Raw genomic sequence first — 54,449 nt, forward strand, 5'->3', positions numbered from 1 at the left:
AATTCCAGTTTTGGCTGGCGGTTCAATGCAAAAATCAGCAGAGAGATGTAAAAATGTGAAAACGCTGGTTAGTTGGGAAGTGGTACCCAAGATGGAGATCTACTAAAGCAAATTGTGCACTCCTCTTATGACACCGTATTGTTCACCAGAGCAGAAACTTTAAAATCCAACCTTCCCTGTCATATCAATCTTGTCCTGTGAAGTACTCTCAATATCCTGACCCACTGACCCCTCGCTCTCCTTGTTTCCCCGCCGTGTCTTCCCTCCCCACCCACCTCCCCATTTCCCCTTACGCCAGCCAGGACGGGGGCAATAGGGCACCGCTAATGTGCGTGGTGGGTCATTAATTTCTTTCGCCTGGCAGTGGAGGCGGCCGAGCGGGTTTGTTTGATACCGGGGTGAAGCGGTGGCGGGGCGGAGGCAAAGCAGATGTTTGGCTTGGCCGTTGAGGGGAAAGCAGCACGTATACGTGGACATGCCAAGCCAATGGGGCGCCTCATGCCAGGCAACAGCTGCCCAAACACATTTCAGCCAAAGTCTGGCAAAAACGAGCAAAAAGATGAGTTTTAGCTGACTTCTGCTTTCTGTCCTGTTAGCCATGACATTTGATTTTTTTCTCATGGGTTGCCATATAATACTATTTTTAACAATTTGAAATAAAACGATCACACAATTGTGTATTTGGAAGTGTGGTAGCCAAAATCCACACCTGAGTGAAGTTGGCTCCCCACCTCATTCAAAACTCTGCTCTCAGTTGTTGGTGCTATGTTTGTGCTGTTTTGTGCAGGTAAATAAACGTTTATGCTGCTTTTGTTTTTGAGTTATTACAGTTTATAACATAGGTCAACCAAAGGTCAGCCAGCCCCCCCAACATGCTCCAAATTGAACCAAATTAGTGTTATTTTTTGTGGTCATTCTGTGCAGGTAAAATATTTGTTTGTGCTGCTTTTGTTTTTGAGTTATTAACGATTTAAGTTTTGGCCTATTACATAACCAGCCCCCCAACATGTTCCGAATAGAACCAAAGGGGTGTCATATTTTTGTGCTCGTTTTGTGCTGTTTTGTGCAGGTAAAATTTGTGCTGATTTCGTTTTTGAGTTATTAACAATTTAAGTTTTGGCCCATTACATAAAAATGACAGCAGTCATTTTACCTGCACAAAACAGCACAAACGTAGCACAAACAAATGAGACTATTTGACCAGAGTTTTGAGTGTGGTGGGGGGCCAAGTTCACTCAGGTAAAATCTGGAATTAAGACTATTTTATTTTAAGATGTGTAGCGAAGCCTGCTTTTGGAAATGAAATGAAATGAACGCTACCAATTGGGGATCAAACAGGTGCGGGAATTGTCTCACATTTAGAGCTCGTCCACAGGGTCTGAGGACACATATTACAGTAAGAACACCATTAAAAAAAGTCAATATTGCATAATAGGGGACCTGTAAATGTAATATATGGCCGCTCCCCCTCTTAAAGGACTGTGAGCAGTCTTGCCTCCCTGAGGAAATCTGAAGGGAGAGAGATTACTCCCAGCCAAAGTGTGGAAGTTGAAGGTAAACTGATAAATATAAAAGTTTGTGTGCAGCAGCTGATGTTGGCCTTTGAGGAGAGATGGCAATCGGAGCCGAAAGGACACAGCAAAAAGGAGACATAACTAACACGTTTTTTTTGCTGGCCACAGTAAAAATATAACAATGTATGCGCATACATAGACCCCAGAACAAGGACAGTCCATTTAACTCTGTCCTGCTCTCCACTATTGCGATTTGAGTCATTCATCACCGCCCACCTTCATATCTGTTGTGTGTGCTCATACAAAGCGTGTGTGCGTTTGGTTAAAATCAGATTAGGAATACATATCTTCTACATTGCACACGCTCTGAGTCTGTATGTGTTAAGATCGCCTCTAAATTATTCTTTTACTGTATGTTTACTGTACAGTACAGTTTCCAGGCAGTAGGCAGAGTGTGCTGCCCTCTACTGGTCATTCTATGAACATTTTATTTTAGCCTACTGTCTGATGGGTGGATTTATTTAGTGTAAGATGTCAATGTAAACTTTTTAATTTTCAAATGTAATATAGTCTGATACTCCTTTTATAACTTCATTCTGCAATTCCATATAGTGTATGTATCTCCAACTCATAAACACATCTCTCGTCCTCCACAGAACCATACTTCTTCATTGTCGCTCAACTCCAAGGTGCATTCAGGGACACGCTGAACATCATTATTATTATGCATAGGTTTGGTCTAAATAAACACAAACGGAAAGACAAAGAAAAACAGCAAGTAGAGCAGATGTTTACGTGGGTTCTCACTTCTGCTCAAGTTCATGAAATAACGAGCCTTGTAGGAAGTTCTTGTAAACAACAGCTGTATTTGCCTGCACAGCCGCGCTGTTTTAAATTTGTGTTTCATACAAAAGACTGCGGTTTTCCACTTCCAAGATGAGCCTTTTGTCGTCCATTGTTGTTTATGTGATATGATGGCCTGCCAAACACTTTATTACCACCGCTTTACCGGTAATGTCATGTTTACATTTACAGCTTAACGCCAGTTATGTTAATACATACAAATATACCATGGTATTTATCTTTATGGTATTTATCTTTTTGTTCATAAAGTACAGTTTAAAAAAGTCATATTTAACAGTTACAAATGAGGATTAATCATGATTAATTAGATTAAAATGTGTAACGATTTGACAGGTTTTTGTGTTATTGCTTTACTGTTCCTGCTACTCCTATTTTCTCTTGTTATATTTTCAACTTGTGTTTTAAATTTAAACTTTTCATGAAATAATTTTTTCGCACCCATTACATCACAACTTTATTCTGGAAAAAATTTACATTTTTCAAGTATTATTTTTTCTCTCAAAATGTATTCTTTTAAAAAATAGTGTTAAGTTACATTGTAGTTGTCTTTTTAAATGATTTTTTTCTAGGAAAATGAATTACTAATACGTCTTTTCTGGTAATATTAGATTTTTTTCTCAGATTATCTTATAATTACATAATTTGTCCTGTAATATTATGGCTTTTTCTGTCTTTATCATAGTTTGCCTTTTTCTCATCATAAGGACTTTCTTATACAATATAATACTTTCCACAAAAACATCTCGCTGGAAGCGTTCCCCATAGAATTTAAATGAAAGAATTTCTGCTTTTCAGCAGATCCCAGGAATTAGTGAGCTTCACGGTTTACCCCATTGAATGAAACCTACCTTCCACGGTAACATGCAAAAAATGTGTTATGTGGCTGTACATAACAAGGCCTTCTCCTGAAGGGGGAAATGCCATCATGAATCAGACATATTTCTAATGCTGAATTATCATCAGCTCATTCATCATCTCTAATTTAGCATCCATCACAGGCAGCAAAGTAATGGGGGTCTGCTGTGGCTGTGGAGGTAACCATGGTGATGCAGGGCTGCATTAATGTGTGTAATATGTTATTGTGTCTGACGAGGACGTGTCGTGTGCTAATTAAAGAAGTCTTTGGCGGCTCCTGCCTTACACACAGGTCAGAGCTCATTAGTGGGGGGCTCAATGCATGGACAGTCATTCATTAATGGCAATTTGGAGGGAGGAGAAAGATGATTCCTCCTTTTAGTTGTGATGTAAAACATGACTTCATGGATCTTCACTTTAGATCAATGGAAATTGATTTTTGAAAACACTTTTATTTCTGATATGATTTACAAGAGAGGAGTCAGTGGCATGACACCATGTACACTAAATACAAAAAATAGAACCATGGAAAAAAATAACTCTAGAAAGCAGAGCTGCACTTTCTCCTGGGTCTGGGGATCAGTGCACAAACCTGAAATAACGAGTCCAACGTACAGGCAGACACACTAGGGGCTGCTTTTGTCATTGATAAACCTCAGTCATTAATTACTTATTAGTTGCTCTGACATGTGGACTGTGCAGCAACATGCTGAAATTGAAGAGAATGGAAGTGCACGCAAATTGCTGTGATAGGTCTTTTCATTGTCTGGAATCAGGTTTTGGAGCTAACTATGAGAAAATGGACAGAAAGGTTCAGACCTATGACCTCCCTGAGATACCAGCCAAACAACCTACTTGGAGACTAAACGAGTCAAAAGTGACTGGCCTAAACTTGGACATTTTTGGCAGCTCCCATCATTTGCATGCTATTAAAAGCATCACATCGTCATTGCAGCATGTAAACCAAACCACTGTGGTCACAGTTCTTATTGCTGATTCTCTGAGGCCCTGATACCTGATCAGGTCGTCTTGGGGGACACGGAATGAGGTCACAGCGCCTCTCGGACGTGGCCTCGGCTCTGCAGGCTCTGGAAGTGTGCCTCCCTCAGGATGCGGTTGATGTGCAGGTAGGACCCCGGCTGCGTGGGGCCCCCCATGTCGGAGGACTCGCTGGAGCTGAGAGGACTGCAGGGGCCTGCGGCGCAGCGGCTGCTGCTACAGCTCCCAGACGCATGCTCTGGACTGCTGAGGCTGCTCTCGCTGTTCGATGACTAAAACAACAAAGACCTTTATTGAGACATGTTACTACTCGGTGTGTCACAAGACCCTGCCAGACTAAAATGTGACAGGATTTCTTGTTGGGCACTCATGGGCACTAGGCATTGGATAGTAATTAATTAATCACTCAATAAATGAAAATAAACAGTATAATTTTGCCAGCCTCATTCCATTTCCATGTGCATGCATGTCTGTTTTCCTAGTCTCCTGTTCCCAACAGGGGAGATTGGACGATAAAAGGAAGACGTTGTGACAGTGGATGTGCTATTTCATTCGGAAAGCTTGTACAATATAAGATCTAACACAAGATATCCCATCCATTTATTTTCTATGCCGCTTAATCCACAATAGGGTCACGTGAGTATAGGGTGACCATATGTCCCGATTTGTGCGAGACTGTCCCGCATTTTAATGATTTTTAATGCGTCTCGCAAATGGACTTGCTGTCCCGATCATTTCTGATCGACAGGCACCAATTTTCAAACATGCATCTTAAAATCTTTTTATCAAACGCCTGTGTGAGCTGCGCGAGGAGAGCAGACAACACACAGTGGAGGTTATCATGGGGGCGGGTCTTAGGCTTTGTGTGTGGGTGGGTGTGACTGTGTGCATGACTGTGACAGGCAGGGGTTGCTGTCAATCAAACAACCGGGCACACATGCAGGGAAATCAATTCAACACACGGCGACAGCAAGCCTTTTAGCGACACATTGAAAAGAGATTTGAGATGAATGAATGAAAATGAAGGACTCTGAGAATAAAAGGAAATGCAGCTCCAACAAGGTTACCTCAAGATATGATGAGAGTGAATAATTACAGCCTTTATTGTGAGCTCCTATTGGTAATTAATGCCTACAAGATTAACCTCTTTGGTAGCAGTTTGTGTTGTTTTTTTTAATGCAGATAATTTCAACTGAAATTCTGTGTCCTGTGTTTTTGTTTGTAGATCTATAGTTGTTATTTTGGTATGGGGTAACTACGGCCCGGGGGCCACATCCGGCCTACCAGGCGTTTGAATCCAGCCCGCCAGTTGCTTTGTAAGTATTTCAACTTTTAACATACAAACTGGCAACATGACTTACAAGTCAGATGTCTTATTTAGTAAAAAAAAAAAAAAAAAATGTAAACAAAACTGTAAAATTAAATTACATAGTTTGATGTGGTCTGATGTTTAAAGCGTTCCTGAAAAAAGGGACATGAGAACATAGAGCTGATAGTACACTTTTACAGATAAAATTAGACAAATAATTCAAGGCAAATTATAAGCATAAAATAGTGTGTGTGTTAAATATATGTTCTGGCCACCCGAACAATTTTGTTAACTCAATGCAGCCCACGAGTCAAAATATTTGCCCACCCCTGTATTATACGTTACTGGACAGTTGGCAAGCTGTGCCATATGCATTTTTGGTGTCCGCCGCGAGCGTCATCTGTGTCCCACATTGTCCCCCACAAGCATACTCCCTGTCCCACATCTGGTGAGTTTGGATCTGGATCTATCCCAGCTCACTTTGAAGACTGGTCGCCAGCCAATCACAGGACACATATAGACAAACAACCATTCACACTCACATTCATACCTATGGACCATTTGGAGTCGCCAATTAACCTAGCATGTTTTTGGAATGTGGGAGGAAGTACCCAGTACCAGGAGTTCCTGGAGAAAACCGCACGGGGAGAACAAGAACAAGAAAACTCCATACAGAGATGCCCAAAGCAGATTAAAACACAATACTTCCAGATCCCCTGTTTGGCCAAAATGCTAACCACTCAACCACCGTGTGGCAATACAAGATATGCATGAATAAAATAAATGTAATAAAATATAAATGTAATAATAATTAAATAGACCGCCCTGTGGTGAGTGGTTAGCATGTGGGCCACAGAGTCAGGAGATCAGAAAGACCTGGGTTCAATTCTCTGCTTGGCATCTCTGTGTGTAGTTTGCATTGGCGACACTAGACGCCACAGCAAATTACATTGGCGCGAACTGGCACCAACTGGCTGGACTCCTCGCATTTATTCCTACCAAGTACAAGTCAGAATTTTATTGTTGGTAGATTATAGGTTGGTAGACTATTTTACGTATTAAAGTGATGAAACTCATATTTGAATATATATATACATATGGATGAGCCGGATACTCGTTTATTACAGATAATGCATTTTTGCCAGATATGAGTATAAAACAAGTACATTTTGTCATTATCCGTATTCGTGTTTAAAGAAAATGCTCGTTATGTATTCACTCTTCACGCTCTATGATTGGCCAGTCACACAAAGCGAGACGGCTGCAGTCACAGATGACCTCAGCGGTGCTTCACACGGTGCAACTGGCAAGTTAAAATCGGCTCCTGTTGCGTTGGTCACACTGCCTCCACTTCATTAGGTTTTCTTCAGCTCGCCTTTATTTGGGTTTGTATGTAAAATTACTTGGTAAACTTGTCTTGTGGGCTTGTGTTACGTCTGTCACTTGTGCATTTTTTTCTTATTCCATGAAGTCATCATAAAACAGGTGTACTCTTGCTTATATTGTGTGTGTGTGTGCTATAGCAATGTACTGCCAAAAACTTGGCATTAAACTGCCATTCAACTTGTGAGCTATTTTGTTGTCATTATATTTATCCAAACAAAGGCCTTTAGTTGCGCTAGGGATTCAAGTGATAAGTGATACGTATTTAAATACAAAGTTTGTGTTATTACAAGCTGTTGGTGTTAGCAATTCAGCCTTTTCTCATTCTGCCTTCTCTCTACTGGCTGGCCCGTAGGGAAGCGATCTCAGGTCGGGGTGCGATCCTGGAGAACGGCAAGTCGTACTGACCTGTTCAGTGGTCAAAATGTGTGTCAGTTTGTCACTTCCTGGGACTGCATTTGTTTTTCTTAATATAAAATTTTGCGATTGAAGCGGAGAGATAGGACTGTATGTTATTTAAGCAAAGTCCCTACAAGACCTCCTCTCAACAGCCTCTCTTCGTCAGAGAGCCAGACGCAATGGAATGTTTAATAGGCTTTATTTAATACACAGTTCAGATTTTCATCCAGCTGACTGATTTGACAATAATATGTCTGATGTATTGTCTGGTATCTTTTATCCCCAACACAGACAGACAAACTGTGCTACATTTCAACAGCAGCTGCCCAGATAGCTCAAAAGTGTCACTGGTTTTAAGAGATACCCTTAGCTGCCCTGCGAGATGCCTGGCATAAAAACGTGAAGGCCACCCTGAACAGTGCCTGCACTAAATATACACATAGAATTAGGGAACAACAGCATCTGTAATGGACCTGGCAATTCCCAAGGATGAACTGGTCAATCATGATCGACGGGTTGGCGACCCCCGGGCTATATACATTCAGTGACTTTGTATACTTGTTCTGGATGGTACATATTATGTTTGAAGGTACCTCAGAGTCCCAGGCATCCCGTCCTGGCTCAGGAGAGAGAGGATGAGCTCGGTTCTGCCTTTTGGCTTGAGGAACCAGGTGGCCACTCTCATGACCAGCATTCAGCTGCCTTTTCCTGATGTAGGACAAGTTTAAGCATTAAAAAAACAGGATTAGTCGAATACTAGGCTGTGCCGTATACAGAATGCTACATAGCACATAACGGGCTTTCAAACGTGTCACAAACAAACTACTATCTTTCTGAGAGTGTTCACCGAGTGGACATTAAAGCTGAGAGCACTGTTAGCGCCACTCAAAGCTAGCCAACAAAAGATCTACAGCTTGTTCTTTAGAGTTTGTATGATACGTATAACTCACCTGCTTTCAGTCAACATGTGATGACAAAAAATGCATAAATCTCGATGAACTGCTTTGCAAATCTTCCCCGGATGATCAAAGAAACAGCTCGACGGTTGCTAGCAGTTAGCTCGCTTTTGACAGCTGATTAGCTACAATTTGCGAGCTCACTTCCCTGACAAGCTAATTGTGATTTATGTTATGAAATTAGCCATTGCCAATAAATTAAGAGAACAATCTGATATAGTTTTAACAGACAGAGCTACAATTTAACAGCTACTTTACATCACGTCAAGGCGTACACGGCAAACGATGAGGGTCAAAGAGGCAAACATTCTTTCTTATACGTCATCCACAAGCTAACACTTATTAGCTTTTATGTTGACACGGGGAAATACCGCTTACAACTCATATTTTATCAAACGCGTTTAGTTTATCTCTGAACACATGTATCACCTTTCCAACTCAGTTATATTAGGAATAATCAAATTGTTAATTGAGCTGAAATTAAACACTAAATCAGCCTTCAGTAGCAATCAGAACAAGCCGCTGTTGTACTTGTGTTTACATGTTACTGCGCCTGCGCGGAGACCTACGCAATCATCACAGTAGGAAATTGCGTCGTATCATGCTTCCATACGTATTCAGTAGTATTTTTAATTATTTACAGATTAAATGAAGGAAACAAACACTAATACTGCAGCTACATCGATTCAGAAGCGAATAAATTATAATTTTAGGAATTGTTTATTATACTCGGTGGTTAATTAAAGTATAGCCAAAAGATGTCGCTGTTTGTCGCCAATTGGACCGGGGGAATGAAGCTATCGCACCTCTTCACATATTGAGACAACATAGTTATTTGACATGGACGATTGTGTTGTTCTTAGATCCATTTTTTTGTAAATAGTTAGAATTGTTTATAAACATCTGGAAATACAGCCCATTTCGCGACTTCTGTCGTCCACACAAACCCGGAAGTGACACCCTTCCAGCCAATGGAGTGCAAATAAAGCAAAACAGAAACCCGCCTTCTTCTATGACTGAAAAGGACGGAGGGGAGATTAACAAGGATTCTCGGCGGCAACGGTGCCACCATCGTCATTCTTCTTATTATAAAGGCAAATAATCGCAATGGGCACCACCGACTCAAAACTGAACTTCAGGAAAGCAGTGATTCAGCTGACAACCAAAACACAGGTTAGACCCAACCATTGAAAACAAGGGGCGAGCGCACCGTTGCCCGGAGGAGATAAGACACCGCATTAAAAAAACACTGCCCCATGTTGCAGTTTCTTAGCATCATATGTATTTACCTAGTGTGCGATTTAAAGATTGCATGCGCGTCTGGATAGAAATAATGTCAGATTTTGTGACGCAAACACGATTATAACCCTCTAGTCTCCATTTGTGACTGGGTAGGACGATAAAAGCGAATGTTAAATCAAAGCTGGTCTGCATGGATGCAGCAGGTGCATGGTGGTAGATAAATAGACTGTTTACATTGTCGTCAGCACTAGGCAAGCTACACAACAATAGAGCAGGACTAGATCATTAGATGCATAATGTAACGTCCATGTCACATGACATATATTTCCTGTACTATAATTCAACCTGATATTGCTGAACGTGTTGTTTTGCAGCCGGTGGAAGCCACAGATGACGCCTTCTGGGACCAGTTCTGGGCAGACACCACCACCACAGTGCAGGATGTTTTTGCACTGGTTCCAGCTGCAGAGATCAGAGCTCTACGAGAGGAATCACCCTCCAATTTAGCTACTCTGTGCTATAAGGTAAACACAATAATGCCTGCTAGTAATGGAACAGTGCTTTTGAACACAATGCATCCCACGCACTTAGATGTGGAAATCAGTGAGTCACCTCCCTCCTCCTGCTTTCTTTTTCACTTCCTGTCTCTGAGGTCGCAGGTTGCAACAACACATTAATAGGTTCATGAAGGGTTGGACAAAACGGCCGAAGCAGCACCATCGCCAGATAGCGTACAATTTCTCTTCATATATTGTCCCAAGGCTTTATTTACTCAACTGCAGAGAGCACCAGGACTTTATTAAGGGTTTAAATAAATGACAAACACACATCTGATACTGATTTATAGTAAAACATATAGAATGTAGTTTTCCAGTCCCTATTTTCATTGGGTTAGTGTTGAAATATATATTTTATAGTTGTTGCAGTAGTCGGGAATGCTGTGTGGGGCATTTTCCACTTTAAAGGTGCAGACTATCATCTCTCACTTAGTTAAATTTTCTTCTCATCCACAATGGCATTCATATCATTGCCATCCAATCCCATATAATACAAATAATACTTGTATTATTAAAATGTATGTAATTTCCCTTGAAGAATAACAGCCTTTCTGTTTTATGACACCTCTCCTCAGGCTGTGGAGAAACTAGTGCAGGGGGCCGACTCGGGCTGCCCCTCTGAGAGGGAGAAGCAAGTGGTCCTGAACTGCATTCGCATCCTGACCCGTATCCTCCCTTACATCTTTGAAGACCAGGACTGGAGGGGGTTCTTCTGGTCTACAGTGCCTGGCGCAGGGCGAGCCGGGGTGAGTGACCATCGGGTGGCAACACGCATCTTAAAATAAATCCCAGCTCTTGTTTATCAAGACTGAATGGAATGGTGATGGTGATGATGTGGTTTTGATGCTTACTCACTGCAATAATGTAACACATTGAATGACCTCTTAAGGTACTTTCCTCATTCCAACCGTGGCGGAGATATCTTTGTATTTTCTTTTATTTAAACAAACTGTACATTTCCAGACAGAGGAGCTGGAGGATGATGAAGGAGCTCGCCCCCTGGCAGAGTCTCTCCTCTTGGCCATCGCCGACCTCCTGTTTTGCCCTGACTTCACTGTGCACAGCCACAGGAGAGGTCCGGTAAGAACCCAACATGACCACAATGCTAAGTCATCTATTGCTTCAGATGGAAGTCAGAGTTGGCTTCGAAGCATTTCCTCCTTCCTTCTGCATAGTCACCCAACTAACCTGTCACCCAAGTTTGCAAATAAATTAAAAGACTGTGATGACAGCTACACTGTCACTCATAACAGGAAGATTAAAGGAATGTTGCAAGTCTGGCTTTTAATCATAATTTGACTTTTTCAAGTCTAATAATTTCACCACAAATTTGTTTGTTTTCCAGTGTATAAGCTGTTCACACTTTGAACCCTGCAGCTTAGTGATGCAGCTAATTTGTGTGACGCCTGGTGTCCTTTGGGGCAGAAATTTTGCTCTTCCTCATCATTCATGATGTGTGACACCACTGATTAAGTTTTTGATTCGATACCAAGTAAAATTTAGTCTGGTGTCTGTGATACCAATCCGATAGCATAGCTCATAAAATAAAGAAAGTTTCTTTAAGTGCAGTTAATTTAGACAAGGTCTGTGCTGCTGTTCATGACTGAAGTGTTGATATTTTGATTAGAGAATTAATTTTACAGCAAGATCTGGCATCGGAGGTATCTGCATGTCATTATTCATCATGGAGAACACATGGAGAGGTTTCAGGTTGAAGAGCTTGCTACTTTTCCTCAGGTCTGCCGGTGGAGTGGTGTTGAGTGGTGTGGTGTTGAGAAGTCCAATGTCGTTGTCGAGATTTGGGGATTTGGGGTGGCTGGACTGCCACTTGCTGGGGAGGACAGCACAGGACAGGACAGGCCGATTTACCCTGGGGAAACGAAAGAGGGAGAGAGATATGTGTGGCCCTGCATTTGTGTGGCTGTTTGGGTCCAACACCTTTAGTGGTTTTAGCTCCCATATTATATATTGGTACGCTTTTTATTATTATGCTCTATCTAGAAATTATGGTAATCATCTTAGTGGATTATATTTATTATAAAAAATAATCTCTATGGACTATGATGTTTGCAGATTACATTGTGATTTGTAGTGAGAGTAGGGAACGGGTGGAGGAGATGCTAGAAGAGTGGAGGTTTGCCCTGGAAAGAAGAGGAATGAAGATTAGCCGCAGCAAGACGGAGTATATGTGTGTGAATCAGAGGGACCCAAGTGGAAGAGTGAGGTTACAGGGAGAAGAGATACAGAAGGTGGAGAATTTTAAGTACTTGGGGTCAACAATTCAGAACAATGGAGATTGTGAAAAGGAGGTGAAGAATGGATGTGTTGGGCGTGATGTGTGATAGAATATTCATTCATTTTCTACCGCTTTTTCCTCACAAGGGTCGCGGCTGTCTTCGGGCGAGAGGCGGGGGTACACCCTGGACTGGTCGCCAGCCAATCACAGGGCACATATAGACAAACAACCATTCACACTCACATTCATACCTATGGACAATTTGGAGTCGCCAATTAACCGAGCATGTTTTTGGAATGTGGGAGGAAACCGGAGTACCCGGGAGAACATGCAAACTCCATACAGAGATGCCCGAGGGTGGAATTGAACCCTTGTCTCCTAGCTGTGAGGTCTGCGCACTAACCACTAGACCGCCGTGCCGCCCCATGTGATAGAATAGTTTCAGCTAAAATGAAAGGAAAGGTTTACAAAACTGTTTACAAAACTGCCATGTTGTTCGGTCTAGAGACAGTGCCACTGAGGAAAAGACAGGAAGCAGAACTGGAGGTAGCAGAGATGAGGATGCTGAGGTCCTCATTGGGAGTGACCAGGATGGATCGGATCAGGAAGGAGTACATCAGAGGGACATTTCATGTTGGAGGCCTTGGAAGTCAGAGAGACCAGACTGAGATGGTTGGGACATGTCCAAAGGAGAGATAGTGAATATATTGGTAGAAGGATGCTGCGTTTAGAGCTGCCAGGTAGGAGGCATAGAGGAAGACCAAAGAGGAGGTTTATGGATGTAGTGAAGGAGGACATGAGGGTAGTTGGTGTGAGAGAGACAGATGCAGAAGACAGGGTTGGATGGAGGAGATTGATTTGCTGTGGCGACCCCTGAAGGGAAAAGCCCAAAAAGAAAGAAGCTCTTAGGACGATGCTATAGAAATTAAACTTGGACTAACAAGTCATGGAAACAATGATTAGACCACCCTTGGTATGAGTGTATTATCCACTTGAGGGACATTCCAACATGGACTATGACATTTTGAAGTCAAGCACTTTCCTGTCTCTTGAAAACAAGGCGGCATGGTGGTGTAAGTGGCATGATATTAGTTTGCAGGAGTGCTGCTGGCACTGGGGAGCTGTGGTTTGAGGAAAAACATGAATTCCGACATGCATGATTTGAGTTAACTCGTTGTGTGTTTCTTCACAAAGAAGATCATTCATGGCTATCTACCGCCTTGTTCTTTTCAGAGTACATGCTGCTAATGGCAGAAACAAACACAAATCCACTTTTACTTTGGCGGATGTCTGCGTTCAGCTGGTTCTATTCCAGTGTTAATTAGATATGTAAATATGTTTGCAGGACTCGGTGGAGAGCATGCACTCCATAGACAGCTGTGAATACATCTGGGAAGCGGGAGTGGGCTTTGCGCAGTCCCCCCCTCTAAACTATATCCATGACTTAAATCGGTGAGTCCACCTACGCCTCATTTACTCCCATCTACTCACTGGTGGAGTCATTTATTTATGATTTATTGTCAGGACGGAGCTGCTGAGATTGCTCCTCACCTGCTTCTCCGAGGTTATGTACCTGCCCGCTTCATCAGACACCAATGTCCTCAACCCCTGGGTGACCTTCTTCTGCTCTACTGAGAATCGGTAAAACATCATCCACTCATCGCCGTGCACGCCTATTATTTAACGCTTGTGTACCTCCTACCAGGCATGCTTTGCCCCTGTTCACCTCTCTGCTCAATGTGGTGTCCGCCTACGACCCGGTGGGCTATGGCATCCCATACAACCACCTGCTCTTCTCCGACTATCGGGAGCAGCTGGTGGAGCAGGCGATGCAGATCCTCATTGTGACACTGGAGCACGACAGAGGGGGTTCCCATTGCCCGTCCTCCCCGTCTAGTGTGGAGGAACGAGAGGTTAGATTCGATGACAGCTGCAGATCTTTTACAATGTGATGATGAACTAATAATAATTTGCCTTTCTGTCTGTGCAGTCCACCGGCCCTGAAAACCTGTTTGTCAATTATTTATCAAGAATTCACAGAGAGGAGGTAAAAAAATGCTTAAAGGGGACCTATTATACCGCTTTTCTGACCTATAAATGTTGTTCACACCAGATGCGTAGATTCTTAGAGTTCATGCACGGTAAGTCAGGGGTGTCCAGCCAGTAGCTCACAAGCTACCAATTGCTCCTAACCACTAACCACTCCAAAGGCTTTATTCATTTATTATCAAAATTAGGAAGTGGGGTTCGGCAGTAGTCCGGAAGTACTTGGGAGTGTGACCAATCACAGTGGAGTGGGCATACTGGAAGTTGGGCTGTGGGTGGAATAAATTAAAACAGACCGTTTTTGAAATCCAAGGAAATACAGGTGGAATAGGTGCAGATGCTGAAAGATCTAGAAAGTATTCTGTGCGGGTTGTCGTGTGGAGCTGCTCTATAGAAGTCCATAACTCAATGCAAAGGTCTGAAAAATGAGCGTAATAGGTCCCCTTTAAAGGCCTTCTTGTCTTCCAGGACTTTGACTTTGTGCTCAAAGGCTTAGCTCGTCTGCTAACCAACCCTTTGACTCAAACCTACCTGCCCAATTCCACCAAGAAGATCCAGTTCCACCAGGAGCTTCTGGTGCTTTTCTGGAAACTTTGTGACTTTAACAAGGTTGGATGGAGAATTTACAAGAACATTTTATTGTGATCCAAGATGCGATGGTATTAAAAGTCTGTGTTTGTCTTCCCATGCAGAAATTCCTCTTTTTTGTCCTGAAGAGCAGCGATGTACTGGATATTCTGGTTCCAATACTCTACTACCTTAATGATGCTAGAGCTGATCAATGTAAGTCTTTGTATTATATATAGTAAACTTGGAAATATTGCAAAATTCCCAAACCTATACCCCTTTAGTCATGTACCCCCTACCTACTCCAGCACACTTGAAAAACAACATTAACAACATCGTCATTAACTTGAAATATTGAACATGATGAATTGGTTAATTCATTTTGCAGTAGGTAATTAATTGTATTTCAAATATTTGTATTTTGCATGGTAAAATTTTGTGTGTGTCACATGACCACTCGTAAGTATTTGCTTACATATCTTTTATTTCAGCCCGATGTTGGGATCCTTCCATTTTAATGAGTTGAACTTGAGCTTCACTTTTGTCCATTTGCAATCGTTATGATTTAAATCTGACTATAACTTGATAGCGAAATGATAGGGAAAGTTTAAGAAACATAATAAAGCATTACAAAGTACAAAAATAAATACCACCAGTGCTAAAGTTTCATTTTCAGGGAAATCTCCACTCATCCTGACATGCACATACAGTACATATATTGACAGGTTTTTACAGTGCAGGGATTGGGACAACAATATGAATAAAATCTCCAAGATGAAACACCCTTAATGCACAACATAATCAAACTTACTTCATATAATTCATAAACTTCATGCTGTCCCCTCCCCTCTGCTCGAAATTGTGTTAGGCACTAATTGTTTTTCATTTTTATTCATATATCCCCATGACATACGTAGACCCATGCTCTGTTTCACAATGTCACAGTACATAGAAAATTCACGTTTCTCCTCAATGAACCACAGCTCCCTCTGCGCCTGCAGCACACATGTACACTACACATTACCACCATGCTTGACACAAGAAAATTATCACACTACTCCCTTGTGTTGAGTAGTATTTAGACCAGTGGTTCTCAACTGGTGGTCCAGGACCTAAAGTGGGTTGTGGAGCTGTTTTCATTGGGTTGTGGGGTTTTTGCCTCGGACAAAAAGGAAAAAAATGTCACGAGCCAATGAATGTCCATCATGTTCTTGTCTGAACTATTTGTTCGCTATGCCGCCATGAGATGCATGACATGTTTCTGGGCAACTGTTTGAGTGGGAGAGGAAGAACATCAATTTGGAGAGTTAATGCGCTGTTCATCCGTCACACAGCTGCAGATATCTGCTGGAGATGAGCTTGCTATAAGGAGACAGCATCAATTTATGTTTTGTTGAAAACATCCATTCATTCATTTTCTGCATGCTAACCACTGGACAACCGTGTTGAAAACAGATACTTGAAATTTGAGATACATACTGTATGACAAGTTTGAGTTAAAAAATTCCCACAATTTGGCTCACACTTGTCACTGAGGGGTGATGGTGCACCAAACCAGTTGAGAACCTCTAATTTAGCCAATAATGGCTGGGTTGAGTCATTTTAAGTGGATAGTAAATATATATTGCTGTAAAAGCCTGCACACTCACTACTTTAAAGTATATAATTTATTTGTGAAAATCATAAAAATGCATGCTGAAAGATTTTTGAAAGATAGTCTATCTAATCTTATGTTGTTATTGTCCGTAGCCCGTGTGGGACTCATGCACATTGGAGTGTTCATCCTCCTGCTGCTGAGCGGGGAGAGAAACTTTGGAGTACGCTTAAACAAGCCCTACGCACTTCATGTGCCCATGGACATCCCCGTCTTCACAGGCACTCACGCGGACCTGCTCATTGTGGTGAGAGGCCCGACATGTCGCCATGGAGACTTCAGTAAAGGAAAGAAGCCAACCAGCTGTTGCTCTTGTTTGCTTTTGCAGGTTTTCCATAAGATTATCACCACGGGCCACCAGCGTTTACAGCCACTCTTTGACTGCCTGCTCACCATTGTTGTGAATGGTGATTTTACTCATTGTTATGGATCTTATCAAGAACTCCCTTTGTAAACAATTTGCCTAAATGGCCATTTTTTCCACAGTGTCTCCCTATTTGAAAAGCCTGTCCATGGTAGCGGCTAACAAGCTGCTCCACCTGCTGGAAGCCTTCTCGACAAGCTGGTTCCTGTTTTCTGCAGCCCAGAACCACCACCTTGTCTTCTTTCTGCTGGAGGCGTTTAACAACATTATACAGTACCAGTTTGACGGTAAGAGAACTTGTTCTTGGAGCCTCAAAATGCAAATATTTGAGAATGTGTCATCTTTCATGTGTGAGTGCTGCACAACCAAAACAACAATAATGGATCTTAGCTTTATATTACTTGAAGTATCTAACAGTGACAACACTCCTTATAGTTCAGAAAAGGAGGAACTAATTAAAAGGAATAATGTGGCCAGAAGGATGTAGCTTAACTTCCCAAAGCAAACCAGTTGAGGCCGACTCAACAGCATCTGCCTCACTTACCTCAAGACAGAATCAATCAATTACACACAATTGCCAGAATGCTGAAACATCAATGGTCTAATGTGTTCTTTTCCAGGTAACTGTAACCTGGTGTACGCCATCATCCGCAAACGAAACTTATTCCATCAGCTGGCCAACCTGCCGTCAGACCCTGCCTCTATCCAGAAGGCTCTGCAGAGAAAGAGGAAGTCACCTGACGTTATCTCCCGCACCAGCTCACAGGAGACCGTGTCCATGGAGGGCTCCCGCCCCGCGGTGCCAGCAGAGCCTGGAACCTTGAAGGCCAGTCTGGTTGCCATGCCTGGTAAAATAACATATTTATATGGTGTAATTCACATTTCATTCATATTTCATCACGTTTTGAGAATGATAAAACCGTTTGCTTTTATTTTAGATGTTCAATATTATATGCCGTATATTACTGTGCCTAAGGCTTTTTAATTGACAGTTACATAAAGTTTTATGTAAAGTGTTTATATTTTTTCTTTTCGATTTACCATGGCATGCTGTCAATTCATTTATGGGCCACATCATGACTGATGGCAGCCCATTCTTGCATAATCGGTGCTTGGAGTTTTTCAGAATTTGCATGTTTTTGTTTGTCCACCCGCCTCTTGAGGATTGACCGTAAGTCCCCAAAAGGATTAAGGAGTTTGGACCCAAAATGTTGATGTTTTGTTCCCCCAGCAAGTTAGTTACCACTTTTGCCTCACGACAAGGTGCTTTGTCATGTTGGAAAAAACATTGTTTGTCAGCGAACTGTTCTTGGTTGGGAAAAGTTGCACTCAGAGGATGTTTTGGTTCCTATTCTTTACCCATGTCTGTGTTCTTTGGTAAAATTATGAGTGAGCCCTGAGAAGCAATCCTACTCGTGAATTAATGTTGGCATGACACAGGACTGATGGTAACGCTCACCTTTTCTTCCCAGGACAAGCTTTTTTTTTATAGATCCCCCAAACAATATTCATCAGAATATTGTACCTATTGCCCTGTAATTGGCTGGCGTCCAGCCCACGGTGTACTCTGTCTTTCTCCTGAAGACAGCTGGGATAGGCTCCAGCACCCCCGCGACCCTCGTGAGGATAAGCGGTAGAAAATGAATGAATGAATATTGTACCTTTTGTCAATACCAGCTTGTCCCAGATGTTTTTCCCAGAGATTTATTTTTTTTTGCTGCCCTTCTTGACTCCAGGCCATCTTCCGACAGTATTCTCCCCACTGTGCATGTAGATGCACTCGTACTGCCTGCTACCATTCCTGAGCAAGCGCCGCATTGGTGGTGCCCAGTTCCTGCAGCAAAGTCAACTTTTAGAGACAGTCCTGATGCTTGCTGGCCCTTCTTGAATGCCCTCATGCCTTTTTCATAACAATTAAACCTCTATCCTTGAAGTTCTTAATAGGCTGATAAATGGTTGGTTTAGCTGAAATCTTAGCAGTAGTGCGATCAAGCCCTTTTTGTGCAAAGGAAGGATGACTGCACAAGTTTTCTTGCAGGTAAGCATGGTTAACTAAGGAAAAACAACAATTTCAAGCACACCCAGTCTTTTAAAGTTTCCAGTCTGTTATCCTCACTCAGCATGATAGAGCCTTCAGCCTTTGTCCTTGTCAACACCCTCAACCTACAGTACATGTTTTTCACCACCAGTCAATCAATTGTCCTTATTACTTATATGTAATCTACGTATAAAGTTTAGTTTTGTATGTGTGTGACCCTCCAGGTATTGATAAGCTGACTGAGAAGTCCCAGGTATCAGAGGATGGCACCATGGTTTCAGTGCCAAAGACAGAACACTCGGAGCAGACTGCAGCCACAGGAACCAGCGACACAGAGTCCAACTCAGGCAGAGACAATGAAGTCAGTGTTGTGGTTCATGTTCTTGTTGCTAGTGTGTGTAGTGTGAGTCTAACTCTTTACCGCTCTCAGGATGTGTTCTACACTGAAGCTGAAATGGAGAGAAGACGTTTGTCGAGTGCTTCTTCAGCATCACTTTGGGCTCCGACACCAGATTGGGTCAGTAGTTGTGGTTTTTGCCAATAGATTAATACGATCCTTCCTTCCTTGTAGCATCAGTAGGTAGTGTGATACAGTATGGGGAAGGACTGTACTGTGGTGTGAAAGAGTGTTTGCCCACTTCCTTCTTATTTTGTCACACTTGCATGTTTTAGATCATCAACAAATGGAAATATTAGTCAATGACAACACATCAGACCACAAAATGCAGTTTTAAATGAAACTTTTTATTATTAAGGGAGAAAAAAATTCCAAACCTACATAGATAGCTCTTTGTGAAAAAGTAATAACTGGTTGGGCCACCCTTAGCAGCAACAACTGCAATCAAGCATTTGCGCTAACTTGCAGTGAGTCTCTTACAGCTGTGGAGGAATTTTGGCCCTCTAATATTTGCTAAATTGTTGTCATTCAGCCACATCAGAGGTATTTCCAGCATACTGCCACTGCATCGTCAGGACTTTGACTAGTCTTCATTTTGTTTTTCTTCAGCCATTCAGTAGTGGACTTGCTGGTGTGTTTTGGATCACCAACATATTGTCCTGCAGGATTTTTTGGTAGACAGCAAAATCCATGGTTCCATTTATCACAGCAAGTCTTCCAGGTCCTGAAGCAGCAAAACAGACCATCACAGTACCACCACCATATTTTACTGTTGGTATAATGTTTTCTTTTACGCCAGTTGTAATGTGACACACACCTTCCAAAAAGTTCATTTTTTGTCTCAGACCACAGAGTATTTTCCCAAAGATCTTGGGGATCATCAAGATGTTTTCTGGCAAAATTGAGATGAATTGAATGTTCTTTTTGCTCAGCAGTTTGTTTCTTCTTGGAACTCTGCCATGAAGGACATTTTTGCCTAGTGTCTTTCTTATGGTGGAGTCATGAACACTGACCTTAACTGGCGCAAGTGAGGCCTGTAGCTCTATGGATGTTGTTGTGGGGTCTTTTGTGACCTCTTGGATGAGTTGCTGTGCTCTTGGGGTCATTTTGGTTGGCCAGCCACCACTTGGCAGGGGGGAAATCACGTTTTCACACAGGGCCATATATGTTTTTCTCCCTTCATAAAACATTTAATTAAAAATGCAACAACACTCTCACCGCTGTATATGAAATGATACAGTTCCACTCCAGTACTAAAGGGGGCAACAATGAGCATTCCTTTTCTTTCTCAGGTCCTTTCCTGGAAGTGCAAGCTGCCACTGCAGACCATCATGCGACTGCTGCAGGTGTTAGTTCCCCAAGTGGAGAAGATCTGTATTGACAAGTAAACACATCTACACATTTTCCTCACTTTTTGCCGTAGTAAGACATCGTCAATAAACGTCCTCTTGATTGTGACCGCAGGGGTCTGACTGATGAATCCGAGATCCTGAAGTTTCTCCAGCATGGAACGTTAGTGGGCCTGCTGCCCGTCCCTCACCCAATCCTCATCAGAAAGTACCAGGCCAACGCTGGCACCGCCATGTGGTTTCGCACCTACATGTGGGGTGTAGTCTATTTGCGGTGAGTCCACCTCTGCTTTCTACTTAGGGGTGAGCTGGAGCCTATCCTAGCTGGCCAGTCATTCACAGGACAAACAATCACAGTGAGGAGATTTGAACACAGTAACACCTGGCTGTGGGGCCCATGTGCTGCAGGAAATAACGAAAACAGAAATAAATGTCCTTTACTAAAACCTTTTGATATTGTAATAGTTGAAAATGAATTACTCTTCCGACACTCGCTTCAGTAGAATGAAAAAAAAGCTGAACATTAACTGTCATCCAAGTGTAAAAAGAAATTAACCACTTTAATATTTAGAGTTTTTTACTTTACTCTTTAAAGACTCAACTTTTATGGTGAATGAGGACAAATGATGAGTAGTAAGTGTCACACATCTCATCTTTTAGCAATAGCTTCTCTAATAAAAGCGTAAAAAGAAATTAGGCACTCATCTTTTAATATGATGAACTCTCATGACAGAGTAAAACCAAGTTTACTAATCATGAAAAATGCTAATAGATACTAATAGAAATATCTCTGTCCCCCCTTCCCCACCAGCAATGTGGACCCTCCCATCTGGTACGACACAGATGTGCGCCTCTTTGAAATTCAGAAGATGTAGGATGTCATCAATGGATTCTTCAATGGATGGATGGGTTCCCATGTAAAAAGCTCACGGTGTTAAACTTGCCTCATTCAGTAGTCATCATGATGATGCATGTTTTGGGTCACTCATTGAGACACAAAAACGGTATTTATTCCATTTGTCAACATTGTCAGTAGGCTACTAACATCTCGTTCTGACCTGAAGAATGTGTGCAGAGATGACTGCATTTTGTTTTGATGTGGAACTCTTTTGTCAGTCACATTTCAGTCAGACAAGTCAAACTAGTTTGAGAGAGGCAACATCGTCCTGGGAGGGGTAAGTGTTTTTTTCCACCAGCTGGCTCGATACTGGAAGGCAGTTCAACTCAATGTCGGGGTGAGACGTTATGCTAATGAGCGTGTTTGACTTTTTTCCATATCACAGGTCACGTTTGGGGATTTCGCTGTAAAATAAGAACTTAAGGTCGTGCACTTTATCCACGATTACGCTGAACAGCACCATATCCAAGTTTAACATTATTCCATCTTGACATGCTTTAAAGTCAACTTGCACCTTTTTTATGTTATGTAACAGTAAATAGCTGTATGTGAAGGACAGTGTTGAATATATACACATGTATCAGTTTAAAAGTGTATTTTCCTTAAATTATGCTGAATATATATATACTATATATGTGTCTGTGAGTGTGTGTGTGTGAAAATGAGGAAAATTGTGCTTTGGACTGAATACTTGCATTTGGAAGACTGATTGCAACATGCTGAAGTAAAAGCGTTGTGTATTGTGACCACAAGATGGCACCGTTTCCTTCTGATACGGCCCGAAAAAGCCCTCTTATAAGACAGTTACATTTATTACATATATACACACACATTCATTCATTTTCTACCGCTGATCCTCATGAGGGTCACGGGGGTGCTGGAGCCTACCCCAGCTGGCTTTGGGCGAGAGGCAGGTTACACCCTGGACTGGTCTATATATATATATATATATTTATATATAATATTAGATGCCCCTATAAAATCTAAATACACATATGAATTCTACCTTTTTATATTAATATATATTTTTATATTAAAAGCTCTTGAACAATGAGTTTATTATTCTTTTAGAACTGCAGACCTGCAGATACAGTTTCTAATATTTAGTGTCTGCCAACAAAGATATGTTGAGGCATACCTTTTTACAAAAAGTAGTAATCATTTTGCAAATTCATTGCATATAGTCCTCCTGTGATGAGTTCACTGAATGGCTTGACCACAGAGTCGCCAGTAGAATGTGATATTTAAAGCAATTTTCACCACAAGAAATTGAATTAATCTGTTCCAGGGTCAAATTGTCTCCATCATATAACCTTTACCTGTATAGGAAATATTAACATTGTAAAGAGAAGTTGTATAATCCAATGAAAGTAAAACAACAAACATTACATGACCCAAGGCAGTTATTAAAATTTATTAATAAAATAAACATTTCACAGACTTTAAAAAGAAGCTATTGGACATAGAAAGAGGTCAAAACTATGTGATGACATAGACCTCAAAAAGACTGGCAACTGCGTGCATGCGGTAGAAGATGGCAAAAGGAAGTCCGATATTAACAATAGCAGCCCACATAGTGAACTTGTAGAACTTGATCTCCACGGTGTGGTCAAATTGGGGGCGAGCACCGAAGGCAGGCATGATCCACAGCTGCCAAAACAAGGACAGTAACTAAGTCGCGTGAAAAATGGTGAGCAGACAGTTAACTTACGATGATGTTGGCCAGCAGCAGAAAGGCACACACTTCCTTGAGCACTCTCCTCTTCCAGTTAGGTGGCGTGTCTGAGGTCAACAAGCAGCTGGACTTGTGAGTCTCCATGACAACACTCATCTCTGAGTGTTCCTGGAAGGCACGTGCATTGGTGTGCAGGGCTGCCTCCTGCATCACATGGAAGGGCTCCCGGTGCAGCCCCTCAATTATGAAGTAGTTCTGCAGTCCCAGCTGCACCACCATCAGGACCCCCCAGGCTAGGTTGAGAGCGTTCAGGTAGCTTCGGGCTCCCTTGGCCACCACCGCCACGATGGTGAAGTAGCTGATGATGAACTGCCCCATGGATGCCCCTACTAGGAGCTGCACATCCAGGCTGCGGGTGGGGTTCTTCTCCGAGACATGCTCCCGGTGGTCTAGCCGGTAGACCACGCAGCCGACAACGGTGAACACGCACATGAGGCTCACAATGACTATATTCATGACAAAATGGATGAGGAGTGCATGCGAGTGCTTTCCCAGGTCCTCGTCAGTCATCTCAACCTCGTACACAATGAACGTCACCAGACCCACCACCACGAGGAGGAGGCCCACCATGGGGCCCAGGCATACCTCCTTGGGCCGGAACCTGACGTTACGGTGGCCGTGGTCCTCCACCAGGCGGCCCACGTTCTTCCACATGACGTAGGCCATTGCCGAGGCAAAGAGGCTGTACTCGATGTTGAAAGGGTACAAGTAGTAAAAGGCTTCCTTGAAGGTGCTGCAGGCAGAGTGACTGCAGTTGCACTTGGTGACGTAACTGGCTGGCATGGCAAAAAGAACATGTAAGATTTCACCCTATAGCCTCAGATAGATGCTGGACCTATTCTACCTCTGTACATCTTGTGTGGGACAGTGGTGTTCATGTAGGGAGTGTCCGTCTGGTGAAGCGACTCCTCAGTAACTGCCGCCATCCACACCACCAAGTTGGTGGAAATAGTGAGTGTGAGGCCACACCTGAGCATAAAAGGACAAGTCAGGATCATCATAGCAACACACTGCAAGGAAATAATTCATTTTACCGAGTGATATTTGATTGGAGCTGCACACAGTCTTTGGCATGAACCCACAGAAAGTAAGTCTGAAGAAAAAGAACAGTCAAACAAAAGACAATAATGTTAGAAGAAACGTGTCATGACAACCTGAGTGAACAAGAAGACAGCTTGCACAGCAGGAAAGGCCACTTTGACAGCAGAGTCGCAATGAAGGTAGCCCATGTAGTTGGCGATCTTGAAGATGTCCATGAGGAGACTCAGCAGGCCAAAAAGCACAAGACCAGCTGGGGGAAAAATGTATCATTGAATTACAAATTCTGCTTACAAACATCAGCTCATTTTACCGACACCGGTTTGTTATTGGACTTGTGGTTTGCAGTGTGTACAGCTACTACTAAAAGTAAAGTAGCACTTTGATTTTGATTGATTTAGGCTGTACATGTGTACTCGATGTGGCGCCCATTTGGGTACGTTCACCTCGTAGCCACACAGGCCCAGCGTGGCTGTCCTGAGTCATGATGGTTTTGTTCTTGCGGATGGTGAAGACTGTGTAGAAGAGCATCCAAAGCATGGTCATGAGTAGGAGCACAATGAGGAAGATCTGCTTGTGCACCGCCGTGATGGCCACGCTGATGAAGGCGCTGCTGCTGACCAGAGCACAGCCCAGGATAAGGATGTTGATGCAGATGATACCCGACAGCAGCCAGCCACCGCCGTGATGGGCACGCTCAGCCACCGCCTCCACGTGGTGCACGTACTCCCTGGCGGCCTCCACGTTGTGCAGGTGTTGGATGTTCTCCATCTGGGCCGCCGTTTCGATGTTGGATGGGTGAGCCTCTCCATTGTCATTTGGGGTTTTCCTACAAAGAAACAAGTGGAGATATGTTGAGCCAAATCTTATTTTGTTCTGTTTTTTTTCCCATCACAAGTGGGGGAATGTTCATTCAAGGCATGTTTGCTATTTTCTGTGCATGTGAACACATATAGTACACTGAAGTGGTCTCAATCATCAAGAAGGCTCAGCAGAGGATGTACTTCCTACGGCAGCTGAAGAAATTCAGCCTGCCAAAGACAATGATGGTGCACTTCTACACCTCCATCACTGAGTCCATCCTCACCTCCTCCATCACCATCTGGTACGCTGCTGCCACTGCTAAGGACAAAGGCAGGCTGCAGCATGTCATTCGGTCTGCAGAGAAGGTGATTGGCTGCAATCTCCCGTCCCTCCAGGTTCTGTACGCCTCCAGGACCCTGAGGCGTGCAGAAAGGATTGTGGCCGATCCCTCTCACCCCGGACATAGACTCTTCGAGACGCTCCCCTCTGGCAGGAGGCTACGGTCCATCAGGACCAAAACCTCACGCCACAAGAACAGTTTCTTCCAGTCTGCTGTCAGCCTCATCAACAAGGCCCGGAACCCCACCTGATACTCTTCAGACCCCACCTCTGCCTCATCCTGCCACTTTGACACTTTCATTATATGCGTTACATTAACGCCCAGTTTGGACTTTTAGGAAAAACAATCAGACTGCACTTCCGGAATAACAACAAAAAACAGACTGTGTACATATATTTATACTGTTATTCTGTATATTTTGTATTTTTCATTCTTTTTTTAATAGATGTGTCTGCACCTACTATACCAAAACAAATTCCTAGTATGTGTTTGATCATACCCGGCAATAAACCTTTTCTGATTCTGAATCCACTTAAAACCTTTGCGGAAATATTTGCAAGTTAAATATGACTGTAGTACTTTAACTTTAGAAAAAATAACCTACGAGTCGTTTACAATAAAGATACACAAGTTTAATATGCATTTATTTCATTACATGTAAGGCTATCGTTTAATTCTTGGCATTACATCTCTTTGCGGGTTGGCTGGGAGAAATCACGTGGTTCTACTTACAAAGCGGGTGTACGGCCTCCTCTTCAAGTTTGAATCAGGTAAATGTACTGTAATGTAGTTCCAAATGGACAAGGACGGCTAACTATATTTGGTACAAGAGCTGTAAATTTCAGTCATACACAACAAAACCCAAACTCTAATGTGTTTACCTTGTGAACAGTTTGTTACAGGTCCTTAACATTTTTTGAGCCACAGTTCTCATGATGGTATCCTTCCGCCCACACGCACGCTTAACTTAACTTCCCACTTGGCTTTGTTGTCCTTCTAAAATTGACACGCATAAAAAGGCTCCACAAAGACGAATGAGACGTGCTTCAAACTATCACAATACAGATGCGATGCGGTCGTTTCGACCACCAGGTGGGATTGTTTTCAGCTGATTAATGACGTCACTACCACATCCGGGTTGGCCTTCTCAAATATGGTAATGTAACACTTTCTGCTCCTTAATTAAATGTTTCAATATAATATAGACATACTATAAATATCCGTATAAATGAACAGTGCATAATTTCACATTCAGTCATTTTATTAGCTATTATACCGTATCTATCAGTCAACCCTGTTTTTTCTGAGATACTTCCGTATTTTGCCCTTTTTTTTCGTTGCCCATAAGTTCCTGTGCCAACGGATTTGTTGTATCGAAGAAAAAACGCCATTACAGAAAACGTGATTTTTGTGAATAACTACTGAACTAATATTGATATCCTTATGAATCCATATGATAAAGGTTAATTGGTGACTCCAAATTGTCAATAGGTATGGATCTGAGTGTGATTGGCTGTTTGTCTATATGTGCCCTGTGATTGGCTGGCAACCAGTCCAGGGTGTACCCGGCCTCTCGCCCGAAGACAGCTGGGATAGGCTCCAGCATGCTCGAGACCCTCGTGGAGATAAGCGGTATAGAAAATGAATGAATGAATGATAAAGGTGGTCGTGGTTAAGAGATCTAAATATGTAAATGAAATAAATATAGGATGAATATTTATGGTGTGTCATGTGTGATCGAGTCACTTCTGTATGACATTTAGACCTTCAATCAAGTGTCTAGGTAGAGGTTAAGCACATTGTCCTCCCTTGTGCTTGCAATAAAGTTTATTAAGTGCAACCGCAGTCCTTCATTGGGTCATACATAGAAATGCATGAATATTCCGCAGTTTTCCAGGTCACTCACTCTACCAGATTGATGTGGTTCACAGCCCATTGACATAATTAACAGTCTCCAGTGTTGAGATTGCATGAAAAGGTCACTATCATTCAAGATGGTGACATCATCTGTAAGGCCTAACCATGCAAAGCATCAGTTTGTACTATTAACCAGATAAACAACATTCTCCTTCTTTGATAGCCAGGCAGCCACATACAATGGCTCCATGAAATCAGCCTTGTACTTGTGGAGCAGCATCATAGGTCTGCTCACGTTGTAAAAACACACATGGCCACGGTGAAAATCCACGTACACACCGATTTTTGTGAAATCTGAAGTCTCTAATGGAGTCTCTGTGCCGGCGTGCCAGACGGAAAAGCCTCGGCTGTTCCTCCCAACGCACCAAGAGAAGTCGTTCTCGGTGATGCAGCTGCTAGTTTCTTGGCTCTTACGCTCGATGCTCTTATAGGTGACCCCTACGTGAGCGCCCTCGCCAACAAGCTCCACCTCAATATAGTGCCTTCCTGTGTACAGGCTCTGTGACGTCATCGCCTGGCGCCAGTGCTCAAAGCGGTCGGGGTGGTCGACATAGCTGTGCTGCCAGGGGCTGGTGTTGGTTGCCTTTGTGTTGTCCGCTGTTAGGCGCAGGAAATGGTGAGCAGTATTCGGGTCAAAGGTCAAATTCTTTGTGTCTAAAGAGAAAAATTATGTGGCATATTATTATACATGACAAATACAAAAGGACGACTGTGGAAGGTCAAACATGGTTCCATTTATCAGCTGGTAGGCCATTGACTTCTTTTGATTTTGAGAAGTTTACATTTTAAAAAGTCTTCCAACGTCTCAGGGTCCGGCAACAGAACTTGTGGCGTCTGAGATTTGGCACCTGGATTATAAACAAAGACAATATCATAGTTAAAGCAGACATTGAGGGTTCAGAGGACGTGAAAGAGAATCGTCACCAGTAATTTGAGCATTGATGCTGAGCTTGTCCTGGTAGGAGGTGAGCAGCAGGTCACACAGCTCTTGCGTGACACTGGCTACGACTTGAACGTAAGACTTGATGTGCTCCATATTGTTGATGCTCACTTTGGGTAAACAATCTGGCACTCCCTCCTTCCACTTCAGGTACTCCTACAAGAACATTTTAATCTCATGTTTATTGCCGTGATGAGATTTAACTCTGTGCATACTACCAACATGTCAACTGGCAAAATAAACCCGAGAACATCCCCAATGTGCTCATCCACACGTTATGTAATGTGTCTGAGTCCTGGCATTTTACCTGCAAAAAGGAGACGTCAGACTTAATCTGCAACACTCTGTTCATTTGTGCTGAAGTCTTAGTCAGCTCCTCCCTCCTCTGCTTCAGGTGCGCCTCCACGCCGCCCACCTGCCGAAGCACTCGTCTCTGCTCTGCTTCCAGCTGCTCCACGACCTTCTTCCTGGACTCTCCCACTGCCTCCTGCAGCTTGACAAAGTGCTGCTCCACCTCAGATAGCGCCTCCTCCACCACAGACTGAAAACAATACCAAGGAAACACATTATGCCAGGCATGTCCCATCAAAGCTGCATATTCTTCTCCCTACATTTAGCCTTTTCCCTCTATTCTATTTTCTATTTCTATTTTTATTTGTACTACAGGTACAGGCAGTACCCAAATGGACACCAAATTGGACAACCCTGCTTTAAACACGGGTTGCACCTACTGGTTAGTGCACAGGCCACACAGCTCGGAGACCCCAGTTCAATTCCATTCTCGGGCATCTCTGTGTGGAGTTTGCATGTTCTCCGTGTACTCTGGCTTCCTCCCACATTCCTTTTTTTTTTTTTTTTTTTTTTGTCCCGTCCAGCCATTGGGGCAGATAGTATTGTTGATCTAAATGCCCTTACATGCTAGACAGATTTGCTCTGTGTCAGGAAAGGTGTTGGCTACAACTTCCCTGTACCATGAAATTTTATTTGCCGTTATTTGATGTTTTTGTTATGCCATTTGGAGCAAGAAGAAGAACAGAAAAGAAGAGGAGAGAAGAGAAAGGTGGGGTCGGGGGGGGCAGTAGAGGGAGAGACAAAAACAGCAGCAACAAGAATTCCCAAAACAACAACAGTGACAAACAGAAGAGTTAAATGTCAATGATGGCTAAGGGTCACACTGGAGATGATATCAGTGAAATGAAACAGTCCAACTTACCAGTAGCAATAGTAACGATGAAGACATGACCCATGATAGTAAACACAATTGCAACCATACGGTTACAGTAATTAAAATCTCACTGCTTGACATCATTATTACTGTAATAATAGCATACAAATACTATATAAACATCAGGGATAAGATAGTAGATTGTATAGAGAAGCACCCATGTGCTATGAGTGTCCATATGGAGGTGTGTTGTGTATGTGAATGCGAGTGTGTGAATGTGTAATTGTCACTGAGAATGACAAAAGGAGAGAGACTGCCTTCTACCACCCAGCAAACCCTGCCCCGCGCAGCCAGGTCAAGCCCCCACCGCCAGAGATCCTCCGGCCCCGTGGGTGTGGGCAAAGCCAGGGCCGACTTCCCAAGACCCGCCCCCGAAGCAACTCCCCGAAGAGACCAGCAAGAGGCCATGGAGGAGCAATCCTAACCGGCAACAGGGCGCCAGCAGGCCGGAGGAGAGCCACACCCCCGAGACCAGCGGAGACCATACCCCACTAGGGCAGAAGGGCATCGAAGGCCACACACCCGTGGGAACAGGGGCGCCCCCGCCGGCCGGAAGGGAGCCCGTCCACGGCCGGAGGCACCGCCTCCCGCCCCCCACACACCCCCAGGAAGCAGAACCAGGCCTGCCCCAGGCAACCCCAGGCCTGACCACCGACATAGGACCGCCCCGGCCAGGACAGAAGAGGCCCGGGCACACTGCCCCATGGAGGACCGGGCGGTAGAGATGGAACGCCCTACGCCAGACCCCCGCAGAGCCCCCCCCCCCGTATATCTATATGGCCATATACCCACATACACACCCACACACACATATACATATATATATATATATGTATATATATATATATATATATATATATATATAATTATTATATAATTATTATATAATTATTCCTCCCACATTCCTAAAACATGCTAGGTTAATTGGTGACTCCAAATTGTCCATAGGTATGAATGTGAGTGTGAATGGTTGTTTGTCTATATGTGCCCTGTGATTGGCTGGCGACCAGTCCTGGGTGTACCCCGCCTCTCGCCCGAAGTCAACTGGGATAGGCTCCAGCACGCCCGCGACCCTCGTGAGGATAAGCGGTAGAAAATGAATGAATGCTTTAACACTGACTCATTATTTAGCAAGTCGAAGTGGCTGTTCTTCGCACTTTTGATGCTTTTCCACCAGATACTATGAGGTACTATTTCATTTCCTGAACAAAAAACATAGGGGTGACATTGATTACTGAACATTCCCCTGTGTCGTTGTGGACAGCCAGAAATGACATTTAAAATAAAAACTCATGCTCCACACTCTCTACTGCAGCGGCCCTCGTTCTCCTCTTAGATCAAATTTGTCACTTTTGTGTAAACGAGACGCTCATTCTCATCTATTGTTTGTCAGTGTGTCTCATTCTGACCAATGTGTTCAACACTGAGTTTGCGCATTTTGAAGTAGAAAACTCCCCACCACTCAGGGGAGTAGGGCTGAGCAGAGCAGAGCCAGTACTGTGGAGTGGAAAAGGAATGTTACACCACAAACCACAAAAATAACACAGATTATTATTATCATCAAATTTGTTCACAAACAAAATGTCAACCATGTTGTTTATGTTTGAGGTCCTACCAAGACACACTCTTAAAGGGCCAGCATGCCTTAAATCTACTGCCCAGTTATTCCCAATACACAGGTTTAAATAAACATAAAGCAGTACGTAGAGCTAAAGTGGGGGTCACTTTTTTTGCAACACCCTTTAAACCCTCAAAGTACTGTAAAGCATTGCCAAGTAAATCTTCATACCTTCATGCTGTCCTTGTTGCTGCACAGCTTCTCCATTGCTTTGTCGGCCGTTGACACGCTCTTATCGATCTCCTGGTTCTTTTTCTGCAGCTCATTCTAGAACAATTACAACAATTACCATCCAGTTATGAATTCAAGATGAATTGACCCTCCAATGTAGAACACAAGGTATATTGTTACATTGGTTGCGTTTCTGACTGTTCTATTTGCTTATAGGAAATCATTCATTCATTTTCTATGCTGCCTGTCCTCCCTATGGTTGTGGGGGTATGAAGGAGCCTATCCCAGCTGTCTTCGGGTGAGAGGCGGGGCACTGGTTGCCAGCCAATCACAGGGCACATATGGACAAACAACCATCCACACTTACATTCATTCCTATGGACAATTTGGAGTCTCCAATTAACCTAGCATGTTTTTGGAATGTGGGAGGAAGCCGGAGTACCTGGAGAAAACATGCATGCACGGGGAGAACATGCAAACTCCACACAGAGATGGCCCAAAAGGAGATACGAACTCCGTATGAAATAATTAGGCAGACAGAAATGTCAGGGCAGAAAGAAATTAAGCACTGTAAAGATAAATCAAAATGGGAGGAAGCAAGGTGTTTGTAAAGAAAAACAGACACTTTCATGCAATTTCTGGTTCTATGGTTATTATCACACATTTACTCTTTGCCATGACTGGTACCCTTCTGTGGTGGCATCACAAAAAAAAAAATGAAGAATCACACTTGTGGAGTTTGAGTTGATGCTTAATTGGTAAATTGTTCCAAAAATTAGGTTCAATTCCAAATTTTGGCTTTGAGATTCCACTGAATTAGCATTTTTATTGTTACGTTATCAATATTGATTATTATCAATAATGGTAAATGTGCAAGTCAGTGCAACTTAATGTGTGTGTTTTGTGTTCAGACCTCAATATGAGCGCGGGCCTCCCCCACAGACACGATGGCGTGACCTCCGTGCCCCTGACCTTGACAGTCGGAGCACAAGCAGCAACCGTCTGTCAGACAGTAGTGCTCCAGCAGAAGGTGATGAACATCGCACCTGCTGCAGTCCACCTGATGTTGCGGCTCCACCAGACGATGGCTCTGGAACTTGGCATTCTCCAGGTGAGGTCTGAGGTGATCCTCGCAGAAGGACACCAGACAGGTCAGGCAGGATTTGACGGCCTTGCAGGGGTCGCCCATGCAAGAGTCGCATGGCACATCTTGCTTGTCCGTTGTTTGATCCCTCGTATGCTCCTCCATGTTGAAATCTTCCTCACTGTTAGTTGTCGTCATGTTTGTTGTCCAATGTTGTTTTTTTTAACATGGTCAGCCCCTTCTGAGAGTGTAAGGAAATACTTCCAAACCACGCCTGTTATTTTGTACTCATTTTGCACCCCTCCCCGAGTTTACGCTGCCTGACTAATCTGAGGACTTGCACACAGCCTCAAAAGATAAGAGGAGGAAATGACGAGTCCGGATGAATGCGCTTCCTGCTGCACATTTGGTGTTTGCTCTGCTTGAATGTATTATTACAGTATGTGGGAGATAGTGTTTCATTTTAATGCACTGTTTCCTCACTACTTGATATGCAGGCTGCAGTGACGCTGTGTTATGTGGGTGGGTGTGTGCACTGACGCATCGGCATAAGCGTAAAATTGTCTACATAAACACTCAATATGACGTACTCACTGAAAGTGCACTTGATCTGTGCAAGAGCAAAAGCAAACATGTAGTTTAATGCATTTATGATATATCAAAATACTAGAACATTCAAATCAAATTATAAAGACAGGCATCTGTTTTTGTGCATGATGAGAATGTTCAAAGATAAGGCTGACATTATTTATACCAATATTGACTCAAGGTGCACTATATATTTCTACACATATGCAAGTATTATAAGTAGTGATGTCCGATATTGGCTTTTTTGATAACCAATATACCAATACCTATACCAATATGTGTAACATCACATATATTTTTCTTGAGTAACTGAATGCACTGACTGCATTTTGCTCCAATCTCCGCAAATACTATGTACATATGTGCTACATGCTCTACATCGCTAAAAGGAAGATCCCCACACTGATATCACCTGTTGTCAGATTTCTAGGCTGATCATTTTTTTTGTGGACATGCCTAATTATAAAGGTTTCCATGGTAAATCAGAGCCAACCAGGTCATATCAGGTTTGCTGTGAGTGTAAACATGGCCACCAAATACAAATGAACATAGAGGAGCATGCAGGATCATTTCAAAAGAAAATGCATGTCAAGTGTGTTTAGTTGAAAACAAGAGACATTTTAAAGTGAATGCACAGGCACGAGCCATGCAGGCACATGACGCTTGGTTGACCCCATTGGGGAAAACATGGTTAAAGAAAAGTGTGGTCAATGACCCAGCAAGTTTGTTCAACTTTAAATATTTGCATAGGTCACCTCCAGTATTCCTTTATGGTCTGTAAACATGGAAGGAAGATCATTTAGTTCTCTCAGTTTTGTCTTCATGAAGTATTGGTACTCTGACTTCCATTTGAATCATCTGCACAACAGAAAGAGAACAAAGGCCCACCATAAGATTTGCCATAGAAAACCACTAATGCACTAATTCTGTGTGCAAGAGGCTATTGTGTGTGTAGATGGTGTTCGGATCTGAGTTTAAATTGTCATTATAGTTCATCCACATTACACTGTATATAATTAAGTTTTGCATGATGATTGGATGGAGACAAAAGCAACTAGAGTATTTTAAAAGACAACATTTAAAAGCCTGGCTGCAGACCTCCCTGCTGACTAATGTAATAGTAGTCCGCACATAGAGCAGCTAAGTAAGCAGGTCATGGTTGGAAATGTGACTCTCCTGACCTCCATCTAGCAGATCCAAGACTGCAGACTTCCATTTTAGTCACTGTGTTGAAAGGTTGTGTTGAAAGGTTTTTTTGTAGCAGTAGAATCCCTTTTCATGAAGTGTTTTACAGTTGTATTTGACAATGTACATGCATGCACGCGAAAGAAAAACATACATGCAGGCAATATTGTCACACTGTTACACTGATTCAGACACCTTTGCATTGGATCTCGTTAAATTGTGCAGGTGACCACATTGGACACGCAGTAGGAAGTGCACTCACAGTTCAGTGTCCTCAATGGACTCTGGGTCCTCGATGGTTTCCAGGCGTCTCTGACAGGCATCTAAAATCTTTTTCCTGGGTCCTAAAGGGATGTGGATGCTCTTGAGGTCATGGTCAGAGCACAGCAGCAGTGCTTCCAGGTCGATCTTCTCCCTCCTGAAGATGGAGAAGAAGTCGCTCATACTCTGTGCGGCCAAGAACACCTCCAACGGGCTGGTGTGGGCTTCATCATCGTCGTCCAGCCCTAATTCCACCTCCTCCCAGGGAAGCTCATCGAGGTTCCTCTCCTGCAGGCTGCGAGCACTCCCGATGCTGTCCTCATCCAGACTGCGGTGGGGATGCAGCCTGCTGCGGAGACGCACCGTGTTGCCCATATCGTCAGCTCCCTCTTGACCATTCAGGTCAAACATCCCCCCGCTCACGTAGTTTCTCCTGAAGACCATGGTCCCCAAACCAGGCCGGTTGAACAGGGAATCATGTCCAGAGTCTGTGCTGACCTCTGAGTGGTCCACATAGTTTCCATGGAGGTCCGGCTCACTGATGGCACGTGAAATGGTGTCGTCGTCTCTGGGGAACATGTCACGGATGTTGCGGCGACCATATTCCTTGGGGTTGACGTACGTGCCCGGTTTGATGAACATGACATCGTTGCCCAGCTGGAGTCCAGAGAGGGAGCGCACACTCTTCCTCCCATCCTCGTAGATCTTAAAGGTCCCGTCTCCTTGTTTTTTCTTCTCCAGCTTCTTCTGGATCTTTGTCTTCCCTCGATTCGTGGCATGAAGGGTAGCCTGGCAACACAGCAAGCAGATGTACTTCAGTGACATGCAATCAAACAATGAACCTTCATTTTTTCATACAGTGGTGCGAAAAAGCCCTCTTCCTTTTGCCTCTTTTTTTGCACATTTGTCACACTTAAATGTTTCGGATCATCAAAAAAATACCACACACAGGGCCATGTAGTTCTGGAATTTTTTCCCTTAATAATAAAGAGTTTAATTAAAAAAATGCATTTTGTGTTCAGTTGTGTTTGATGATCTGAAACATTTAAGTATGACAAAAACGTACGGAAGGGGCCAAATACTTATTCACACCACTGTATGTACAATATGTTGGTGGTTAATCATTCCATCTATCCCCTTGTCTATCCATCCTCTGTCTATCTGTCTTTCAGTCAGTCTGTCTGACCATTCACCCGTCTGGCAGTGGGACCCATATCTGTTGATTTGTCTGTCAGTCTTTCTGTTTTGCTGCTTAATAATTGTGCTCTTAATTAATTATTCTATAATTTTGACCTTTCATATAAGAAAAAGATTATCATCAAAATTATTATTTAAAGATTGTGTCATGTCATCATTGTGTCATGTCACATTTAAGCCACTCAAGTGTAGTGTACCTGTGCGAGGCATACTTTATTAGCTACAAATCACAGGCCATCACCAGCTCACACATCATTCCACACCGTAGTGGATAAGACATTACCAACGTATAATGCAGAATATTAACCAACTACTATGTGTATGTGAGCTTGAACCATGTGCAAGATGGCTGCGCTTCCTGAACTGGTTCCTCTGTACTCAGGCAAACAAACTTCTTATGGGTGTGTGTGTCTATGTATGTGCGAGTGTGTGTGTATATGTGTCTTGTTGTTGTCTTTCTTTTTTAACATGTAAAGCACTTTGTGCTACATTCTATGTATGAAAAGTGCTCTACAAATAAAGTTTGATTGATTGATTGATGTGCTTGCCATCCATTTACAAAAAACGCAAACACTATTCATCTCTGTTAAGAAAAAAACACTTAAATAAAACCTATACATACACAGTTAGTATGTAATGTATTGTTAAACTATCATATTTGAGCTGTGTAAGATAATGGATACCTATTTATCATCCGTTTGTCCATCTGTTGTTCCATCAATTTGTTCTTCCTATCATTTAGTTGGTTTATCTTTCTAGCTGTCTATTTGCCTCTCGGCCCATCCTCTGTCAAATGTTTAGAGTGGACAAGTAAACAACCTGAGAATATGGCACACTGACGGCGGCTGTGTTGAGGTTGTGTAGCTTGTGGCTAACAGAGCCGCTGCTGTAACTGGAAAAGCTCATGACATCCGACAAGGATGCTTCAGGTGCCTCCTTTTGGAACTTCTTCTCCATACGCTTGCGGTGCTTCTTCTGCATCTTGGCGCACTCTTTGATCCGCCGCTCGGCGTCTCGGAATGCCCTGTCTTTTAGCTTGTTGACAAGCTTGGGGTTGAGGCCCGTTTGCTTGGCGGCAATGGAGTCCAGGTAGCGGACGCAGTCCATGTGGTTCTTGGTGGCGGCCATGTCCAGTGGCGTGTGGTAGTCGTTGTCCAGGCACCATACATTGGCGCCAAACGACACTAAAAAGAAAAGGCAGTTGTGGTGACCGTTGGCGGCGGCCAGGTGGAGCGGCGTGTTTCCCCATATGTCGCACTTGTCTGGGTTTCCTCTGTGGAGCACAACGACTTGATTAGATTGATAACTTTGACAAGATACTTGATAATAAATTACTTCTTGCACAGGCAAATACAGTACTACATCCAGTATGGTTCAATTCAGTATTCTTTTATCAACACTGTTCATTGGGTACCAGTCACAGCATGATCAGCAAGTTCATCAATGAGGGGCTGGGCTACCATGTCATCATCATGTCACTTTTGTTTACCAGTACACAAGAACATGGTCTCCATCCACAATAAACCTTGGTGTTGCATCCATGAGAGTCATGCTGTAATTTGACCTCAGGCTTGACACCGCTGCCGCTTCGCTGCCTGGCTCGTGTTTCAGACGAGGGCTGAAAAGGTTTCAGCTGCCTCGGAGCGCATAATTGTGCATGGCGGATGATGTCACGCCACATTCCCCAAGTTTAATCAGGACTGGTTGGACAAAGTGGGTATTTCATGTGTGGCTCCTTCATTGTAAAATAATAATTATGCAGTATATCCATCGACTGTAAATACTAGTCTGACATACGTACAGTATTTGGAGAATAATAAGTGTTCACCCTATTACTTTGCAGTACTACACACCACAGTATCCACTTTGCTGCAGTGGTTCATTGTCTTCGTGCCCTCAGTCTCAGATCTCAGTCACATTCTCTTCTTATGTTGTCGTTAGCGTGTCTCATTCAGGCCGATTTTTCTTTCCCATGGTACCATTGAGACGTTGAAAGAGCACTTTGCAGTGTAAAAGCAGCATATGAGAGGTGTCCTTTGGCCTCAATGAGGCTACTATCTCCTCCAAAGGTTGAACTGTCAGGAACATAAACATGCTATAAATGAATGTCAACAGATGAGCTGCTTTGTTCAGGTTTTATTTGAAGTTATTTACAACGTTCCCAGCTCTGGATTACATAATGTCATAACATGGGGGGTTGCTTTACGTATTGTAATTTATGTCCCACACCACTGAGCGCAGGAGAGGGTCGTCTCCTCATTGGTATCTCTCGCTTGTTCTTCATTATATTATAGGGGCGTTTACTTTCTATGATAGTGTAGGTGTTTGCAGAACATGGCATCTTCCCTATGAAATTGTCTTCATTATCATCCAATGGAAGCAATTTATGGTTACCGGGTGTCAATCACTGGGACGTTATCATTAGAGGAATACAATGTCCTTGGCACTGAAAGCTCTTGTTTGCACTGATTCTGTGGGAAATAGCAGACTTAGCAGAGTAGCTGACCACAATAATATACTGCATTTAGTAAGAGCTGTTTTCTAACATTGGTGTTGTACATGTTTGTATACGGTATATTACCCCAAATCACTATGTGGAAAATGTCAAACACAATCCATTCTTGATTGTTTTCCCCACAGGAAATAAGTTAATTCTTCTCCTCCATTGTCAAACTGTCTCCATCATAAGAATTACCATGCCCACTATGTTGTACATTTGCAGTAACCATATGCTCTACAGTTATACATATATACAGTTACATATACTTGACAAAATGACTTCAGTGAATAAAGTGATATTAAGGAATCATATTGCTCATGGTCGGCTGCACGGAGAAAGAGTGGTGCAGGCCACACAGCTAGGAGACCCAAGTTTGATAATCTCTGTGTGGAATTTGCATGTTCTCCCCAAGCATGTGTGGGTTTTCTCCGGGTATTCCGGTTTCTTCCCACATTAGCATAGGTTAATTGGTGACTCCAAATTGTCCATAGGTATGAATGTGAGTGTGAATGGTTGTTTGTCTATATGTGCCCTGTAATTGGCTGGCGACCAGTCTAGGTTGTACCCCGCCTCTCGCCTGAAGACAGCCGGGATAGGCTCCAGCATGCCTGTGATCCTCGTGAGGATAAACGGTATGGAAAATGAATGAATGAATATTTCTCATGCTGAACTGAGCAGCCACATGGAAAAGTTCCAGTACTTGTTCCTTGGTTATCATCACTGTGACACTCATGGTGACATTGCAATAAAAGAAAAGCACCAAAAAAAAAAACAAATTAGAATTGCACAACTTTTAAGGCATTTGATTATGGAATCTGCATTGTAATTTCCGTTTAGTCCAACTGTGTCAAATTTTGCAAAAATCCCTCAGCAAACCTTCCCATGGAATGTTTCTGTAATCTTTTTAGTGCCAACTAAAACACATTATTAGCATTTTTGTCTTTATAAAGGCAGCATTTCAGACACAATCGATGTCATTAGATGGGCTCATCTGTCATTTTTCCTTTAAGAAATGAGTTAGGACATGAATTATGTGTCCATTTTACTGAGTCCTTAATTAGAAGGCTTTCATAATGGGCCCATTTTTCTGACTGGCAAGCGAACCAGGTCAGGCGTTAACGATGAGCCTGTTGTGTTCCTCCATCATCATCCTGCCTCACGCGGCTCACGAATCCCAACACCACCATTCCTTTCTGTTAATTTTATCAAGTGTGATCTTTTGTGATAACTATTGCCTTATAAAACTCAACTCTGCTTATTAAACTGTCACATTTTAAAACTCAGCATAACAGGTGAGGATTTAGTGAGGTGTCATAATTCACATGTTCTTTTACAGGCCGTTTTACTTGCAGTTAAATATTGAAGAGGGGACGCATGGCTGAAGGGCATTTAATGAAATACATGACCTTGAACGCTTCATGAAACAAGCATGACGACTTTAAAAATGACAAACTATTTTCTGTCATCTCGAGTCGTTTATAATCTGTGGTTAACCATGACCATACTCTGTAAATAGCCGATTAAATGTCATGAAAGCATTAAAAACCATGTTCAGTCAGATCACTTTGAACGCATTAGTGCATCCTTTTCAATTAATTCTGGCTGGAATAATCCTTAAAGCAATGTAATCTTACTTTATGCGCCTTGAACAAAGCTTCACATCTACAAAGAGTTACTAAACAAGAAGTTCTACTGTAGTTTTTGTACTTTTTGTGACTTTTCAGCTTGCAGTCATGTGTTGGCACCACGTCTGGGACTTGCTCCTCTTGGTTATGTTAATACCCCATCACTGCACCTTAAATGTTCCCTCGGGGCCACATTGTTAACATAGTAGACTTTTGGATAGTTGAACTTCTGTTCAGCATCTTATCTTTAAGCATAGATAAAATCTTGTGACTTGTTGTCTCCTTAAAAGAGCAACATTAAAATAAACAATACAAAGTGTTGGCATCCTTCCCGATTTCTTATTTTTTTGCCACTTTGTCACACTTAAATATTTCATACCATTTAAATATGAGTCAATGACAACACAACTGAACACAAAATGTAGTTTAAAAAATATCTTTCTGATTATTAATAAAGAAAAAAAATCAAAAACCTACATGGTCTTGTGTTATTGTGCCTTGTTAAAACATTCCGTATTTTCCGCATCATAAGGAAGGCACACCGGATTACAAAGCACAGTCTCAATTACAGGGTCTAGTTCTGTAGTTAAGCCATAAGGACTGGTCGTATTGGACTGGTCGCCAGCCAATCACAGGGCACATATAGACAAACAACCATTCACACTCACATTCATACCTATGGACAATTTGGAGTCGCCAATTAACTTAGCATGTTTTTGGAATGTGGGAGGAAACCGGAGTACCCGGAGAAAACCCACGCATGCACGGGGAGAACATGCAAACTCCACACAGAGATGCCCAAGTGGAGAATCAAACCCAGGTCTTCGTGATCTCCTGACTGCGTGGCCTACATGCTAACCACCCGGCCTACACTCAGTGTATTTTTCATTAATCTTCTCCCACAAATCCATCAAAGTCCTGATCTTCTGTATCTGAATTGAACAGTTGGGCAATTTTGCCATTAAACATGCCGGGTTCCAGCTCATCAATGTCAGAGTCAGTCTCCTTGTCAGGTGGCTGTTCAGCAATGATGCCGGCTTTCACCAAAGCCCAGACAACAGTTAAAACAGATACCTTAGCCCAAGCAGCCACAATCCACATATGGTGACCTAACTCGCCCTAACTCTGCCTCTGGATTTGCAGTCTTTCATCCATCAAGCATAGTTTGGGCATGCTTGATGTGAATGTTTTCAGGAGGCTTTTGGGAACATTGCTCCAAGTGATGAAGATAGCTTCACCAAGGGCATCAACTGTCTGGAACTGATGGCCATTTGTATAAACTTCCCTTGCCATCCATTCCCAAATGTTCTCTATGGGATTTAAATCTTGGGAACATGCGGGATGGTCCAAAAGAGTTATTCCCCCTGAAGAAGTCCTTGGTCAAGCATTGTGAACTGCAGCATTGTCCTGTTGAAAAACCCAGCTGCCCGCTGCAAAATCTGCATGTAACCGTTTGACGACCTTGCACCACCAGAAGCTTCAGTGTTCCAATGAATGAAAAAGCACCTCAGTTCATAATGCCCCCCCCCCCCCCCCGTTCCATTTTTTTGTTTTTGAAACCCTTTTCCCACAGATGCCGTCTGATGATTGTTGCGCTGTAATCGGCACCATTCAGGGCCTTCATTTGGGTCCAGGACCACCCTGTGTCTTGATGGACACTTCATTTGGGTCTACCACTTGACTTTTTTGTTCTGTAATATCCTTTCCAAAAATGTAGAATGACTGTCTTACTGAGTCCAACCTCAGCAGCAATGCCAACGCGAGAGGCCTTGCTTATGCAGCTCGACAATCCCACCACGTTCAAGAAGAGAAAGCTTCTTAGCTTTAGCCATCAGGAGGGCTAAATGCCTGACAGAAAATTAGAATTCTGAGCAAATCTGTTTAGCATGTAAGGGCATTTAGATCAACAATACTATCTGTCCCAATGGCTGGATGGGACAACAACAAAAAAAGAATTCTGAGCAGATTTGGGCTTTTATAGCCTGTGATCTTAAGCTTTTGATCAGCTGAAAAGCAACCTATTTCAGTTTAGTATTATTATTATTTTTTTTAATTACAATTTCCAAATGTTTTTTGTCTCACTCCACCTTCTTCTTCTTCCTTCTTCCTATTGTAGCTCAGTTCTGAGTGATAATGTCTGATGTGGATAATCAAATTCCTTTAGTACATGTGGTTGTGGTTGTTTAAAACAAAGTAAAAGGACCGCACCAAATATTTTACTTGTAATTATCTTTGTATTGTTCACATAATTACTATAACTACCAAACTAAATGTATTTGTTTAACACAATGTGTGTTAATTGTAGTTTAGCAAGTGTGTCTACAGTAATAAATGATCTCAGGGACAGTATATTAGGAACAGCAGGCAAACTGACATTGCATTACTTTGCACCATTGCAAACTACAATCATAAATGGTTTAATTATTTTTTTTCATCCAGCTTTTTAAAAAATATGGACATCATAAAGTGGTCCTGTGTCAATTTTTTTACTACCCACCCCCTCGCCACGATGAGCCGCAGAGCCTCCAGGTTTCCGTGGTAAGCCGCCCATAGCGTCGGGGTCATGCCATCCTCATCCGGGGCGTTGAGGTCTTTCCGAGTGGCCTCCTTCAGCAGGTCCAGGTAGCCGTCCCGGGCCGCCTTGTGGTACCTGTCATTCATGGCGACCCCTTAATCCGCCCTGCTCGACTCCATTCGGCGTTATCGCCTCCACGACCGCTAATATTGTATTCATCGTTAATATCCTCATCGTGGAAGCGGAGTAGCCCACGCACCGACACACCGGAGAGTCGGTGTCCGGATGGGCTGTGCGCGTCGCGGGTTTCCAAGGGACGTTGACGACGCGCACAGCCTTGCTGAACAGTGCTCCCCGTGGCCGTTATGATATTGGCATCACTTTCAATGCACAAGTGTCAATACTCACTTATAGTATTGCAAAATAAACATGTATACATTACATCAAATTGCATACATTTACCTTTGCAAAAATGCAATGCTCAGTTTTGATGGAACATCATTGTGGTTGGACTTCATTTCTGTTTTTAATATTATAATAATATATAAACAAAATTAGCAGGGTTTCCCCAAATGGTTTCCAGATCAAGTTTGAATGAATAGAAGCTCATGTGGTTAAAAGTCTGCCACATGTTTTCTAGCAAATATGCTTTTTGAGTCATTTATTGATCTGAAATGATATTGTAACAATACATGTTGACGTTTTGGGCTGAAAAAGTTAATAAAACGGTAATCAAAATATTGAAGACAGACCTTGAGTATGATGCAGTACGGACATTACAAGCACAATAATAAACATCAAGATAAATTATGAGCATTATTATATTTGTAATGGCATGTTTGGATGAGACTTTGCAGGTGTTGTCAATTCATGTTTTATCTGCAAATCTGAACAAAAGGTACTTGAATGAGAATACTTCCTTAAAAATTACCTTTAGTCACACTTGACTGAAATCAAATAATGTCAAAAATGCTCCCAATTAACTCAACTTTTGAGAAATAATATTTCCTCATGAGGAAGAACTGTGACTCGTGTGTTGTATCATGTTCATTGTGTCATTGTCCTTATTTATAGAACCTTGGCAGATATAATGCCAACCAAGGGCGTAAACATGAAATGTCATGTATAAAAGAAAGGGAATAAAAACCACCTCAGCCCTACCCGGAGAAACATGTCGTAAGGCCGCTAATTAAACAACCATAACAAATGGATGCAGCTGCATGACAAGGGACAGAAATAGATAAGATCATAGATTAGACGGATGCTGGCTGGGGGGGATTTCATATGTCTCACCCCCGAGTACATGCATATTTAATCTGCATCATCTTCAAGCATAAAATCAAAGATAGGCAAATGATGTTGGCTTTACACGCCGACTTCAGCTCGTGTTTAGATTGTGAGGCTCAAGTTAAAGATCATATCTTCTTTGTCTGTGATAAAACCCTCTACTCTAACTTGATGATGAAGGACCCAATGTTATCACATATGTTGAAATAAATGAATGAATCTCTGTTGTTATTGATCATTAAGATTCATTGTAATGGCAATGCATAATAGGCACAAGTTTGGAAAAGCCGATCAAGAACAAGGAGCAGGTTTCTCCATACTGTAGCATTAGTAAGAAATCGTTTTTCTTTGAAACATCTTTTGAACTTTAGATGAATATTTTGCACAAAACAGTCGGTGTTTGGTCATAATATGGTGATCTGCTTATAGACGATTTATTGACCTTCGTGCCTCCTCCAGCTGTGTTTTGGATGCACATAAAAAGGGCGGACGCTTCTGCATCCCGACACTCACACCTCGCCAAGTCAACTTGCAGGTAAGCTCTGACCTCCATTTTCATTTCCTTTCCCATTGAATGACTGATCACTATTTTTGTAATTTAGCAATCGGAGGTAATGCCATTTAACAACCTACGCAACTAAACCGGTGTGTTGTGTTGCAATACCAAGTGCCAATTATGTTCACGGAAAACTTTCAACAAGGGCGGGTTTTTTAGGGGAAGGTAAAGGGTGAGGCTGTAAAACCAGTCACTTCTCATGCAGACACGAATGCAAACAGTCACTCACTTGTCGTCCGTTCTGGCAGGGAGCAACCATGTGTTTGAACAGCGGCTACCCATGCAGTTGCTTACCTGATGGGGGCCCATGCGAGCCCTGCAGGACCAAACCCGACATGCAGGGACACGCGCACTTGCCAGGCGCCATCAGCTCCGAGACCCTGGCCGAGCCCAGTCCTACCACGAAGGAACGGGACAGAAACTGGGGATGGATTTTGTCCGGTGTCATTTTCATCAACATCCTCATGCTCGGGATCGCTCTGGTGAGCGGCAGCGCCTATGAGCATGTGGACATCAGCATGTCTGACCTGCAGGTTTTCCTCGTTGTTATCCTCATCCTCACCTGCATTTGGATGATCTACTACATCATCTTCACAGCCAGGATTGAAAATGCCGTGGCTTACAGGGACGGGCATGCCGGCCCCGTGTGGCTCAGAGGTATGTACTGTACATATTCAGATGTTTATTTTGGTCATGATTTAAGGATTAGTCTGTAATGATATCAACCACCTTTAGGGGGAATGGTGTTGTTTGGATTGCTCAGCATCATCATGGACATTTTCAAGATAGGGACTTATGTGGGCTACCTTCACTGTGAGTCGGCCATCTACGTTGTCTTTCCTGTGGTGCAACTTGTTTTCATTATTGTGCAGGTAAGCATCATTCAACTACTCTGCTAATTAGACCTAAGATCTGTTTAATAACTATGAAATTTGTTTCCAGACGTACTTTATGTGGGTCCATGCCAAGGACTGCGTGCAGCTCCAAAGGAACCTTACACGGTAGGCCTTTTTCTTTTTACTTTTCAATCCTTAAACGTGGTAGGACAATAACAAATCTGTTCCGGGATGCTGGACAACCTCATTGTAACAGATTTCCCACAGGACAGGGTTTTCCAAAGAAAATAATGGAAATAAAAACAACCCAATTCAAAGTCAGAGTCACTGAAGCATCCTTAACATTCTTAAGGCTTAAAACAAGCTAAACATGGTTCATTTGAATGCATTAAACCAATAGAGGAACCCAAAGACAAACACAGACTTCATCCGGTGTCGCTTTGTGAACCAAGGTTTAAAGTGACGTCGCACATGACAATGGCTCCAACTGGTTGAGCGACTTTAGAGGCGTATTTTCCCTAAAGATTATACTTACCTTTCTGAATTGTACGACCTCAGGGATGTTCCACTGTACTGTCACTGCACCAATCACAAGTTCTTGGGGATTAACACCAGTTCCACCCAAGTGTAATTCAACACACAAGCCCATAGAAAATACAGTCAAAGATCAACCAGTGGTTCCCAAACAACACAATCTGGACAGATAAAGAAGGCCTGGCTGTAAGCCCAGGGGCATGCCTCAGGCTATATCTAATGTTTTGTGGATCATTGAGTTCAGACGTTTACATGTTTAGCAACATTTATTGCATACATCAAGTGTCAATCAAGTGTGAAGATAATAGGTTCTGTCTCAATTATACGTGTTATTATCTTTGCAGGTAGGGCCTGAATGAAAAATTAGAGGCACCTTTCTCATGAGAAAACGTCTTTAGCTTTGTTATTATTATTATATTGACATAAAGCAGAATAGTAATATTCTAGTTGATGTAACAAAGCTATACAGGATTTATGTCACATGTTTACCCTTGCACAGGTAAACATATCTGAGAAAGGAGAAGGAAGAATTGATGGATCGATAGATTTTCCGTAAAAATATAAATGTGATTTCCATGAAACTATGTCGAGGAGAACCCATTACACTTTGGAAAAGGAAGATACAGGAATTTATATTCACCCTTTTGCATGACTGAAGCATCAACCAACACCTTGGAATTTTAATGGTGCCACCTGTCTGTTCATTGCCTTCCCTGAACCAGGAAGTAGCCTGCTTGTTAACAAACACAAACACGCTCTGGGAATATTTGGTGGCCTCTGTGCTCTACTGAGTGACATATAGCTACGCAAGAAACAAATGTAATGGTTACTTTTGCATTGTACTCCATATTTGGCAACATCACTTCTTCTTTAACGCCAATTGTGCCTTATACTGATTTTTTCATTCTTCTTGCTACATGCAGCTGCGGGCTGATGCTCACCCTCTCCATTAATCTCGTGTTGTGGATGGCGGCGGTCACAGACGAGTCACTTCACCAAACATCTCACCCAGAAGAAGAACATCATGACAACGACACACATGAAATTGAGGACGATCACAGCAACGATACGCATAAACTCTCTGGACGGAGCATGTACAGCAGAGGTATGAAACGGGGCTGAAGCTATTAGAACACAAGCTGGCTAGCACAACAATAACACCTCTTCTTTCCCATCACAGCGAGTTCCAGTGAAGGCGACTGCAAGTGCAGCCACACTTCATGCAGCCTTTTCCAAGAGGCCTACTTCTACTTGTATCCCTTCAACATTGAGTACAGTCTCTTCGCCTCGGCCATGGCCTACGTCATGTGGAAAAACGTTGGTCGACTCGCAGAAGCACGCGGCGCGCACCACCACAGCCACGCCCACAAATTCCATTTGAAGGACGCACTGGCCGGCCCCTTGGTGGGAGTCCTCCTGGTGTTTGTGGGTCTGGCGACTTTCATCGTGTATGAAATGAATATGAAGAAGGCAGACGACACTGAGAAGCGAGACCAAGCGCTCATAATCCACTTTGTCACAAACATAGTCATCGTAGCCCTCATGCTGGTGGCCACCCTCATCGGTGCCACCATCTACAAGCTGGACCGCAGGGAACACGATTCTGAGAAGAACCCCACCCGCAGCCTGGATGTAGGCCTCCTGGTGGGAACCTCCATGGGCCAGTTCATCATTAACTACTTCACCATCGTCGCCATGATAGCGTCCGGAGCACCGGGCCTCCTGAACAGACTCAATCTGACCTGGGCTATCCTGATGGTGCTCCAGATCGGCCTGCAGAACTTCTTCATCGTTGAGGGTCTTCACAGGGAGCCTTTCCACGAAGAGGAGCACCATGAGTCCGTCCATGTGGTGGCAAATTCCTACGTGCTGGAGAACTACCACAAAGATGTGAGTACCCTGGAAGGATCGCAAATAAGCTTCAAGCCCAGCCCACACGTGGCACCAGTGAGCCCGTTTGGCGTGCCGCACTACAGACACAAGCTGACCTGGAAGAGGCGGGTACTGAAGGAGGTCTCTGTCTTTCTGCTGCTGGCCAACATCATTGTGAGTTCCATTCGCCATAACACACGGCTCTTTGGAAGAAAAAAAAACCCACGGCCTTCTTGACATTTATTTCTTCTCTCATCTTTCGTCTCTAGCTGTGGATCATGCCTGCATTCGGGGCTCGTCCCCAGTTTGACCACCCAGCCGAAGCAGAATTCTACGATTTCAACATGTGGGCTGCAATCGTCAACGTTGGACTTCCTTTCGCCATCTTTTACCGCATGCACTCAGTGGCCAGCCTCTTGGAAGTGTTTGTCAACTCCTAAGTTATTATCCTATTCAGGGTACCAGCCTATCCTGGCTGACCTAAAGAAAAGGGGTGTACACCCTGGACTAAATCATAAGGCTGACATGAGATGGACAACCCTTCACCCTCACGCTTAGGGCCATTTTTGAGTGTTCAGTTAAGATATCAGAGTGTTTTTGGATTGTGGGAGGAAGTACCTGGAAACCCATTCAAGCACAGCAGAACATGCCACAAACCGCTGTGCTGGCCCACCCAACTCTTTCTTTCATACCAATGTGAAATTATTTTTTCTCATGACTAATATTTCCTGTAAAGTTGTGACTGATGTTATTACATTCATGTTTTTTATGAAGGAATAAAATTATTTTACCATGTAAATGTTTAATAATTGTCAGATGTTGGATAAATTGATAAATTGAACTTATAGTTTATGCATTTCAGCTTGACAAAAAAAATAATAAAAATTGATTAAAAGGTGGTGGTGATGATTGCCTTCATTAAATTTCACATTAATTTACCTAAGGGAAAAATATTCCTGTCTTAAAAAAGATACTTTCAAACCAGTTTCTAACCCGCTTGACATGCATAGTTTACTGATATATAAAGTAGGCAGCCATTTTGACTCATAAAGATTGGACATATGTTGACATGTGTTGACTTTTAATAGTGTATTGCGAATAGAGTCGCTCCTCCTGGACAAGTTGGGTGGGCTCCGTTTATTGAACACAACAACACTGCCAAAAAACCCGCCAACCTCGACTACAGTCACATTTCCTTGACGTCATCCGTGCACCCACTCTCCAGGCACGACCAATCAATTTACACTAAATGAAACTGTTACGATAGTAGTTGCTTGTAATAGTAGCTCTATACAGTTTTATGAATATATGACAAACAAACTCACCTGGCACACAGATTCACTTCGACAGTTCACACAAGGTCAAGTCCTCACCAAGAAAGCACATACATTTTGACCCAATTGAAATAGGTATGCATCGATTTTAAGTCAGGCAAATTGGAAGACAACCCATCCATCTTGCGAAAAGGTGTTTTTTCTGTTATAAAATAAACAAGAATTAAATTAGAAATAATACAAAATACATGTTAACTATATTAAAGTCAATTCCAGGGGCAGCCAAAGAACTCATAAAAAGTGATTATTGAGTTGTTTCTTCAATTTAAGCTACATTGTCAAGCTACTCTTTTAGTCTTATTTCGCGTGTTTAAAAGCGCGTAATCGTTCATAAATTTTTCGACCGTTGCCCCCCCCCTTCTCATGAAATGGACTATTTCATGTTATTAAGGAAGACGGAAGCAAAACAAACATTATGTTGTGCCTTGAAGAAATAGCATAATGATACCATAACTGCTACACTCTGACCAGTAGAGAGCACTGTTGTACTGCTAAGGAGGGCAACAGGAAGTGGAAGACTATGGAGAGTGTGCAAGAGAAATGCAATGCTATGTTGTAGCTGTTAAGATACAGCGCTGCCCGAGCTGGTGATGAAAGTTCATGAACAGTGTGTGAGTAAGAAATTGCGTACGCAACTTTCAAGACACATTTTGTGCGTAAGCAAGTTTTATAAATGAGACCGCAGGTCTCAATAATGATGCTGGTCCACCAGCATGATCAAGTTTTCTTTAAAGGGGTCCTATTACGCTTTTTCCACTTTTCTGACCTATAAATGTTGTTAGAATTTTGTATTATCATGTTAAACAATGCTAAAGTTTCAGATAATGAGATTTGCGCATTTGGAAGTGAGCAGTGAAAGAAGTTAAGGTGGCTCTGACCGCTCGGTTTCAGATTGTTTTTGTGACGTCACTGCATACCGACAGTGAGCACAAGCTGGAGGCCCCCGCCATCCACCGACTATCCTTACAAATGACGTTTACTCCTCAAATTGAGCATTCAAAGGTCTTAAAATGCCACGACTGCTTTGTAAAGACACAAAATGCAAGATCAGTGTTGTTTAATTGGCACACAGTGGGAAAACAACTATATTCCAGTAACATTTTTGTAAAAGTCAAGATACTAAATACAACAGTAGCCCATTTTGCGTGCAGTGAATGTTGTAGCTACTAGAGGGCGACAAACACCAGTTTATGCAAGTGCTGCTCCCAAGCCATTCTAAATAAGGCCTATAAAAATGTATTATATATTCATTGTATTATCCTCCTTTGAGGAGGTAAATGCTTAAATGAAGCTGATTTACTATTTTCTTCTCATGTATGTGCAAAGGGGACCTATTATGCTCATTTTCAACACTTTGTATTGAGTTGTGGTCTCCATTTGGCTCACTTCCAAATGTGCAAACCTCATTATCTGAAACTTTGGCATCATTTTACACAGTAATGTAACATTCTAACTACATTTATTGCTCAGAAAAACTGTCAAAAAAATCACAATAGGTCCCCTTTGATGGTGCTAGAGGTGGTCCAATGTATTCGTGCATATGAGCGTTTCTAACATGGCAGCAGTTACCAGAAATCCAAGTGGTTAACCTCGCAGTTATATTTCACCATCACGGTGATCATCGCACAGAAGTACAGTGTTCCCAAAATGAAATAGAACCAGAAAAAGGTCTTGTCTATTCTATCAGCATACATCTCGTTGTTGCTACTCTCAATTTCTTGGGCTTTCATGGCCTCCAGGAAGTCCACCACCTTCTTGAGCATCTGAGTGTCCTCTGAGTCGTTCAGCTGGATGACACTGACGTCTGCTTTGATTTCTGCCAAAACATGGTTTATATTGCTCCAACGGCTCTGTGTGTTGTGATAATCGGTGTACCACATGACTCCCCTCACCTTGATCCGCTTTGTTCTGATTGCTTCCAGGCTTTGGTCCTTTGCGGCAGCAACAGAAAACGATGCCTCCATTTCTGGCCACGTGTGTGAGCACCATGGAGACCAGCATGCTCACCACCAGCATCACCAAGCACACACAAAAGTGGTTTTCTGCAGCATAACCAACATGGTCAGTTATCCCCATTCACATGATGATGATGATGCAGTAGTGTTGTAGTTTACTGACTGATCACAGGGCTGCACTCGCTGTCGCCAGGCAGCTGATCGTTGAGGATTAGGAGGAACATGGTGAAGCTCAGCACCAGGGTGACCTTGAAGGAGTTGCGCTCGCCGCCTCCCAGTGGCAGGGCAAAGCTCACCATGTCGGCCAAGATGAGCAGAATGCTCGGAAGTAGTAGGGTGATGAAGGGGTTCTGTTGTCTGATCTTCAGCACTACCTGGACCATGGAAACATGGTGAGTCTCAACCTAAACTTTATATCCATAGAGAAATAAATTATTTAAAGTAGGTGATCTAGAAAATTCATTCATTCATTCATTTTCTACCGCTTATTCCTCGCGAGGGTCACAGGGGTGCTGGAGCCTATCCCAGCTGTCTTCGAGCGAGAGGCGGGGTACACCCTGGACTGGTCGCCAGCCAATCACAGGGCACATATAGACCAACAACCATTCACACTCACATTCATACCTATGGACAATTTGGAGTCACCAATTAACCTAGCATGTTTTTGGAATGTGGGAGGAAACCTAAATTAACTGAGATTAATTGAGATCTATCATTCAGGAAAATGTTATAAAACCATTTCAAAACATTTGAGACTCCAGCCTACCACAGTGAGAGCCATTATCCACAAATGGAACAGTGGTGAACCTTCCTATGTGGCAGGCCATCCAAAATGACCCTAGATGCACAGATACGATTCATCCAAGAGGTCACAAAAGACCCCACAACAATATCCAAGTGACCGCAAGCCTCATTTGCTTTGGTTAAGGTCAGTGTTCATGACTCCACCATAAGAAAGATACTGGATAAAAACAGCGTGCATGGCAGAGTTGCAAGACCAAAACCACTGCTGAACAAAAAGAACATTAAGGCTCGTCTCAATTTTGTCGGAAAACACTTGATGATCCCCAAGACCTTTGGGAAAATACTCTGTGGTCTGATGAGACAAAAAGTATTGCACTGAAGTATTACACCAACTGGTATTGTGAAATAATATGCAATAGAAGTAAAAGGGATGATTAGAACGTACCGAGATGAAGTATCTGTCATAAGATGGAGAGTGGAGGTAAGCGCCCAGTGTTTCCCAGTCGCCATGGCTACCGTCAAACACCGTCACAGTACCAATTTCCATGTGTGTACCGCATCCTGGGCGAGACCAATGAATTCTTCTTAAAATGCAACACTGGAAAGTGGTTTGTGTTTGTTGTACTAATAATGACTAAAATCGTAGTATTTGAGTATTTGAATCGTAGTATTGCATTACTGCAATTTCAGTACTATGACGGGGCCTACCTTGCGTTGACCAGGCTTGGATGGCCACAGGACACTCATCTTCAGCAAAGGGGTAGTTGAAGAGGTTAAACTCACAGTTGATCTCTGCTGTCATCACCAGTCTGTGCCTCAAGGTGCCGTTGCTGAACGCCAGCAGGTCACGAAAGCCGTTCTGTGTGCTCGCTGATATTCTGGAAGATGTAACAATAAAAGACTGTATGTAAACGCTAATCACTGACTGTGTGAAACAAAAATTATGTATAAATTGTACCCGTTGGCTATATGGATCTCTGGGGTCCACACTTTGTTGACGGGCAGAATGACCTCGTCATATGCGTAAATTGACTGGTCCCAGTACAAGTCATCATCTGTCCATTCCTGTAGTGACAATTCATTCATTTACAATTAAAGGCATCACTTCCAATGCTTATTTGTTAAAAGATATGACAGAGATGACAGCTCACAACTATGGCCTGTAGACGGCAGTTTAAACGAAGATTCTTTGTGTCCTGCAATAAATTGGGACAAAGGGATATTGCAGTCATATCATAGCATCTTAGCATCTTAGTATCTTAGCATTCCTTGTTGTCGTTGGTTCAGTACTCACCACTTTGATGGTCTGGTACTCAATAGCTGATACGTATATGAACTGAGTGCAGTTGTCACGTTGGGGCTGAGTGATTAATTTTTTGTTGACCAACATGTCTGCCAGGCATCTGCGAGTTGTGCAGTTGTTTTCAGCATAGCTGCCTCCTAAAGTTGCAAACGAGAGTTCAACTATTCATTTCCCTCAGAAATAGCACAAATCAATGTATGCTCAATGTTGTACGGGCGGAAGTGTCTCAGGAAGTAGAGCAGGCTTGCCCTGATCCTTGCTCTATCCACCTAGTCGTGTTGGTAATGTGAATAAATGTGGGCCATTGGCAGCCTTGTTTCCGTCATACTACTCCAGGGCAGCTGTGGCCACAGATGTATAGATAACCGCCACCAATGTGTGATTGAGGATTGAGTGAATAATGGGTTCACTTAATTGTGAAGGGCTTTTCGTACCTTGAAAAACAATATGTATCAAATCAAATCAAATTATTCTATGTTTTTGGAATGTGATTCAAAGGTGGAGTACCAGGGAAAAAACACAGCTCATTTTTCATGGGTGTCCGGCTTATTCTCAAAATAAATAATATAACAAAATATGGCTTGCCAAGAAAATCCAATATTATACGACATAGCAGCGGTTAATAGTGGTCTGATTAATTGATCGTTAGTTAAAGCCCTAGTTTTCATGCAGTGATACTATCACAGTATTAACCCAGCATAGTGGTTGTGAGCAGAATAGGGGATGTGTTGAAAGAAGTCTCTTGGTAATGTTGCATTCAAGATTGCTCCGAAATCAGAAATATCCTACTTGGGCTTACATGTGAATATGTTAGGGAAACAACAGCCAATGACCTCGCTTAACTCGTATTTGCTTAATTCGTGAACCCAATTTTTTTCTGTCAACAGTCACACTATAAATTGGTGAATAAAGACTTTTTGAAAGCAGGGTGGAGAACCCTATCCTTTCCTTATGTCAGATGTTATAAAGTGCTTTGAAGACCATACATAGGATGAGACCATTGGTATGTTTTTTTGGGAAGTTTTGAGGTTTTTGTTTGTTCTGCAAGGTGGGCCGGATCAAACGTCCTTGCCTGTGTCGGGCCCACGATCACAGCTTTCTGATCCAGCTGTAAAGCTAATAAGAACCGAACACGGTTTAGAACGGAGAAATGATGTCATCAGGTATTAGTACTCATTGATCCTTCCCAAATACTAAAATGCAAACGTTAACTTACCTAGAGTGAGTAGAGTCCATAAGAGCATAGCCCTCCATGGACTGCAGCTGATAGTTAGCGGTGTTTGCATTGCAAAAAGAGCCAGAAGACTTCATTGAAATGCAGACTATTCCCCTGCAGGTGATTTGATAGCTTTCTAGCATCCTTTGCAGCATCCTCTGCTTGCTCTACTGCCAAGCGTTAAGTCTTAAATAGACAAGTTAGTGACATCACAACATAGACAATATGATTATGTGAGCCACAATAGAGCTGGAGAAACACCACTGATGCTGGCGGGCTGTTAATTAAAGCCCTGGGTAAACAACACAACACTAGTTCTATTACTCCTACTGCCATTGTACTTGCCAGCTGCTATTTGTCTTTATGTCAGGGCCATACTGTCCTGGGAATTATAACACTCACTTGACGTGACAGAATGGAGCCAGTCATGGAAGCCTGACAA

The 54,449-nt window shown here is 42.8% G+C and overlaps 7 protein-coding genes and 1 long non-coding RNA gene across 10 annotated transcripts; 3 read left to right on the forward strand and 5 right to left on the reverse strand.

The window, feature by feature from the left end:
- Window positions 1-3,649: 3,649 nt before the first annotated feature.
- On the reverse strand, window positions 3,650-8,836 carry LOC131103496 (protein VCF1). Its single transcript, XM_058049816.2, has 3 exons — window positions 8,274-8,836; window positions 7,917-8,031; window positions 3,650-4,504 (listed from the first exon to the last, which is right to left on the reverse strand). The coding sequence occupies exons 1-3, from the start codon at window positions 8,288-8,290 to the stop codon at window positions 4,283-4,285; spliced, it is 354 nt and encodes a 117-aa protein (XP_057905799.2). The 5' UTR covers window positions 8,291-8,836; the 3' UTR covers window positions 3,650-4,282.
- Window positions 8,837-9,224: 388 nt separating this feature from the next.
- On the forward strand, window positions 9,225-22,447 carry hid1a (HID1 domain containing a). Of its 2 annotated transcripts, XM_058049815.2 has the most exons (19): window positions 9,231-9,452; window positions 9,896-10,045; window positions 10,654-10,824; window positions 11,042-11,158; window positions 13,660-13,766; window positions 13,839-13,955; window positions 14,020-14,227; window positions 14,305-14,361; window positions 14,829-14,969; window positions 15,053-15,143; window positions 16,677-16,828; window positions 16,910-16,988; window positions 17,068-17,232; window positions 17,566-17,793; window positions 19,208-19,344; window positions 19,414-19,500; window positions 20,673-20,764; window positions 20,845-21,003; window positions 21,541-22,446. In XM_058049815.2, the coding sequence occupies exons 1-19, from the start codon at window positions 9,387-9,389 to the stop codon at window positions 21,602-21,604; spliced, it is 2,388 nt and encodes a 795-aa protein (XP_057905798.1). In that variant the 5' UTR covers window positions 9,231-9,386; the 3' UTR covers window positions 21,605-22,446. The 2 variants fall into 2 exon arrangements, with proteins under 2 accessions (XP_078653399.1, XP_057905798.1); XM_078797273.1 differs by having other exon boundaries at window positions 9,225-9,452; window positions 19,208-19,500; window positions 21,541-22,447.
- A 580-nt stretch (window positions 22,448-23,027) lies between these two features.
- LOC131103459 (proton channel OTOP2-like) lies at window positions 23,028-26,563 on the reverse strand. The gene is made up of 7 exons (XM_058049754.2): window positions 26,426-26,563; window positions 24,847-25,229; window positions 24,517-24,653; window positions 24,397-24,455; window positions 24,207-24,331; window positions 23,339-24,138; window positions 23,028-23,277 (listed from the first exon to the last, which is right to left on the reverse strand). Exons 1-7 carry the CDS (start codon window positions 26,476-26,478, stop codon window positions 23,107-23,109), a joined length of 1,728 nt encoding a protein of 575 aa, XP_057905737.2. The 5' UTR covers window positions 26,479-26,563; the 3' UTR covers window positions 23,028-23,106.
- On the forward strand, window positions 26,548-29,206 carry LOC131103462 (uncharacterized). Its single transcript, XR_013629951.1, has 3 exons — window positions 26,548-26,700; window positions 28,796-28,976; window positions 29,068-29,206. It is a non-coding gene; the product is annotated as an uncharacterized LOC131103462 (long non-coding RNA).
- On the reverse strand, window positions 27,305-32,830 carry LOC131103460 (tripartite motif-containing protein 16-like). Its single transcript, XM_058049756.2, has 6 exons — window positions 32,329-32,830; window positions 31,416-31,511; window positions 28,709-28,942; window positions 28,386-28,557; window positions 28,244-28,309; window positions 27,305-28,115 (listed from the first exon to the last, which is right to left on the reverse strand). Exons 1-6 carry the CDS (start codon window positions 32,695-32,697, stop codon window positions 27,577-27,579), a joined length of 1,476 nt encoding a protein of 491 aa, XP_057905739.2. The 5' UTR covers window positions 32,698-32,830; the 3' UTR covers window positions 27,305-27,576.
- ush1ga (Usher syndrome 1Ga (autosomal recessive)) lies at window positions 32,713-42,691 on the reverse strand. 2 transcript variants are annotated; one of them, XM_058049759.2, is made up of 4 exons: window positions 42,353-42,691; window positions 36,550-37,003; window positions 34,535-35,322; window positions 32,713-33,945 (listed from the first exon to the last, which is right to left on the reverse strand). In XM_058049759.2, exons 1-4 carry the CDS (start codon window positions 42,514-42,516, stop codon window positions 33,942-33,944), a joined length of 1,410 nt encoding a protein of 469 aa, XP_057905742.2. In that variant the 5' UTR covers window positions 42,517-42,691; the 3' UTR covers window positions 32,713-33,941. The 2 variants fall into 2 exon arrangements, with proteins under 2 accessions (XP_057905742.2, XP_057905741.2); XM_058049758.2 differs by having other exon boundaries at window positions 32,713-35,322.
- Window positions 42,692-44,437: 1,746 nt separating this feature from the next.
- LOC131103324 (proton channel OTOP2-like) lies at window positions 44,438-48,348 on the forward strand. Its single transcript, XM_058049484.2, has 6 exons — window positions 44,438-44,870; window positions 44,949-45,085; window positions 45,156-45,214; window positions 46,507-46,688; window positions 46,764-47,629; window positions 47,725-48,348. The coding sequence occupies exons 1-6, from the start codon at window positions 44,471-44,473 to the stop codon at window positions 47,893-47,895; spliced, it is 1,815 nt and encodes a 604-aa protein (XP_057905467.2). The 5' UTR covers window positions 44,438-44,470; the 3' UTR covers window positions 47,896-48,348.
- A 1,388-nt stretch (window positions 48,349-49,736) lies between these two features.
- LOC131103294 (5-hydroxytryptamine receptor 3A-like) lies at window positions 49,737-54,157 on the reverse strand. Its single transcript, XM_058049429.2, has 9 exons — window positions 54,008-54,157; window positions 52,783-52,928; window positions 52,640-52,684; window positions 52,447-52,553; window positions 52,197-52,366; window positions 51,934-52,049; window positions 50,908-51,118; window positions 50,682-50,831; window positions 49,737-50,605 (listed from the first exon to the last, which is right to left on the reverse strand). Exons 1-9 carry the CDS (start codon window positions 54,075-54,077, stop codon window positions 50,355-50,357), a joined length of 1,266 nt encoding a protein of 421 aa, XP_057905412.2. The 5' UTR covers window positions 54,078-54,157; the 3' UTR covers window positions 49,737-50,354.
- Between the last annotated feature and the right edge of the window lie 292 nt (window positions 54,158-54,449).

The sequence above is a fragment of the Doryrhamphus excisus genome, linkage group LG16 (genome assembly GCF_037039965.1).
Source record: "Doryrhamphus excisus strain RoL-2023G ecotype Guam linkage group LG16, RoL_Dexc_Guam_v1.1, whole genome shotgun sequence".
Taxonomy (NCBI): Eukaryota; Metazoa; Chordata; class Actinopteri; order Syngnathiformes; family Syngnathidae; genus Doryrhamphus; species Doryrhamphus excisus.

Bases quoted from the DNA above. Each gene is read 5' to 3' on its own strand.
- LOC131103496 (XM_058049816.2), bottom strand. The intron at 4,505-7,916 runs GTACCTTCAAAC...TTGTTGTTTTAG, and splicing joins GGGATGCCTGGGACTCTGAG to TCATCGAACAGCGAGAGCAG.
- hid1a (XM_078797273.1), top strand. From the start codon at position 9,387: ATGGGCACCACCGACTCAAAACTGAACTTCAGGAAAGCAGTGATTCAG. The intron at 13,956-14,019 runs GTAAAACATCAT...ACCTCCTACCAG, and splicing joins TTCTGCTCTACTGAGAATCG to GCATGCTTTGCCCCTGTTCA. The intron at 14,970-15,052 runs GTTGGATGGAGA...CTTCCCATGCAG, and splicing joins AACTTTGTGACTTTAACAAG to AAATTCCTCTTTTTTGTCCT.
- LOC131103459 (XM_058049754.2), bottom strand. From the start codon at position 26,478: ATGAGAACTGTGGCTCAAAAAATGTTAAGGACCTGTAACAAACTGTTC. The intron at 24,332-24,396 runs GTAAAATGAATT...TTTTATGCTCAG, and splicing joins CTCCAATCAAATATCACTCG to GTGTGGCCTCACACTCACTA. The intron at 23,278-23,338 runs GTAAGTTAACTG...TTGTTTTGGCAG, and splicing joins TGCTGCTGGCCAACATCATC to CTGTGGATCATGCCTGCCTT.
- LOC131103460 (XM_058049756.2), bottom strand. From the start codon at position 32,697: ATGACGACAACTAACAGTGAGGAAGATTTCAACATGGAGGAGCATACG. The intron at 31,512-32,328 runs GTCTGAACACAA...TAATTGTTCTAG, and splicing joins AGGCCCGCGCTCATATTGAG to AATGAGCTGCAGAAAAAGAA. The intron at 28,116-28,243 runs GTAAACTTCTCA...TTTTCTCTTTAG, and splicing joins GTTGGAAGACTTTTTAAAAT to ACACAAAGAATTTGACCTTT.
- ush1ga (XM_058049759.2), bottom strand. From the start codon at position 42,516: ATGAATGACAGGTACCACAAGGCGGCCCGGGACGGCTACCTGGACCTG. The intron at 37,004-42,352 runs GTGGGTAGTAAA...TGTGCTCCACAG, and splicing joins CGGCTCATCGTGGCGAGGGG to AGGAAACCCAGACAAGTGCG. The intron at 35,323-36,549 runs GTTGTTTACTTG...CTGTGTTGCCAG, and splicing joins TCAGTGTGCCATATTCTCAG to GCTACCCTTCATGCCACGAA.
- LOC131103324 (XM_058049484.2), top strand. From the start codon at position 44,471: ATGTGTTTGAACAGCGGCTACCCATGCAGTTGCTTACCTGATGGGGGC. The intron at 45,086-45,155 runs GTAAGCATCATT...ATTTGTTTCCAG, and splicing joins TTGTTTTCATTATTGTGCAG to ACGTACTTTATGTGGGTCCA. The intron at 46,689-46,763 runs GTATGAAACGGG...TTCCCATCACAG, and splicing joins ACGGAGCATGTACAGCAGAG to CGAGTTCCAGTGAAGGCGAC.
- LOC131103294 (XM_058049429.2), bottom strand. From the start codon at position 54,077: ATGCAAACACCGCTAACTATCAGCTGCAGTCCATGGAGGGCTATGCTC. The intron at 52,685-52,782 runs GTGAGTACTGAA...AATTTATTGCAG, and splicing joins AGTACCAGACCATCAAAGTG to GACACAAAGAATCTTCGTTT. The intron at 52,050-52,196 runs GTAGGCCCCGTC...GGTCTCGCCCAG, and splicing joins CCAAGCCTGGTCAACGCAAG to GATGCGGTACACACATGGAA.